The sequence below is a fragment of the Saccostrea cucullata genome, unplaced genomic scaffold, assembly GCF_032062105.1.
Source record: "Saccostrea cucullata isolate Sc308-1 unplaced genomic scaffold, CSIRO_AGI_Scuc_v1 ctg5415, whole genome shotgun sequence".
NCBI lineage: Eukaryota > Metazoa > Mollusca > Bivalvia > Ostreida > Ostreidae > Saccostrea > Saccostrea cuccullata.
This window is the reverse complement of record NW_026929885.1, coordinates 4444-76532: the sequence shown is the minus strand read 5'-3', so window position 1 is coordinate 76532 and position 72089 is coordinate 4444. Positions and strand designations below refer to the sequence as shown.

General features: G+C 33.0%; 2 protein-coding genes and 1 long non-coding RNA gene across 3 annotated transcripts; 1 reads left to right on the top strand and 2 right to left on the bottom strand.

Annotated features, from left to right (window-relative positions):
• Positions 1-9316: 9316 nt before the first annotated feature.
• LOC134282371 (uncharacterized) lies at positions 9317-11133 on the top strand. Its single transcript, XR_009995280.1, has 3 exons — positions 9317-9907; positions 10530-10601; positions 11066-11133. It is a non-coding gene; the product is annotated as an uncharacterized LOC134282371 (long non-coding RNA).
• A 19291-nt stretch (positions 11134-30424) lies between these two features.
• On the bottom strand, positions 30425-55381 carry LOC134282373 (uncharacterized). Its single transcript, XM_062764772.1, has 9 exons — positions 55343-55381; positions 53430-53894; positions 52878-53129; positions 51687-52172; positions 47571-47843; positions 45334-45561; positions 45022-45185; positions 31663-32875; positions 30425-30481 (listed from the first exon to the last, which is right to left on the bottom strand). The coding sequence occupies exons 2-9, from the start codon at positions 53644-53646 to the stop codon at positions 30471-30473; spliced, it is 2844 nt and encodes a 947-aa protein (XP_062620756.1). The 5' UTR covers positions 53647-53894; positions 55343-55381; the 3' UTR covers positions 30425-30470.
• Positions 55382-60731: 5350 nt separating this feature from the next.
• LOC134282375 (uncharacterized) lies at positions 60732-72042 on the bottom strand. Its single transcript, XM_062764773.1, has 8 exons — positions 71910-72042; positions 69269-69355; positions 68964-69153; positions 68746-68853; positions 68582-68654; positions 68301-68464; positions 65384-65422; positions 60732-60766 (listed from the first exon to the last, which is right to left on the bottom strand). Exons 3-8 carry the CDS (start codon positions 69148-69150, stop codon positions 60732-60734), a joined length of 606 nt encoding a protein of 201 aa, XP_062620757.1. The 5' UTR covers positions 69151-69153; positions 69269-69355; positions 71910-72042.
• Positions 72043-72089: the final 47 nt, after the last annotated feature.

The following is a 72089-nucleotide window of genomic DNA, read 5'->3' as shown; positions in this document are numbered from 1 at the left end:
GAAAACAGAGACAGGTAGCACCACAAGCTCAACAGTGACAACCTCCACCACCAAAACAACAACAAATTATGTTCCAAAAATATCAGTGTTCATGGGAGATGGAAGGAAGGAAGACAACTACGACGTATGGTATTATGAGGTGGAATGTCTGATTAAAGCACAATACAGTGAAGCAACAATAGCGCAAGCCATTAGACGATCACTAAGAAGTGAGGCAAGTAAAGCCATTATGCAGCTTGGCCCAGATGCATCAGTCCAGCAGATGTTACATAAACTTGATAATATATTTGGAAGTATGGAAAGAGGAGAAAACATCATGAAAGAATTTTATAGAACAAGTCAAAAGAAGTGCGAGGATAGCATCGTGTGGAGTTGTAGACTCGAAGAAATTTTCAGGAAGGCTTTGATGAAGGGAATAGTTCAGGAAAGTGAGAGAAATGAAAAACTTCGATCAAGATTTTGGAACGGATTACAACAATGGCTGAAGGACATAACCGGATATAAGTATGATACCATAAAGGACTTTGATGATCTCAGAAAGGAAGTTAGACTCATAGAGAAGGAACACGAGAATCGTAAAACAACAACAACAATGGCTATAACTGCGAATTATCAGGATCAAGACAATCGTGAGGATGAAAGTGATTCAAACCTTAAGGGATTAGTTCAGCAGATGAATGCAAGATTAAGAAAGATGGAAACGGAAAAGAAAGACTATGCTAGAAATAGAAGAGATAAACCAGTGAATACAGATGTAAACAGAAGTAGAGATGGAAAGAGATATGAGGATGAACAAAGTGTGCAGTACAGAGAGAGATATGATAATCGACAATGCTATCAGTATCAAGGAAGAGGCCAGAGGAGATCGTATATACAGTGCTTTAGATGTGGACAGTATGGACATATGGCACAGGGCTGTAGGGTACTTCTTGACCATCGCCGACATTTAAACTACAGCAGACCGCCGTCAAGGGGCACACGTCCGGTCTACCGTCGAGGAGCCCCATAACTGACACTCATCTAGTGGGAGAAACAACAGAGGTTGAGATACAGATTGAGAATCAAATCACGAAAGCACTTTTAGACACTGGATCCACCGTGTCAACAATTAGTGAAACATTTTATAGAGAACATTTAGGACATCTACAACTGCATCCTATCTCAGACTTTATTTCCATAGAATGTGCTAATGGAGAACGGTTCCCATACCATGGATACATTGAAGTAACTATGTCAGCAAAAGGACTACCACATTCTAACAACTTGACAGATTTCCCTTTACTCGTAGTCCCAGACAACAACTACAACAGAAATGTTCCTATACTATTTGGTACCAACATTCTTCACCATCTACTCAATGATTTACAGGAACAACATGGTCAAAATTTTCTTCAAAGAGCTCGACTACATACACCATGGTATTTAACATTCCGAAGCATGGTTTTACTGCAGAAAGATTTAAAAAGAAACAACAACAGAATTGGAATCGTTAAATCAGCCGAAAACAAATGTATCCTCATCCATCCCAATACCAGCATGACTTTGACAGGCTATATAGACAAGGCAATGTCTCATCAACCCACAGCAGCCTTACTACAACCAACAAAAACATCAGTAATCCCATCTGACTTAGAAATTGCACCAACAATTATCAACTACCAATATCCGATGAGGAATCTTGTGAAAATCTACATTGACAACATAACTACTCGTACCGTCAGTGTTCAACCAAAGTCAGTCCTATGCGAACTGCAGCCTGTGACGATTGAGAATGAACAACATTGTTTTTCTACCAACACCACAGATGACAATGAGTGGACACAGATGCTTAACATTGATGAAAACAACTTAACATGGAATCAGATTCAAGAAGGACAAAACTTAATCAACAAATACTCTTACATCTTTTCAAAATCTGACACAGATATTGGCCATTCAACATAAGTTAAACATCAAATTGAACTTCTGGATCCTGAACCATTCAAACAGAAAGCTCGTCGAATTCCACCATCAATGTTCAAAGAAGTGAGACAACATCTAGACCAATTACTTTCAGCTGGAATAATCAGAAGATCCAAGTCTCCATGGCCCAGCAATGTTGTGTTATGCAGGAAAAAGAACGGCCCGTTGCGTATGTGCATCGACTATCGTCAACTTAATCTCAAGACCAAGAAAGATTCTTATGCAGTGCCAAGAATTGAGGAAATCCTAGATGCATTAGCAGGTAACAAGTATTTCACCATTCTGGATATGAAAAGCGGATACCACCAGATCGAACTATTTGAACAATATAAGGAAAGGACAGCTTTTACTGTTGGCCCGCTTGGATTTTTCGAATTAAACAGACTTCCTTTTGGACTCGTAAATGCACCAGCAACATATCAAAGATTTATGGAAGACTGTTTTGAAGGATTACATCTAGAAATTTGTTACATCTACCTAGACGATTTGATCATCTTTTCCAAAACTTATGAAGAACACCTAGAGAGGTTAGAAAAAGTATTCAAAAGACTAAGGGAGGTAAACCTGAAATTAACCACCAAGAAATGTGAATTTTTCAGAAGGAAAGTGAAGTACATAGGAAACATCATATCAGAAAATGGAATAGAACCAGACCCTGACAAGATCAAGAAGGTAATAGATTGGCCAACCCACAAAACCCAGACCAAGTACGACAATTCTTAGGATTCGTGGGGTACTATAGAAGATTTATTGAAGGATTCTCAAAGATAGCGAAACCCTTGACAGACCTTATGCCGGAAGGAAACAGAAAAACTAAGCGAAAAGGAACATTACAAGAACTACCCGCTAAATGGAAATGGAACAAAGAGCAAGAAGAATCATTCACAATTTGAAAAAGAAATTGACATCTTACCCAATACTTGGATACCCAGATTTTTCATTACCGTTTGAACTACACACGGATGCATCTGCTACCAGCTTAGGAGCCGTACTTTACCAAACTCAGGACAACAACAAGATAGTAATTGCTTATGCCAGCAGAGGACTATCAAAATCAGAAAGAAACTATCCAGTACACAAACTCGAATTTTTAGCTGTCAAATGGGCTATCACCGAGAAGTTTCATGACTATATGTACGGAAATAAGTTCACCGTTATAACTGATAACAACCCATTGACTTATGTTCTCTCATCAGCTACACTGGGTGCCACTAGCCAACGCTGGACTGCGGCACTATCCAATTTCGAATTCGATATCTACTACAGACCAGGATCTCAGAATGCTGATGCTGATGGATTATCAAGAATTCCAATTGATACGATTAAAGCCATCTCCAATATGAATCAGGTTCCACTGATAGAATCAATTTTCGTTTCACCTGAAGTCATAGACAACAATCTACCAACACTGCCAGACCATTCAGAAATTGATTTCAAACAACAACAATGCAGAGACCCAGTCATCAGATTTTGGTACCACAACGTAAGATATCAGACCAAACCACAGAAATTTCAACTACCAATGACAAATTATAAAGACCATCTATTTTTCCACAGAAATTTTGAAAGACTCAAGATCCAAGATGGCATTTTAGTTAAACAAACAACAGAAATCAACAGGAGGAAAGTACAAACTATTTTATCTCATTCATGTACCAGACTGGCATTGAAACTTCTACATACCAACATGGGTCATCCAGGACGAGACAAAACAAATGCTCTGATAAGAGACAGATTTTGCTGGAGAGGCATGGGAAACGACATCGAGTATTTCATAAGAAACTGCAAAAGATGTATCTTGAGGAAATCCACAACAGAAAGAGCCCCACTAGTGAACATAACATCTCATCACCCATTAGAAATTCTTTGCATGGATTATCTTACCCTTGAAACATCGAAAGGAGGATACAACAGCATACTCGTAATTACTGACCATTTCACCAAATTTGCACAAGCCATTCCGACTAAGAATCAAACAGCCAAAACCACCGCAGAAACATTATTTCAACATTTTATTCTTCACTATGGAATTCCAAACAAAATTCATAGCGACCAAGGTCCTCAATTCGAATCACAAATCATTTCGGAACTTTGTAAAATTATGGACATCAAGAAAAGCAGGACAACACCATATCACCCAATGGGGAATGGAGTTTGCGAACGGTTCAATAGAACACTTCTTAAAATGTTAGAAACTCTGGAAACAACTCAAAAAGCAGACTGGAAAACTTACATCTCATCAATAGTACATGACTACAATTCAACAAGACAGGACTCTACGGGATTTTCACCTTTCTACTTAATGTTTGGCAGAGAACCAAAATTACCTGCAGACGTCATATTTAGCTTACCCGATTCTTCAGAAGACAATACAATGGATCAGTACATTGAGAACCTGAAAACAAACTTAAAGGAATCTTACAGAGTTGCTGAGCAGTTTATCAAGAAGTCACAACAGAAACAGAAACATCAATATAACCTAAAAGCCAGAAACGCAGAAATAAGACCAAGAGATAAAGTTTTAATAAAGAGAGTCGCATTCGAAGGAAAACACAAACTGTCCGATAAATGGGAAGAAACACCATATGATGTAGTAGACCAACCTAACCCATCCATCCCAGTATTCATAGTCAGCAATGGAGAAAGAACAAGAACATTACACAGAAATTTACTGTTACCATTCCAGAATATTGACACCCCAGAGCAAGAATTGTTGAAGCTAAAACTAGCACCACGCCGAATCAAAACCAGACCTTATAAACAACAGAAACAACAAACGGAGAGTGACAGCAGTGAGTCTGAGGATGAATTTGTGACGGAATCAGTAGTGGTTGTAAAACACAACACTGGTACAGTTGATACCCAGAAATCACAAACAGGACAAAGGACAGACAGTTCTACTGTGATAGAAAACCAAGGACAAGGTCATGCATCAAAAGATGCAGGAAGAATAGAGCTCGAGCACAGTACAAGTCATGAAGACAGAGTACAAGAGATTGAAGATACCACCGATCAAACAGAATCAGGAGAAGTTCATCATACTGAACCCAAGGAAACACTACCGGTAGTGACCAATGAAGAAGAGACAGAACATAGAGAAACTGAAGCGACGGGAGATGCAAGAGCACCTGTTAGACCAATGAGACCATTAAGACCCAGAAAAAGACCCAAATGGATGACCACCGGAGAATTTACCATCAACAACCAAGTAACAACCAACAGTCAACAACCTGAATGGAAGAACAAAATAGATATTTTATTAGCACTGGCAGATACAGAAATATTTGAAGGAATTGACAAGAAGGATCTAACAAAAGCCATGATTAATGTTATATTAAGATAAGTAGCTAGCTATTTCTTATCTCGCGGGTGATCGAATCCCAAAATGGGACGTGTCCTTTAGATGGAAGTCGTGAGACTGTATAAACTCATGTCATGTGTCTCCATGAGTATCGGCTGAACAATGTCCTTCACTAGTCAGTGACCCTGATTACCGGGTAAAGGTATATGGTGGCGTCTGAATTTGAGTGCAAAATTCTTGAATGGGACGAAAAACAACAAACTAGCAATAAATAAAAAGATGCTTTGAATCCAATGTTTTTATTCATAAATATAACATGCAATACATATTTTTAAGATGATGGAACCGGTACATGTATGTTGGTTCTTAGTATTAACAAAGAAAAAAATATTCTGGTTTATTTTCCTTTCTCAACTGCAGCAAAGTAATGGTTAATCTACACAATAATATGTATAGGTAATATATGACTGTGTCTTTCATTACATAGGCCCTAAGATCATAAACTGAGAGCAAATAAAAATAAACCAATATAATTTTTGAAATACTTTTGATAATAAGTCAAACTTTTCATCATATGTTGGAATTTACATTTAACCCGGTATCAAAAACTGGAAAATTATTAAAACAGTGCAACATTAAACTCCGGACACGACATTTGTCCGGAGTTTTGCCAACCACTTTTCCAAAGATATGTGGAAATCATTTATGTCATCTGATGGGATTTTTAAAAACTTATCACATGAACCAAAATTTACACCTGATTATCTTCTAGGTAAAAAGATATTACACCTGAAATCAAGAAATCCCATGGGATAATGGTGGGATTTTTTTCTCCTAACCAATATCCCACCATTATTCTGTGGGTGAAAAATGTATTCTGTGGGATTTTTTCTCCCATAGAAGTTTAAAAATCCCATAAATGCTTTATAATGGGACAAAATATCCCATATACTTGTTTATAGAAAATAATATTCCATCTCTTTATAAATGTGGGATTTATCCCATATTCATTTCAAAATAGATAAAAATTCTCCCATGGGATAAAGAAACAATAGTTTTAAACCAAATAGAGAAACTATTGAACAGATGAACAACTATTAATTATTCACTTTCATTTAACTTTTAAGTTATATGTTTCCTAAACTATTTTTTTCATTTCTTAAAATTAACAATTTTGGGGTAATGTTTAATTTTTTCAATGATTCAAGATTTTACATGAAATAGCATTAAAATCAAAAGTGGTTTATCTCTATAATTTTCAGGGTTTTTTTTTTTTCTTGTAAGTAAAAAAGCATATTTCCCTTGTATGTAGATTACCTTATTTTATTCTTTTGATTGGGAAAAATAAAAAATGCAATTAAGAATGAACAAATCTTTTTCTGTTTATTTTCCTCCTAATCATTTAGGTTAATTTATTGCATATGTGCCATTTGTCAAGCTTTGCAACCTGATCACGTTGTTAGATCTTTGCCTGTTTGTTGCACGAAACTGGTAGGTTTCCAATAAAAAAAAAATCCCATGAAATTGGGTCATATCAGTCACTCTGAGATTCTTAGAGAGTTTTAAAACTTATTCAGATGCACAAACTGTAATAATTTACCTAATTTTTACTTTAAATTTTCTTGATCCTGATCATGCCTTGTTTTGTTCCAATGACAGCTGGAAATGAATTTACACACAACGAACCCGATCTGACAAATGTACAGAAAATAATGTTTGGAAAAAAAATCAGCCATCTTCAATCATTATGCACATTTATTGGTAGTTTGCATAAAAAAAAAATTAACAACCTTTTCACTAATTTCAAAACTTTCTACCTACACCTTAGAAACATATCAAGAATTTTTGACAGTTTATTGAACCCGTTCGAAAATAAAAAAAAGATGAAAGGGCATGGATCCAGAATATTTGAGGTGGTACTCTACTCATTGCTTCATATCATCCGGAAGAAAACAAGTCTTCCTTAATTCTGTTACTTCTTTAGTAAATGTACTATGCTGATCATTTACTTATTATTTTTTGGTATATATAAGAATTAAGCACCATTGACTTTGGATTCAACTGTAGTCAAGTCACCTTAAGCCTTTGCAAGTTTCTTCTTTGTTTAACGTCAGCATGCACCTTGATTTTAGACACCCCATAAAACATAAAAGAAGAGGACCAAACCACAGTTAATACCCAAGCAGATGCAAATATAGCACAATGATATCATACAAAATCTGAGTATTAAACTTTTACCTAAGCAATCTACATGTAATTTGAATAAGATGTTTGACCCGCACGCATACTCGCTAAACTGACTGTAGTGACTATGAGTGGATCTAACATCTTATTTTAACTACATAGGCAATTTAGCCACATATGATCCACATATGCATTGCCTTTCATATGAAGATCATATGTGGATCATATGAGAATCATATGTATATACACTCATATGAGAATCATATGTGGCCAATCATATGAGAATCATATGATCATACATATGTGAATCATATGAAGTAATATACATATGATTCTCATATGAAAGATCCTGCATATGAGAATCATATGAATATTCTGACAATAATCATATGAGAATCATATAAAACTGAACATATGAGAATCATATGAAACAATGTTCACTTATTTGTCCTTGTTATACTCAGGTAAAATTCATACGAATGTTTTGACTGTGATCATATGAGAATCATATGAAACAGTGATCATATGAGAATCATATGAAACAGTGTTCACTTATCTGTCCTTGTTATACTGAAGTAAAATTGCAATTTCAACAATATATATCAAAAGATAAATTTAAATGTACATTTATTCAAAAGAATTTGTTAGTAATTAATTATATGTAAAGTTCTATTCTGTTTACCCCCCCCCCCCTTTCCTTCTAAAAAAAACCTTTCACAATTTTTTTTCTGTTATAATGCATTTCCCAAACAAAAAAGATATAGAATAAATTAATTTGCTTTTCATTTTAAATCTTTTGGGTTTGGCTAAGAAAAATTATAACAAGAGGCCCAGGGGCCACATCGCTCACCTGAGCAATTGGCTAGGAAAAAACATAGATCAGATCAGAACTGAAAGTAATCTGGGGGGGTGGGGGGGCACGCTTGAATTTTCACCCCCCCCCAGGGGGTTATGATTTGAAAAAACAACAAACTTTAATCTACACTACCTGAGGATGATTCCCTATAAATATAACAAAGCCTAGCTTTGAAGTACTTGAAAAGAAGATTTTAAAAGGTTTCCCTATATGTTCCTATGTAAAACTTTGATCCGCCATTTTGGCCCCACCCTACCCCCGGGGGTCATGATTTGAACAAACTTGAATCTTCACTACCTGAGGATGATTCCACGAGTTTAATCTTTTCTGGCCCAGTCAGCCAATGGTACTTGAGAAGAAGATTTTTAAAGATTTTTCCTATATATTCCTATGTAAAACTTTGATATGCCATTTTGGCCCCACCCTTCCCCCGGGGGTCATGATTTGAACAAACGTGAATCTACACTACCTGAGGATGACCCCACATGAGTTTCATCTTTCCTGGCCCAGTGGTTCTTGAGAAGAAGATTTTTAAAGATTTTTTCTATATATTCCTATGTAAAACTTTGATCGGCCATTTTGGCCCCACCCTACCCCCGGGGGTCATGATTTGAACAAATTTGAATCTACACTACCTGAGGATGATTCCACATGATTTTTATCTTTCCTGGCCCAGTGGTTCTTGAGAAGAAGATTTTTTAAAAATGCTATTAATTTTTCTCTAATTTATAATTATCTCCCCTTGGAAAAGGGCCTAGCCCTTCATTTGAACAAACTTGAATCCCCTTCACCCAAGGATACTTTGTACTAAGTTTGGTTGAAATTGGCCCAGTGGTTCTTGAGACGAAGATGAAAATGTGAAAAGTTTACAACAACAACGACAACGACGACGACAACGACGACAACGACAACGACGACAACGACAGACAACGGACAAATTTTGATCAGAAAAGCTCACTTGAGCCTTTGGCTCAGGTGAGCTAAAAATACCGTATTTTTCTCCGGGCCGGTTTTGTCTTTTATTGGATGAAAATATACGTCAATTTTGACGTCACTGCTGCAGCAGACGTGTTGGGTGTTTGGAAAAGGCAAGTGATCTCCTAACAATAATATTTTGATTCATATTGTTTAAATATCATTTCATTATTGTTACAGGTGCGTATGAACTCTCTATATACTCTTATCACTTGCATCATGCATGTAATTGTTAAATCAATGTATTTCGTAAACCTAACGTTCGTGATCTGTAAGTAAGTTTGGATAAAATTTGTTTCTGAATGAATGTAAACATTACATGTTAGGCTAAAGGCATTACTACTTTTTTAAAACTTGAATTTGTTTTCGTTTTGTTACGTACTGATAGGAAAGTGAAAGTAGAAACCTTGTATGTCAGTTGGCGTTATGTATGTTGAGATCGTTATCAAGTCCGGATTCCTTCTTAAACTTAATGACAAATGTTTGTTTTTATGGCCTATAGATGCATTCGGCAACTTGAGTTCAGTGTCACAGTGCTGTTTTTTTCAGTCCAGAGCCCGAAGCTGATAAGACTGGCGAGTGGTTCTGAAGCTGATTTGGCAGACGATTGCATCATCACAATATTGAAGGTAAAAATAAATACTTGAAATAAAAAATCAAAGTATCTGTAATGTCTCTTTATGACAAAATATTTCTTGCTAATTTCTTTTTGTTCTTTTATAATTCTACATTGTTTGCATGGCTTCATCAAAAATAAATTCAACTCAACTCAATACTCTAGAAATTTTATTCTACATTATAATTTTAATCCAGTGCACTTAAAATATGCAAATTATGAATAGATTTTACTGGCTGTAAAGGCTATAAAACTATACAGTATACAATAAATTTGTTGGGAAAGCCCGGGAAAGGGGGGATAAATTGGATTTTTGAATTTCAACTAAAAATTTATAACAGTGACATCCAACTTTAAAGGTATGAATACACGTGCATAGATGTGTGTTGAAAGAACATCAGCTAGCTAATCCATTGAATATTTACATCTATGTATTCATTTACTAACAATTATTTTTCCCCCCAACACTAGTGAATGGTGTGCGTGCCTATAGTTTCGGGTTAAATGTTAGATATATTTAAGACTATAGAGAACCTATACAAACTTGTACTCTCTCCTTTTGATAGTTTAAGTTTTAATTAAATGTATTCTTAGAAAATATCTACTGTGTGAGACTGTTAGTATTTGTCTTACAGGTTTAATATACAGTCAGCCTCTCATAAGATAAAGAACAAATCCCAAGATCCAAGGCTTGCTTCAAAGCTAAGGTAACTACACACTGTTAAATAAACTTTGTTATAGTCTTCCCAAAAGTTTGGGATATCTTGGAATCACAATGTCTGTTTTTCTGCCTGTCTACTTGTCTGTAGTATTTTTTGTCCAAAAATAATATACATGTATCTGTATCAGAATCTTTTTTAATTTTTTGACAATCTGAATTAATATATACTGTTTGAACATTCCAAATATAATTGTCTAAATAACAAAAAAAAAATGCTTTTTATGATTTTATTGTGAAGCATATCTTTCAATAGTGTAATTGTTTTGCAAATTACATTGATAATAGGATTCCTCAAAACATCTAGTATAACATATATAACATTAGTTTTATTTTGTATAATATCTGTGTCAGTGAATTGGGCATACATTTGTTTGCTGATTATACCTAAGTAACTTTAATAACTCATATAATTTAAGAATTATTTTATTTTTACTTTTGAAATTTTTGTAGAGACCATTCTGTGCCACAAAGAAATTGTTCAGGAAAAGGAGAAGAGGTGGATGTTCATTTTTGGTACGTAACAGTTCAAAGAGATTTTCAAAATGGTCATGGAAGATCAAAGGGAGGACAACTGAAAAAAACTGAAAGATACAGAAGTCTGAATTTGACCTGTGAAGATTTCCCATATTGTATGCTGGAATAATCATTAACTTGATTTTTCATAAATTTACAATAGAGAATACATGATAAATGTTATTGCTGATATTTCAATGTTGCTTTGGACACTTTCATGTCATATGGTATTTTTATACATTACCTAAGTATGTTATTCATTTGTACATGTACAATATACAAGTTTAACTACTAAATCATTTTGCTAAGATCTTATAATTTGTACTCATGTTAGAATATGTTTAATACATGTATCGAGAAATCCTACTGACTTGTTTGTTTATTTTCTTGTTTAGAATGTACACTGTGAAAAATAAGTTATTTCTCTTGATGAAAATAATTTTATCAAAAAAGTTGTGTAAGCATTTTAAGATATTTTAAAATATTTAACCAATGACGATAGATCATTGCAGTGTAATGAATTTTCATCTAAAGCAGAAATATCTCATTTTTAAATGTGTACAAGAATGTGAAAAATATTGAAAAAGAACACACAAGTGTTTCATATGATTTACATATGATGTCTTTTTCATATGATTCTCATACGTAAATGGCTTGAAACACACATAAGTGTTTCATATGATTTACATATGATGCCCTTTTCATATGATTCTCATATGTAAATGGCTTGAAACACACTGAAATCATTCATATGAAAATCATATGTAGTTATTTTCATATGATTCACATATGTGGATCATATGTAAATCATATGATTTGTTTCATATGATTCACATATGATGCCCTTTTTCTATGATTCTCATATGAAACCAATCATATGAGAATCATATGATACTCAAATGAGAATCATATGTGGCTAAGTTGCCTGTGTAGATTGGTTAACTTCAGTGGCTTAAATTTATTCAACTTCTTTCAGGAAGATTTTCAATTTTCTTGTCATAAATGCATATTGTCAATTATTAGGCTTCCTGTCAGCTTGTCTAGATCTACATATATACCCCTACTCTACTTTTCTTGCATTGTGTTCTACTTATTTAAACATCATAAGCATACTATGCCGAAATGGTGTACAACTTCATTTTCAGAGGAAAAACTGACTGCGCCCACACCGGGGAGCGAACTCCGATTGTCAGTCCGATGCACTACGCCACAGATGCCGTTATAATTATCAATATACTGTAATATATGAACTTAAATTCAAATATTTTACACTAATGGAGCTGCAGAACTGTAGCTCTTCGAAAAAATATATGTTGACAGACTAGAGAGCTACAGTACCACCCAGTGAAAAAACTGTATATTTATTGCACTCAAAGAAAAAATCGCTCAATTTTGCATTAATTCTTCGAAATTCTTACATCAATTGCAAAACAATGGGCCACATCGCTCACCTGAGAAGCTTTGACCATTCCACTCCTTACCAGATTTCCCACTTGTAATACATATTGTGACATATTTAGACAATTTGAAATATACACTACCATATGATGCTTTGATTCCCCATTGTAAAACTTTGATTCTTCATTGTGGCCCCATCCTACCCCGAGGGGTACTTTGATTCCCTCAATATCACCCTGCCCAACCCCAGAGGTCATGATTTGCATAATTTAGAATCTACACTACCCCAGGATACTTCCACATAAGTTTCAGCTTTTCTGGCCCAGTGGTTCTTGAGTAGTAGATTTTCAATGATTTTTCCCATATATTTCTATGTAAAACTTTGATTCCCCATTGTGGCCTCACCCTACCCCTGGAGTCAACATTTAAAATAAATTTAGAATCTATACTATATCAGGATGCTTCCACATAAGTTTCAGCTTTTCTGGCCCAGTGGTTCTTGAGAAGAAGATTTTTAAAGATTTTTCCTATATATTTCTATGTAAAACTTTGATTCCCCATTGTGGCTCCGCCCAACCCCAAGAGTTCATGATTTGAACAATTTAGAATCTTCACTACCCCTTGATGCTTCCACATAAGTTTCAGCCTCATGAGCTCCCCAGTTAATTGAATAGAGGTACACATCCCTTCATTTTACATTTAAGGACGTACGCAAGGTACCTTACCTACTGATAATTTTTCAAGATATTCTAAATTTAAACTTATGATATATGTACGGTCTAACATATTACATATTTTAAAATTTAGACAAAAAATCAGCATACATTTCCATGGATTTTGGACAGATTGAAAACTTTTGCATTATTCAAAGAAAAATTTACAAAAATTACAAAACATATAAAATTCCAGATTTTTTTCATCAAATTTGTTTTAGAAGAGATTTACAAATCCATGTATAGACAATAACAATATTGCACACAGGATCTTCATTTAGTGGAGCTCTTCAACCCCAGGGAAGAACCCAATAAACTGCAAACTACATTGCGTATGACATTAAATGCCTATTTCTATATGAGAAAAATAGATTAAAGAACTTGTTCTAATCAAAATGATGGAAAATAGACCTTATTTGAGCCTTTAAATTTCATTTTTAATTAATTAGACAGATGAATAAAAAAAAGTAATGTACAACTAGATGCTGTCATGAGACAGTAATACCCGCACTAAGGTGTTTGCCTCTAAATACACAATCCTACGGGTGGCTTACCAAGGAAAAAGTCAAAATAATTCTATATAATTTAATTTTGTTTGTATTCTTGCCTCTCATTGGTTGATTTCCAAAAAGGAACGCATAACATTTTGTATAATCTGGTTTGGTATGGGGACACACCCCCTTGACAACCAGCTGAATCATCTGTATCCATCAATCCCCTCATTTCCAGTCCTTGGGATTCATGGAAAATTCCAGATTTAATGAATGTACCTTTAACTTCAAACAGCTTCGCGGATAATAAAGCGTAAACTGACCCAAACCATATTATACTCGAAAATTTGGCCAAGAATTAGAGTCATTCCTTAAATAATTCGGGCGCGTAGCATCGTTTTTGAAAGAGGGGGGGCCAACCTGAGAATTTTTTTTTACTTACCTAAAAAAATTAACAAGGAAAAAAAAATGAAATGGGGGGGGGGGGGGGTGGTGGCCACCTTTTTTTCAAGGCAAAATTACTTTCACTTCCAATTTTTCCCCATATTTCCTTGCTATGTATATACTGTGGTAAAAAGTGGGGGGGGGGCACCATCTTTTCAATGGACATTTTCTTATAGTACAGGTAATGTTGGGAAAAAAGGGGGGGCCAGCCCCCCCCCCCCCGGTTGCTACGTGCCTGTAATTTATATGTATTCATCAAATTGAGTATGAAATTATCCCTGTGACCTATAACTCAGAACCTCTTATATTTATTTTACATGCTTAATTCATTTTATACCAGTTTGAATTTTATTAATGATGTAAATTAGATTTTGATAAATGTTTTGCTCATAATAGGACCTTTTTAAATTTACTAATCCCCCCCCCCCCCCTCGACACCACAATCACACAGTACATACTTTTTGGAATAGGCTAGATGGAACAGTTTTGTTAAAACATTGTTTGTTATGAATTAATTCAAAATTTGTTCTTGACATGTAAATTCTACATCACATCACGTTGCGTCACCCATTATCATATTTTCAGATTAAACTCCATTCGGTACACCTCGGCCGATTCCCACTTCATCTGATAAGGTGACGGAATCGACCGCACGAAGGTTTTCCGAATGGAATAGCATTATAACATGCTGCAGAATGGTGTGCATTGGATTAATTCATTTTGTGTTATATAAAATGGATTTATATTTCATGAAGTTTACAAGACCTCGGTAAGTACAAGTTTAAGTATAGTGGGGGGTAAAATAAACCCAAACGATTAGGTTAAAGTTCAAAAAGGGTCAAAGATCATCGCATGCCACACTAGACGAATTTCATATTGTGAAGTTATCTCCCCTTGTCGATGTGACATTCAGTTACTGCCAATACTGGTGCGGATCCAGAATTTTTTTTCGGGAGTAGGGAGGGGGGTTCACATCTCAGTCAAAAAATTCATGCCTAGAATTTCCTGACAAGCAGGAGAAAAAAAAAAACTCATAAACTGAAAACAAATAAACAAAATAAAAACAATGATAGTGGGGTCAATGTTATCTAAGTTAGGGGGAGGATGTCCAAAGTCATTTTTTATTTGCTTCAGTATATAGTCTTGTTTAAATAACAAAGGAAATTCCAGGGGGGGGGTCCAATCTCCCTACCTACTCCCTATCCCTGAAATAACAATCTATTTTGTGATTCCAATTAAATAGTATATTTTTTCCATTTGACAAATTATGTACATATTTTGTTTCTTGTGTTTATATTATGCCTGTCTATTTGTCTGCAGAAATTATAACCTTGCCCATAAGTTTTAAGTGGGATGGGCTATACAAATGGCTTCCACATTTTATAGGTTTATTTCTTGTGACAATTAAGACCTTTTATTTGGGTAACATTAATTTTTACCTCTGATCACTTGACCTAGAATACACATTTTTACAAGAAAAATACCGAACTTTAAACTTGGCCTAAATTTTGATCAGTAGGTGCTAGGGCTTTCATGCTTAACATGTGTATTCATTGTGAACTGTCAACAGTTATAAATATGTTTGACCTTGACCTTAGAGTTTGAACCACTTAAAAAATTATATAACCTTGGCAATTAACCTTTGAACAGGAAGTACTGGGATGACTTATTTCACATGTGCATTCCTTGTGACAAGACTTTTTTCTGATACCAACAATTTGAACCCTTTGACCTTGACCTTTGAGTTTGACATATATTTGAGAAACTTCAACCTTCGCCATAGGCTTCCATACAGGGACATCAGTGTTTCACAAACACATCTTGTCTTCATTATTATTTGGTGGTGTCTCCATATGAGGGAAAAATTCCCGAGAGAGATGTATTCACAACAAAAAAAAATTACTAAAGAAAATATAAAACATGAATATGTTGGTCATACATATCTCTGCATGAAAAAAACAGCTTTTCAAATACTGCAACAATATAGTTACCCTTTCAAAACACTCATTTGAGCTTTTCTGGTTTCCTTATCATATAACATCTGTCGTGACATGTCATCCATCTGTTTGTCTGAAAACTTTTTACATTTTTAACTTCTCTAGAACCACTGGTCCAATTTTACCCATGCAATTCGTATAGAAATATGTACATTTGTATGTCAGACTGTCATTCTGTCTGAATAAAATTAACCTTGGTCATCACGGTCATATCTACTGAATGAGAAGAGACGGCATTCATATTAAACTTATGTACTAGTATTTACCTGTGAGAATGGCATGTTTTTTTTTTAAATATGACCTAGAAGTTTGACCTACTTGCAAAAAAATTAAATTGTTATAAGTTCATCATTTTGAAAGAGAAAAGTTAGGGCATTCATATTATAATGCATGTATATACTTATTACCTGTGATAAGATCTTTCCAAATGAATCATGACTTTTACTCTGTGACCTTGACCTTGAAGCCTAACCTACTTTACAAAAATGTTGCATTTGCTTATATAACTTTTGATTGAGATGAGATATGACTCTCACATTTGACATGTACATTAATTACTCATAAAAATTCAAGGTGTTTCCCAGCATGCGATGTTTTTTTACTCTTTAACGTTGATGTTTTACATATTTTTCAAAATATTTAACTCTCCTAAAAGATGATTTGGCTTCTGAGTAACATTAAGGAGGACTTCAGGTAAGACAGGACTTTTTGCACAAAAAACGTCATTTTTCCACATCCATTTGACCCCCCGGGGAAAAAATCCAAATTACGAAAACTTTCTGCACATCTACATGACACCACCAACCATCTCCCAAAAGGTGATTAGGCTACTGTGTAAAATGTAGGAGAATTTCAGGGAAGACGGGGCTTTTTGCATAAAAACGTCATTTTTTTACCCCTATTTGACCCCCTTGGGCAAAATCAAAATTCCGAAACCTTACTGCACATCTACATGACACCACCAACCATCTCCCAAAAGGTGATTAGGCTTCTGAGTAAAATGTAAGAGGAGTTCAGAGAAAAAGGGGCTTTTTGCATAAAAAAAACATCATTTTTCGACCCACATTTGACCCCCCGGGGCAAAATAAAAATATTGAAACCTTACTGCACATCTACATGACCCCACCAACCATCTCCCAAAAGATGATTAGGCTTCTGAGTAAAATGTAAGAGGAGTTCAGGGAAGACGGGGCTTTTTGCATAAAAAAACGTCATTTTTCGACCCCCATTTAACCCCCCGGGGCAAAATCAAAATATTGAAACCTTACTGCACATCTACATGACCCCACCAAGCATCTCCCAAAAGATGATTAGGCTGCTGAGTAAAATGTAAGAGGAGATCAGGGAAGACGGGGCTTTTTGCATAAAAAACATCATTTTTCGACCCCCATTTGACCCCCGGGGCAAAATCAAAATTCCGAAACCTTACTGCACATCTACATGACACCACCAATCATCCCCCAAAAGGTGATTAGGCTGCTGAGTAAAATGTAGAAGGAGTTCAGGGAAGACGGGACTTTTTGCATAAAAACGTCATTTTTCAACCCACATTTGACCCCCCGGGGCAAAATCAAAATATCGAAACCTTACTGCACATCTACATGACCCCACCAACCATCTCCCAAAAGATGATTAGGCTGCTGAGTAAAATGTAAGAGGAGATCAGGGAAGACGGGGCTTTTTGCATAAAAAACATCATTTTTTTACCCCCATTTGACCCCCCGGGGCAAAATCTAAATTCTGAAACCTTACTGCACATCTACCTGACACCACCAACCATCTCCCAAAAGATGATTAGGCTACTGTGTAAAATGTAGAAGGAGATCAGGGAAGACGGGGCTTTTTGCATAAAAAACGTCATTTTTCGACCCCCATTTGACCCCCCGGGGCAAAATCAAAATTCCGAAACCTTACTGCACATCTACATGACACCACCAATCATCCCCCAAAAGGTGATTAGGCTGCTGAGTAAAATGTAGAAGGAGTTCAGGGAAGACGGGGCTTTTTGCATAAAAAACATCATTTTTCGACCCCCATTTGACCCCCCTGGGCAAAATCAAAATTCCGAAACCTTACTGCACATCTACATGACACCACCAATCATCCCCCAAAAGGTGATTAGGCTGCTGAGTAAAATGTAAAAGGAGTTCAGGGAAGACGGGACTTTTTGCATAAAAAACGTCATTTTTCGACCCCCATTTGACCCCCTGGGGCAAAATCAAAATTCCGAAACCTTACTGCACATCTACATGACACCACCAACCATCTCCCAAAAGATGATTAAGCTACTGTGTAAAATGTAAGAGGAGTTCAGGGAAGAAAAGTGTGACAGACGGACGGACGGACGGACGGACGGACGGACATGAGTAACAACAATATACCCGAACTTTCTTTAGAAAGTGCGGGTATAATAAAATATTTATTAAATTAATTCTCTTGGTTCCATTCATTAGATATTCAATATTCGAGTCAACACTCTTTACATGAATGAATTATCAAAAGTTTTGTCCTTAAAGTTTTGGATCCACAGATCATGAGATAATATCTCCTTTTATGTGTATGTATCTGCATATACTGAAAAAAAAAGTTGCTGTGTGATGAAAAAGATAAACTATGAAGTCTCTGATTAGACTGTAGCTCTACTGGTCTGTATATGTATAAAAAAGAAATAGTAGCACTTGGATCTGAAAATTTGCACACGTGTTGCAACAGGCAGCAATAAATAGAATTGTGTATCTAAGTGTAATCTACTTGTGTTCCACATTATATTGAAATCATACCAAAATTGTAGGTGGAGTAGCAGTTTAAAAGGAATTTTACAAAAATTTCTATTTTAGTAACCATGACAGCACCATTCATTGAAATTTTAAAAAAAATCTGATGCACTATGTACCTTAGTGCAGTCTACTTGTGTGCCTAGTTATATTGAAATCAGATTAAAACTGTAGGAGCATTAGCATTTTGAAAAATTACAGACAGACAGCTAGAAGGATGGACGGGGACACCTTATTGCATAAGCTCTTCAGGTCTTTCACTAGTAGAGTTAAAAAGAATACCAAATTTGATTTTTTTTTCAATGTTAAAGAAATAAAACTGCAAAATTCAATTGTAAATGGTTGGTTGCAAACTAATTATTCAAAGTAGTTTTTGTTGTATGGTTTGAAAAGTTTTATTATTCATTCTCTCTATTTTCACAAAGAATTACCTTTGCATTCTTGTATTCACAAGGGGGAAAATCTTTAAGTGGTACATGTCAGCTACTATAATTTCATGTTCTATTAAAGAAAAAAATAGAATGAATCAAACAATACTTATTACATGTACATGTATAATAACAAAGTTGGATGGATTAAATTTTTCAATAAATTAGAAAATGAATTGAATACTGATCACTCAAATTTCTCATTCCAGCCAAAATGACTGACACTATACTTGGTAATTTAATTAACCCTACAGAGGTCGAAGTATAAAAGTATGAATTATTTTCATCTATCAACAATGATCAGAATACCATAAATGAAACTTTGCGCATGTTCTGCATACATTTACCGGTATCTGTATTATAGCAGTTTCTTGCCCTTGAGAATTTTTCATGAAGTCAGATGATGCCATAATATTTCCATGTCTGTTTTTTTTTCTCTGTGGTAACTCTTTGAAAGTAAACTGAGTTGATTTATTGATAATTCTACCAGAATGTAAATTAGGCAGGTCAAAAGGTCAGAAGCTAAGAAGACCTAATATGAATGAAAAACTTGTGTGCACCTGTCTTTGTAGCTGACGCTAAGGGGGCCAAATATGCATGAAAATCTTGTGCGGTTACCTTTGTGTTTGACATCAGAGGGCGAGGACTATTGAAATTGGCATGGGAGTCTTTCAAGTGTAATTTAAATCTTTGTCTACATTAACATTGCAGGTTATCCTGCAATATTCACAAAAACGCAGTCTTTATTTCTTTTAAAAACATTCAATATCATATCAATTCTAAGAAAAAAAGTCATAATATTATTATTAGTAATTAATTAAAGCTAGAACTTTTTAAAATTTCATTTCCAATTTATAATAGAAAGAGTATTTTCACAAATAAATATGTAAAAAAGAAAAGGTCCTAGCATTTTTGTCTCTTATGATTTACTTACACATAAGCTCCTAAATTAATATATGATGTATATTTTTCCCCTCAAAAGAACATGAACATAACTTAATAATGATATTACTAAGTACCGGGGATGTATTCATGGTATAAAAAATGAGTTTAGCAGTATAAAGATTGATTTTTCACTCAAAGTTTTCAAACTGTTTTTCAGATATTTAATATTAATAAAAAAAAACATCATTGATTACATCGAAAATCATGTGGGTACATGTCCTATATAAACTTCAGAGGATCAATCAATTTTCTAACAGAGATATAGTAATTTGATATTTGGATACTCCCAAACAATAAAGGTAAGAGTTTGCGGGTTATTTATTAGTTACTGGTATGTCAATCATGACATGTATAATAAGCACTGACCCCCATATCTCAAAATTTATCTTGACAGCAAAAAAAAAAAAAGTACTTTCAACACATGCAATGTTTGTTAATCCCTAGTTCACTACTGTAGCAAATAGCCAAATACCATGTCTGAGAGAAGATAATATAATTAATTTTTTAATCAGTAATGCTGATGACTGTGATCAAGATACTTCTGAACTGTAACTTGCAAATTACAGTCAAATTTAGACATGACAATATATATTTTTAAGTACAATCATCAGCTAGTGTACATATTGAGGAAATTCGAACAAAAGAATAATAATTCCGATGTGTATAATTTTCTGACGATTATTTACTTTGTATAATATACTACTGAATATCCCCATCGACTGCTAGCTCTGCAAACACTTTATCATGTTTACAGTGACAAAAATTCATAACATCTGAAGACATATTGTTTTCATTAGGCCTAGGAGCTAGCATAAATATTTAATGCTACGTCCCAAATCCAAGATGGTTTCCTTGGTTACAAATTTGCAGCATTCAAGATTTTTACAAAAAGGAAGGTTTTTTCCTATTTCTAAGTGAACTAAATGTAAATTTAAATATATATTTTCGCCTGAAATAAACTTTATTTGATCCAGTAAAAAGTTTTTACTGATTTATCTTTATTCAAAATCTAACATTTAGCAGCTAGGTTAGCTGTCCCTTCAATAGAGATAGATATCTACTACTTAGCTTCTGAGTTAGCCAATACGCTTTTGAACGCACCCCTAAGTGAACGAGGGATCAGGTTGATCTATCCAGAGACGTATAATATTCTCTTATATGTCTCTGATCTATCAAGGTGATAAGCCATGTATTAACATGCTTTTAATGAAATAAATAACAAATTCCATAATTCTATATCTACTTACGAGAGTAGAGCAGGTTTTGTTTACAAACATCATGTGGAAATTCCTCGTTTTTTTTCTTTGAATGGTTTTGGGTAATTCTAGGAGTAATGCATCCTTCTGCACAGAATTTTTAAGAAGTGAATCCATAGATAGAATATTGCGGTTTCTTTTTTAATATATTCGATCAGTGCATACTATTTATGCAAGATATATTACTGTATTCAGCGGCGGCTCACAGAAATTGGTCCGACCAAAATAGTCCCATCATGATAAGTAGATAAAACATTATTGTTCATGATAAGAGTAAAGTTGTGTATGTCATACGTTATAAAAATCAAAAATAACGTCACGTTATATTTAGAAAACCACTTTCCCCCGAAATCCAAATAAAAAATATCAATATTCCTACGCTCGCTCCCTCCTCAGCCCTTTTTTTTTTACATGTTTGATAACAGAGAATATTTAGGTCATTTTTCGATTCATATCTTTTCACCGATGAATAGATAAAACTATATCAGCAATTGTATTAAGTACATGTTTATACTCCTTTAATTATCATACAATTTCTTCTTAAAGAAAAAAAAATCATTCTGTGTGTGTGTTTTATTAAATGACGGAATTTTCAATCCCTGGCCGCATTCTGCTCGTGTGTACACTTGGTAAACTGTAGGGTATATAAAATGTGTAGCAAAACGAGAACTGGGTCGGAGATTCGGGTTCGTGTTGAAGTCAGCATACCATTTTATACAGAACTTGAATTTAGTTCAAGTAATTTCTGCGACGATTACATTAGTATATTTCAGTAATTTTCAAAACAAAAACGTTTTCAGTTTAGAATTTTCCGGCCCGGTCCTGATTTTCCTAACCCGGTCATTTTAAACACAAGTTGTTGCAGATGCAAATGATAGAACAAACTATAGTTCAACAGGGATTGTATAATTTTTATTAATCAAAATTCGTATTCATATGATCTAATTAAGAAATGTTTTGTCTGCCATCGTAACTTCTCGGCAAAACAAAACGTGTTTCTCCGAACTCGCTGGATACATTTGACTGCTCCATCTCACGTGTGTAGACCAAGGCTAATGTTGGTCTTGCGGACACAGGTATGTGTACTGTTTGTTAGGACACTGGGTGACCAAAATGCTACGGACTCACGAAATTTACACCAGTTCCATAATTAGACAGTGCATTTTTTTTTTATTAAAGTCATTATAATCACTGTTAAACATATATTAAATCTAAAAGTCGAATATCTTTGGATATGGGGTAACCCATATCTATTCTTGTTATTTATTGGTTTATTTTATTTTTTTTAATTTAAACAATGCACAGTTCACGAGAAAACAAAGAAATGAAAACAGGACTATTTTAATTTTTTAAATTTTTTTTGGTTGTAAATACTGTCATGGGTAATAATGGTAATTCAAATATCCAATATAATCTCTCCGTATCTCTAAAATAAAATGTTTCCCTTGAAAAGTTAATTTTATTTGCATGGTCAGCGGGATATTCCGTACAAGTGTAAAAGTCCAGTCAATACATAGCCCCCATGAAGCCCCTTCTTTTTCTTCACGACATTTCGATATATTGTTAACCTTCTATGATGTATTCACCAACCATGCATCCTTCAATACTCAATAGTAACCTATAAATTGTTTTAACCCAATTTTTGTGAAACGTAGAATGACAAATTAAAAGCTATACGAGTATTCAATTTACTTTCATAAATATGATTCAAGCTTATATTTTCGAATTCTTTGACAAATATCAATACTCAATAGTAACCTATAAATTGTTTAAACCCCATTTTTGTGAAACGTAGAATGAAAAATTAAAAGCTATACTAGTATTCAATTTACTTTCATAAATATGATTCAAGTTTATATTTTCGAATTCTTTGACAAAAATTTCTATCATCTGTCCTTTAACACATGTTAAAGGGGGGGGGGGGGGGGGGGGTATACAATTTTATTTTAATTGTCTGCTATCAATTATGAATGATGTAATATAAAATTAAATTGTTGGATTTAATTTTTAAACTAAAAATGAAAAAAATATATATGACTTTAATACGAAGGTTTAGAAAATTATGGAGTTTGTTTGCCATGAATTTCTATTGTAGATTCAGTTGTTAAATCGACTTGCTTTTTGTTAATATCCCTTGTGTATGTTTTGTTAGTTCCAAGCAAATTGTGACAGTTTTGCTACCTAGGGAAAACAAAAGACTCTTAATTGCCCGATGGGGTACCCCATCGAGATCTGGGGTAAAAATATTTGTCTCTCGGAAGTTAGCAAGGGGAGAGGTGTTAGGGTTTAACAGTAGAATTGAGTTACTTTATTAGTTTTCAAACATTACTGCAAGAGTAAGAAAAACATGCAAAATACTACAGAAGTTGATGCTTTTTCTGTGAAATCAAACTCAGATGACAAATATATATATAATTAAAAAAATCACATTAAGCTTAACTTAGGATCGACACCCCCCGTCCAAAAATATAGTCCCGTCGAAAGCAAAAGCGTTTAAGAAGTCAACAGAGCCAATATCTGGAAGTGGAGTATTGTGACACGTTGATGAATATTTCCTATTATTGTTTTTTATCGATTTAATAAAATTAAATCATGAAAAAAAATTATAGCTTTATATCTAGCTTAATTAAATAATACCTATGCCCGAAATAGGACACGATAGCATAATACGATACTCTTTACAGAGTTATGTGCCTTTCTAGAATGAAAATGCTAGATTTAAAATTCTGATGATCTTTACGTTTATCTGATTTATATTTTCATCTTAACAATAATAGCCAATATAACTTTTATTTTAGGGAACATTGGACGAAAAGGAATTTTTTGAATGTTTAATAAAGAAAAATGACAATTTATAGATCCCTGATTTAAATTATAGTAAATAATTAAAAGGGTCTTCTTAGAATTGTTGGTATATAATGAAGATAGGATGTAGTCGATATTGGTTATGTTCTGAAAGCTTGTTTTAATGTTGTCGTTTAGATCACATTTCACACATAAACCAAAACTATCGTAGAAGAGCAAATTGATTTAAAATTTGTAAACAGAAGAAATTAAATCAAAAAGATATGTGATGGAAAGATAATGATGAACAAATTGAAATTCCGTATGAAAAATAATCCAGTAATCTTGTATTCAAAATGTACAAACATTTCATATTCAGATAGAATCAACACTTGTGAAATAAAACAAAGGGCTAATTGCTGGCATACTGCAGGTCACTGTGTAGTTTGAAGTCTCTTTCAGCTTTGTTTTCATATACATGTATTTAAAATCTTATGAGATTGTACAAACTTAGCACTGCACATCAACACCAATACAGAGTAAGAGCGGAAAGCTTAAAGATTCATACATTTTATCGTTATTTAGTAAAACAAAAAATAAATTAAAAGAATTTTAAATATCACGCAGATTCAATGTTGCCCCAATATGCAGATGTCTCTTTTTCGCTACGAATATTATAAAACAAAAGTATAAAAGTTGTATGCTTCTAAAAAATTCTACATCAGTTGTGCCAACCTCCTTTAATGTACCCCAAACCATCTCAAAAGAGTACTGAAAATGCTTCCAAAAGCCTGATTGTATTTCAGTATCTTTGATTTGATTTGCCATAGAATTTTCAAGAGTTCTAGAGTAGTTTTGAAAATTCTAGAGTTCTAGAGTACTTTATTGATTATGGAAATTTGTAAAAGAGTGATCAGATTGAAATCATTGAATGATGTCCGATTTCACACCTTTGAAAATATGTTGTAAAATTTAGCCTGAAGGAATATTCTCACACCTTTTTTTCAGAACTTCAATGTAAACGATGATGTACACATATATTCAACAATTCATCTTCACACCGACTGATGATTACACGAGCCATTTCCTGTTTATTATCAATTTGTGTATATACTTTGTTTTGGAGTAACTTCTCTAAAATATATTTTTAATTAAAACATTTTCCAAGAAAAAAAAACCAACAACATTTTAAAATGTTGATTAACGTACATACAAAAATATGTTGTTTTTTTCTTTTTCTTTTTTTAACACTGCAAAACAATATAGAAATTCTGATAATGTAAAAAGACTTCAATTTTCATAGGGAACATATGCCATGTTAATTAAAGTCACCTAATCATACTGGTGTGTTCTCTTGAATGGCCATAACTTTTTTATTTCTCAATGAAATTTTGCCAAGTTGGTATTATTTTGCTTGCAATAGTATGTACTTTCTACATGTAAAATGATAAATTCTAAGAGGACTAAAATTTTCATAGGAAGAATCCATCATTATGTTATACTGTGTCAATCGTACTCAGTAGTGTTCTCTTGAATGGCCATAACTTTTTTATTTTCCATGAAATTGTGCCAAGTTGGTATTATTTTGCTTGCAATAGCCTCTACTTTCTAAATGTAAAATGATAAATTCTAAGAGGACTAAAATTTTCATAGGGAGAATCCATCATTATGTTATACTATGTCAATCATACTCAGGGGTGTTCTCTTGAATGACCATAACTTTTTTATTTTTCAATGAAATTGTGCCAAGTTGGTATTATTTTGCTTGCAATAGCCTCAACTTTCTAAATGTAAAGTGATAAATTCTAAGAGGACTAAAATTTTCATAGGAAGAATCCATCATTATGTTATACTGTGTCAATCGTACTCAGCAGTGTTCTCTTGAATGGCCATAACTTTTTTATTTTCCATGAAATTGTGCCAAGTTGGTATTATTTTGCTTGCAATAGCCTCTACTTTCTAAATGTAAAATGATAAATTCTAAGAGGACTAAAATTTTCATAGGGAGAATCCATCATTATGTTATACTCTGTCAATCATACTCAGGGGTGTTCTCTTGAATGACCATAACTTTTTTATTTTTCAATGAAATTGTGCCAAGTTGGTATTATTTTGCTTGCAATAGCCTCTAATTTCTAAATGTAAAATGATAAATTCTAAGAGGACTAAAATTTTCAAAGGGAGAATTCATCATCATGGTCATAATACTCTGTCAATAGGAATTGGATTGTTCACGTAATTGATTACCATAACTTTTTGTACTTTTCATTGAAGTTTATTAGTTGCCAGTTTGGAATACAGTTAAGTTTTTGTTATAGCACTCACACAGTTAATCAAACCTAAACACTTAGAAAATGACCAATGGCAAGGGGAGACTTTTTTTTAAGTTTCTAAAATTTCAATAAATTATTCGAAAAGGGGGAACTTTATCTGCCTTATAAATACATTGTTACTTTTCAAAAATAGAAATTATGTTTTCAAAGTCAGATACCTGCATTCATATAAAATATATATTTATTTGACCCCTAAAATTCATCTGTGAAACATGAGTATTGCAAGTTTTCGCCTTTTAATTCATGCAAATTCACTTGGCTGAGTACTTTTATTTGATAACGCTCTCCAAGTGAAAACGGTACCATGATTAAAAATATTTCAACATTCATTTAAAGTAAAAATATATAGTCGTTATAGAATACTTTATTTAGATGGGAACAAAACGCCCGAAGTGAATCCACATAGTCGAGACGAATACACACATTACACTGTTCCTATCTAAATCTCCGTTACGTTTTTTTTATAGTAAAAATTCACAGTCTGTAAATGCATTGATGCAACTGTGATGCATGAACAGGAAAGAAGACCGAAGTGGCTGAACTTTTGTTGTCTGCTAAAAGGATTAATTCACGTACTTTTAAATCAATGTAGTCTCATTTATATTCATTTTATTGAGATATTGGTTTAATACGTAATGCTTGAATTAGTCCATAATCACCTCAGCGCAAATTAATAAGTCAAAAGGTGCTACAGTTCCATTCAGCATATTCAGTTATGGAATTCCCTCCTATGTATAAGGAGCACTCGAGAAGGTACTTTTATAAAATAAGTTTATTCAGTATATAACTTTGGGCATTACAGCCCATCAGTTTACAAAATGACAATATGACAAAAATATGATAAAATTGACTCTCAATGAGTCTAAACTGGGGGTGAAACATTTAAAGGTCGGAAGTATTTCAGCAATTATAATATAACCAAAACCCATCACAAACCTATTTCAATGATATTTTCAAAAAATGGCTATTATTTAAGCTACCATTCATCATGTTCCTTGTAAAATCAAGATAGATCTATGCAGAAGTTTATTTTTGGTTTATGATAGTAAAGACTAAGAATAACAACTTTATATCTTAGACAACCATGACAACAGCATGTATATAATATGACAGTAAATTTTTTTTAACAGTAATATAAGCTAGAGTAGAAATATCAAGGTAATGATTTTAAAATGTTGAGTTTTAATGAATTATATGGCAACAATTAAGCTTTCAAAAGTAATTTTGACCCTTGACTGTATTAAATTAAAAGAATCAAAACAATTTCCATTCTCCTGTAGGATAAAATATTCTATAAATCATTTTGGTAGAGAACTTTTTATCCTATTAGTGTCAATTATAGAACTTCTTGTCCCATTTCATACATTATGGGATAAAAAATCCTATGTAGGGTTAAAAATGGGAGTTTTGATTCTATAGGAGAAAAAATCCCACAGAACTCATTTTTCTCCCACAGAATAATGGTGGGATATTGGTTAGGAGAGAAAATCCCACCATAATCCCATGGGATTTCTTGATTGCAGGTGTAATATCTTTTAAACTAGAAGATATTCAGGTGTAAAGGTTAGTCCATGTTGTGCGATTAAAAAAATCCCACCAGATGACATAAATGGTTTTCATGTATCTTTGGAAAAGTGGTTGGCGAAAGTCCGGACAAATGTCGTGTCCGGAGTTAAATGTCGCACTGTTTTAAGTAATTACATTGAATAGAACTCAAAGTGATAAAAATCAAAATTTTGACAGGAATTTGTAGCATGTTCTCAGGTATAGTCTTGCCTTGGGACCTGCAGAACCTCTCTCCTTAAGGATTTTCTATAAAGTTGTAGTTGTATTTTTCTTAACTGAATATGTTCCGTATGTATATGAAGAAATTGCATAAACATATGAAAATATGCGAAATGGAAATTTACTTGGAGCTGAGCGGATCAAAAACCCTTGACTTGGAAAGATGCTTAATTACCTATACATGTACACATTAAATATTGTGTGAAGAGTGCTTCCCTTTGAATGATTTAATCTATATTAAGAAGCTCCTGTATGTTGCGTTGGTTTTAAATTATTATATATGCAATGTGTTAGGTTGTTCTTTTGTGAAGTGTATTGGATTAAAGATGCTGCGAATACTTTAATCAGTTTTGCTAGCACGATATCCTTTAAAACATATATTTTTGGGGTTGAGGGTGGTTAAAAAACATTCCTTAGGCCAGGCGTCTATTATATTGTTATACTGCTTGTCCAATTGTTTATTGTCCTGGCTATAAAAAATATTCCTACAATATCAGAGAGTTTAAATAATTATCTTTTCTAAACACGTCTCGGCTACGGTGTGTTCTCTGCATTGGATAATTTTTAAATTAGCAAAATATATTCAATAAAAACATAAGATAAATTAAAATCAATTGGTTGGCAAACAAATTCTAGAAAATCGATACATACTTTATTACTCAAAAACAGAAAATTGAAATGAGCAAAAAAATCTCGCGGAACAAAAGTAATTATCAAATTATGGTACTATCTAATTGTACATAGAAAATCAACAGTTTTTTTCTGTGAAAAGGCATTTTCTTAATTAACAAATTTAATGAACAAAAAATCTCGCGGAATAGAAGCAAGGATAAAATCATTGTACTTTCTAATTGTACATAGTAAATCAACAGTTTTTGCTGAGAAAAGACATAATATTTCCTTAATTTACAGAAGTATAACAAATGTATATATAAATGGATTAAAAGATATAGGATGTATATGTAATATTTAATATATATCTCCATGCTTATGACAATATGCAATACACACCCTTGTGTATAAACTGAGAGTAATGTGATAATTTTTTACTTTACTTACATGTAATTCAAATACAGGTAATTTCGTATAACTTGGAATGGATAAACATTTTTTGTTCTTTTTCTTTTTAAGTAAATAATTAAGTATAGAAAAAACGTTAGTAGTAATAAGAGTATTGGAGCATTTAAAAAAAAAATTATAACTAATATATATGCTTAAATATTTTAGAAGTTGTTAATTTATAAACCATATGAAGGGTTTGTTTTAATGAAAAAAAAACTCTCTGTTAGATAAACAAAAAATCATATTAACCATAGCAAATCTTTTTTGACTCATGATTATTGAAAAAAAAATGACTAAAATATATTAAGCATAGTGTGAAAAAAAACTAATTTATATCCAGTATAGCGTAATGGAAATCCCAAAAATAAAGACCTATAACCCCATAGTGAGATTATTTTCTTATGGGCTTTTTTATGTCTTGTCGGTGTGTCAAAAACGTCCAAGACATTGAAATACAAGAGCTAGATTTTAGACAATTGTATTGCTAAATGAAATATAATCCAATCTTTTTTTATATAAATTTTGTTTCAAACAATTAGCTAGTTCAAATTTTAATTGTATTTTTTTAGTGATCAGAAATGTTGTACTCCCGTACTTAACGCAGTCCCTCGACTATAAAAGCCAGTGTTCTCGCGAAAATCACTATATATTCCTTTAAAATGTTAAAATATTTAATATTTATGATTTATAGAATGTTAATAGCTATATTGAAATTGGACAATAGCCTTACGACCTTACATGTAATACAAGGTAAGCACTTGAATTGAAATATTAAATATTAAAGATATACAACGTGTTTTTCCTATCCGCAGTTAACAATTCAACATTTCATCAACGTTGTGAACCTCAGTATTCAGACGTCCGGTCCACATGTCTTAAGCTGTACTACCGAGTGTTATAGATAAATCTTAAAAATAGAATATCGCATGGTCCTACAGCTCAGCTGAAATTAAAAATAGTGTACATATGAATTAAGAACACACTCTTCAAAAATTTTAAAATTTAGCTAGATCACTGGAATTGATGTTTACCAAATCAAATAAGCGCTGAAATTAAATAAAAAACAAGGAAAGATATCTAAGTGTCAATAATGTACCGTGCACGAATGGTTCAAGCATTGGATAAAATAATCAAAAACTTAAAGAGGATGGGGGCCTGCAAATTTACCATCAGATATAACTTATTTTTAAGACATGATATCTTAATCTGTCAATTATCATTAAATAAAAACTTTCATACATTTTAATTCTAAAATTTAGAACTTTTGTATATATTCATATGGAGATCTTCTTCTAAAGGAGAGTCGTGAAGTAAGGAGTCAATCCTTACGTCGCGTGTTCGAATCCCACTGCGGGACGTGGAGACCGGTCCTTCGGATGAGACCGTATAAACCGAGGTCCCGTGTAGCAGTAGGTGCTGGCACGAAAAAGATCCCTCCCTGATCAATGGCCCTGAGTGCCGAGTAAAGGACAAAATTTTCAGCTCTCCACCGGCAAATGGTGGCGTCTCCATATGAGTGAAAAATTCTCGAGAGGGACGTTAAACAATATACAATCAATCAATCTTGTTAAGGAGATCAATCTAGTCTAAAACGTGCCTCAAACACCATCCCTCTAAAACAACGTTATCTAAGTCCAAGGGTTATGTGACTCTGAATAACGTATATATACGTTCACATAGCTCACAAGAATCTATCTTTAGTAAAAGATAAGAAAAAATAACAACCAGATACGTTTTTTTTAAGATATCAGGAACATTTCTCATAGATTTATATTTAAATTGTTTGAATAACTTTACCAGTTATAGTTAAAAGGATTTTCCAAAATTTTACGGTAAAGTTAAAATGCGGTATACAATTAAAAAGAAGGCAACACAAATTTCTGTCAAAAAGTTTCTATAGTAAAACATAAAAACAATTAAAGATATTAAAAAATGGGAGTTCAATAAAAGTTATCTCTTTTATCTACTGTTGCTAAAAATAATACGAAATAAAATTTCATACTGCAGTGTAGTACATATTTAGATAGAGATCTAATTTAAAAAGTATATAATTCATTTTTTTCTCAAATTAATAAGCAAAGAAAGTTGTAAATTGATTCTGAGAAATTATATCAATCGACTTACCTTCCCCCCAAATCTCCAAAAGTTGTTTTTTGTTTATTCTTTTGTCGGAATGAACTTTGCACCTAGGGCATGGTGGAAAATCTGCAGAAATTTTCAAAAGTTCTTTTTCAGAAATAAATTGCCTTTCGTCTTCTTTTGTGATGAAAATAGGTTTACATGAACAAGGGAAGCCTATCTCGTAATCTACATTTCCATGAAATGTTTTTGTTAGTTCTGATATTTTCTTTTCAATTTTCAAACGAATAGCACGTGTTCTTTCCGTTCGTAGCGGTATGCCATTTCCCGGAGGAGTGAGCACCTGCAATTGAATTGATGTTTTGTTGACTGCAATGGCAACGGTGTGATACTCATCTTTTTCAGCTCCGCAGAATAAGGCTATATTTTTGTAAAGCTCCTTTGCTTGGGTATCAAAAAGGGCAAAGCAAGCAACAACAAGGCGAAAGAAAAAGAAGTGGGGTAAATATGTCTTGAAGTAAAATGAGAGTATTGGTGTCTTCTTCCATCTTGTCCATTGTTCCCCTTTCATCAATTGCCTTTTGTTCATGCTCGGGATATAGTAGCATTGGTTTTCTCTCGTGTCTTTTTTACCTATTTGTGCAAGGATTCCAAGCTTCTCCATAAAAGGTGTTATCCTATTCAGGTATCTGGCATAAGTGGAGTTGTTTCCAATCTCCTTCCAAATCTTGAGCATCAATGATTCAGTTATCATACCGACATCAAAATATTGATCCCAATCTTCATGAGTGGCCATTTTTATTGGTACATGCTTCCGATCAGTTATAATGTATTTGAATGCATCAACAAACCACTGAATGTCCAAAATAATGTCATCACCTAAATCCGGAAAATACAGAATCATTCCAATTTCGTGATAAAATTTCAGAATATCACTAAATTCATCCTGCGTTAAGTGTTCTGAGAATTTCTGAAGCTGATCTTTAGATGATATCTTCGATCCTTGTCTTTCGCGAATAATTTGTTCGAAATCAGACCACTGCTTTGGTACTCTTTCTCCCCAGTGCGGAAGGGATTCTAAAGTTTTTGCAATGTAACGTCTAAGTTTTTCAAGCTCTCTAAGTTCATCGTGGGATCTTTCTCGTGGAGGAAGTTCTAGTTCAAAGTGCTCACAAACAAGGTTTTTAATATTCTCTGGTATATGTTTGTGTAGTTTGATGAAAAAACTTCCATATGTGGAGGTATCCTCATCACAGGCCTGAAATAAATATCTCAATAAGCCTTGCCAATAGATTATAGATAAGTAGTATTTAGGCAAATTTAAATCAACAATAGGTTTGCTTGTTGTGAAGCGTCTCTCTCGAGAAATATCACCCGCATTGAGACGTCATTACTTGCTGATGGAGAACTGTTAATTTCTACTATCTAGGGGTGACACAAAATCGCAAAATTCCCCCGTATCTCGTATCTAGATTACCGCAATACAAATCTAAGTAAAAGCATATGCAAAGTCAAAAACATAGTCTTAAAAGATCATGTGTGACAGAATTGTTTGCTCTATATAAGGCAACACCTCAAACAGCAAAAATGTCGTCATTATGTAGTAAGTACATGTGTGTATATGACCTATGGTAAAAAATGTTACTTGTATATTAAAAAGTCGTTTAAAAAAAATTCTATTGTCTTTATAATTACTCTGCTAGTAAACAAGAATAAACTGACATTTTAGTAATACCGTATAACACGTATTTTATGCGGTTGTCCAATTTTTGCGGATGGAACGAATCCGATAAAAATTAAAATCGCTAAAGATTTTCAATAGACTTCAGGTATTTTATACATGCAAGTACAGTCCCTGAAACGTTCTACTTTCCCTTTTTTCCGTTCGCTTACCGTTCGTTCACCGTTCGTTCAGCGTTCGTTCTCCGTTCGTTCAGCGTGCGGTCACCGTTTGCTCTTCGTTCACAGTATTGCGTTCACCGTCCACCGTGCGTTCGCGTTCACCCTTCACAAAACGTTCACCGTTCGCTCTTCGTTCCGTTTACTTTGCGTTCACCTTGCGTTTACCGTTCACTTATCGTTCAGTCTTCATTGTCATTCGGAACTCCAAAGTGAACGGACTTATCTTTTTGATGGTAAGGATTTACATGTTTTTTAATTAAATAACTTAGATATCGTGTTTGAAGAATAATTATTTCATTGCAAAAATTATCTATGATATTTAAATTTCTATTATTATAACTTATCTGTTACTTATTTCATGAAATTTCCCTGGGAAATAATTTATTAAGTACCTACATGTGTGTAGAACGATGCTAAAATATTAAATTTAAAAAAAGGGCAATGTACAAATGCTTCACACACGGCATCAATTTGTTGTAATTTTAAAGAGGACAAATTATTAATGGATGTATAATAATTAAGTCTTTTACAGGACAAAAATACATAAAAAGAATTATTTCTACAGTAACACGTATTTTAACGACATGTAGGTTTGAGAATTATGAACAGTACTGCAAATATTCAATTAATTAAATATCTTTAGAGCTAATTAAATTGATGGTGTGGTTTTAAATTTTAGAAAAGACCAAAATGTTTTAAAAAATCTATTATTAGAGAAGGAAAAGTCCTTCCTTCACCTTTTCATGTTTTAAATATATGTTTGCCATTCACTATAATTAAGACCCCCCCCCCCCCCCCCCAGGTGCCTTTTCTCCCGAAATAAAATCCTTATTGAGTTTTTTCAGTATATTTTAATTAATATTTAATTACTATTGTAACACAAGAAAATCAGTCTTAAAACCAACATCAAACAGTCATTAAACAAAAGTGTTTTAGAATAAACTTGTGCCGACAGTAGTATTTTAAACTGGCAGGGAATATGTTTCAAATCAATTTAAAACTTAATTCTTCGAAGTATATCTTCTAATTATTTTTTTTTCTGCAGGAATGCCAAAATCAGATCTAGAAAATGATAGGGAAAAATATTAAAACTTCTTGGAATACTAAGTGACTCTTGGCCGGTGAAACGCGATTTCCACACCTCCACTGTGTTTAATTATTTTGATTGACAGGACAAGCACGCTACTAGCACGGACTTCCTGTAAACTGAATGAACTTGATGATGGAAAATAAAAGCCAATGATTACGGTCATTTGGATTTGTTAATGTAAAAAAATGATTAGCTTTACTGTTTGGAATATTTAGGAAAAATAATAAGAATTTTTATTTGATACAAATGTACTACAGATATCTGAGAATCGAGGGGGTTATCTCTCTCTCTCTCTCTCTCTCGTACATTTCTCTGTTCAATAAAAACTATGACAGCAAATTACTAATTTAATCTATTACAAATAATTTGAATGCCTCTTTCCAACATCTTGACCGAGTATAATCACGGCCGGGAAATGTCTACAGATACATGAAGTTAGTTAAAATAATCGTCATACAAAAGGCACACAAATATAGAATATTTTGCATTCGAATTTCAATAAAACGACAGATTTATGCAGTAAGATAACAGTCAATGTCAACAGATAATTGTGAATCTGAAACATGTAAAACATGTACATGTACTGTATGTTTTTTTTTTTCAACCGCGTACAATGTAATCACCGGTAATTCATTCTATAAGTAGTAGTTTTATCTTCAGAAGTCCACATTATTTTATTAGTGAAAAGAATAAGCATATTCACTATATAATAGATTAATTTCATATTTAATCTACACGCGTTTGGAAACAAATACACATGTTTTACGGCAATAAAATCGTGTTACAAAAATATCGATGAAAACATAAGTACAAATATGTACAGAACAAAAATGTTTTTAATATTTATTAATTTCTTAATTAATTAATTAATTTATTTATTTCTTGTTTATTTATATTTAAGCACTTGGAATTAGAATTATAGAATGATAGAATAATCTCAATGCAAGGAAAAGATCGGAGGCATTCCGAATAAATCGTTCATCTTGCGTTCACCGTTTGTTCACTGTTCACTTTGCGCTCGCGTTCGCGCTCCGTTCGCGTTCTGCGTTCACCCACCGTTCTCCGTTCACACATCGTTCACCAAGTTGCGTTCAGCGTTCGCACATCGTTCACCCATCGTTCGCTCTGCGTTCGCTCACCGTTCGTTCACTGTTCGTTCACCGTTCAGGTGGGAAAGTAGAACGTTTCAGGGACTGTATCATAAGTGGTGCGTATGTAGACTCATGCATGGACGTGTCTTCGTCAGCGAGAAAATTCGGGTGACATTGAAACTACGATAGAACTTAGAAAGTTTTTCATTCGATCTTATTGGCCACTTTTTAATCCCGTGAATAGTCTTAAGACTGTGATTAAAATAATGTTTGTGTATACAATATATCATATCGAATCAGACGACTGTCATGACAGTATGATTCTTACGCTTCAATGCACGTGAAACATGTGATTTTGGGGGTTGTTGATTATGTAAATGTTTGTTTTGGCTTTTTTGATAGCAATTAGTTCTAAGTGCAGAGGAATTTTAGATTATAGCTTGCCAGTTAGAGACATTAATTATCATTATCTTTACTTAAATTATTTTCATTTGGGACAAGGCATAATTTTACAAAGAGTAACAAAAAGCAAGTACTTAAATCAAGGTTAATAGCGTAAAACATGTTCTGTAATGCACCTTTTGCCTTGATGATTTTACAAAACCTAATAATGTCAGTATTATGATAAATCTTGGAGTTTGATGATTCTATAATGTACCCCAGAAATTATTTTTTTCGGTATAGTGCAACCGCAGAAATTGAAAGCGAAAAAATAATTTTCTACCTTTCAGGGGTAAAATCACAAAAATTTCCAACCGCAGAAAACACCTGTTATACTGTATACTGGAGTCCTTCCATAAAACCTATAAGGTCGTCGTTTTAATGCTGAGTTGATAAGAGAAAAATCCGCCCACCCGAACAAAAAGCAGGACTCAAGGCGGGCTTACAGATTAAAAAGGTTTGCTCTTGACCTCTGGTACTCCAAGAGGATCGTGTGTGTTTTGTCATTTTAAAGATCGATCACTATTCGTCATCTTCACATTGTCATTCACATAAATGCTACAAATTATAATAACAGGCGCTAGGACATTAAAGGTCACCTGAGTATCATTTGACAGTTTTCCAACAATTAAAGAACAAAGTTCACATTTGTCCATTTTTGGCCCTGTGAATTTCTGAAAAATCAGAACTACTCAGTTTTAGTTGAAAATATGTTATATTTCACTTGGATCCTTGGAGATTTCATATAAAGTAAAAATGACACAATTTTTGCTCTTGTCTATGTATTATGACATCATGAATTTCGTCATTTTCCACAAATCTTGAAAAGAGCAAAAGTCAGAAAGTACAATATACGGCCTGTAAATTTCTTAAAAAATAAATCATCGTTTCCCTGAAAACTATTTGTGGTTTTCGTATGTACTCGACTTCGTCAATGCAGGGGTGGGAAGTTTTAGTCAAACCGGATGTTCGCTTCTTCATCGTAACGGCTAAAACCTATAAGGGTTTTGACTTTTCCGGAATTTTTCACCGATTTTACAGATTCGCTTTAAAATTTCAAGTGGGGCGCATTCCTCTCGGAAAAAAATTCACGTATAAAATCAAACACTGGTATTTTACGCGTATTTTTCAACAAGTTTTTTTCTCCGAGAGGAATGCGCCCTATGTGTAAATTTAATATTTATGAATGTCGTTTGCTCAGCTGCGCATGCAGGAAGCAAATTTACCTTTATAGAATTCCATGTTAATAAAAGCTCGCGCGGCAAGGATTAAATTTTTCATAAGAAAGGCTACTGTAAATTATGTAAACACAACCATAAATCCATCTTTAGCAAAAATGCATTATTTATGCGGGGTAAATAGGGTAGGCTAAACAGATTCTAATATAGCCTAGTTCTCATCCCTAATTAAAAGCATAAAAAATGAAGATTTTTTTTTTTTTGGCGTCAGTCTTTGCTTTCCTCATCTGCATGTCTATTGTGGACCACTGCTTAACAGAATCCCTCCAAAGTGGCTAGGTTATAACCGTAAGGTCTATTTGCTTTGTTTTTTTTTATCAACATTTGACAAGTCGTCAATATTTTCTCGTGACGTCACAATGTACAGAAAATGACGTCAAAATTTTTGGGGAACTTCAATATAAATTTTGTACTCGTGCTGATTGTAGATCAATAACGCTAGATGTTAAAAAAAATATCAATTTTTGAAAATTTTAAATAAATAACATTATTACTATTTAAAGTTAGTACATAGGCTTCAATTTCATTTTGTGTGTTACATAATAGTATTATCGCGCATCGGGTAGATCGCGAGCTATTAACTTGTAAATGTCTACAGGTCAGATGAAGGCTATATGTTTACTCAATCTTTTTGGGGTATATTTTGCACAGACATTGATATTTTTCATTTAGGCTGAATATTAAAAGGTAGTCAGCATGTTCCAGAGAGGGCGCGCGGGAGTGAGAGAGATGTCCACTGATAGTTCAATAATATGTAACGTTAGATTATGCTTTTTAAATTTTTAAATCCCCACAATTCTTCGATGATATCACTATACTATGGTCAAATAAAAGGGGGGGGGGCAATTATCCCTTCATCCTATAGTAAAGATAACGTTGGGAAAAAAGAGGGGGGCAGGTCTTGACGATTTAATTCCTATATTACATTACTATATTATACAACTCTTACTTAAAGAGATATTCTTACTCGTTTGTTGAACATACAAAAATGCCATAAAATGATGTTTAATATTATTCCAAAATAGCTGTAATTTTGTTCTTCATAAAAATGTGGGGGGGGGGGGAGGGGGCACAGACATACTCTTGCCCCCCCCCCCCCAACCTGAAAGCGTGGGGGGGGGGGCAAGTGCCCCGCTATCCCCCTCCCCTGTGACAACGCCTATGTGTAATTTCATCGTCGCAAACCACGGCCAAAATGTACGCTCCTCTCCCATCTGGGGAGAGCTTTATATATGCGGATCGACTCCGGACCGTGGCTTGAGACGATGATGTAATATAAGAATACTGTAATATGTAGCCGGCCTTTATATATAAATAATAAATTTATCAATTTACTATCAGAAAAATCTCAAAAAGGAGGAAATGTTTCTGTTCTGTGTTTGATGTATGAATAATTATGACATATGTTTTAAAAAGAGTGGTAAAAAAGTAGTTTCCGCCACATCGCTCATCATAGGGTGTTTTCACAAAAAAAGACCGAATAAGTGACATTTCGAAAATAATTTTGTCCAAGAATTCTTGCAGGGCAGGCCGTCCCTAAATAAAATTGTGATATTTCGATAGAATAGATGTAAGGAATAATTCAAGATAAAAAAAAGATTAGGGGTACCCTGCCATAGGGTTAAATTCACAAACACACACACCCTCACATACACAAAATAAGGAAACCTGATTTTGATAATGTGTTTTTAATTTAGTAAATATTGTTTTAAAAAATCGAAAGGGTGTTTGTGTGTGTGTGGGGGGGGGGGGTGCACACACCAGAGGCACCTGCACTGGATCTGCATCTGATTTAGCAGCGTTTTTGCATTAGAAGTTTGCTAATATGCTGCTCTCGGAAGTATTCGTTCAACGAAGAATAGATATTGCTCAAAAATACACAAGTGTCGAAAATAGTTGAAAATGTTGAAAAGCAGAAAGATGACAGGGAAAAATGAAACTTCAACCATGTCTAGTGATTGTCAAAAGACACGCTGTTTAGATTATTGAAAATAAATCCATTTATCATTTTTTCTAAAAAAAAAAAGCTTCGCAAAGCCAATTGATGATCGTGGTAACATTTTGCTAAAACATGAGGATGATTTCTTTGAGAAAAGAATATCTTCACAAATCCGTGCGTAAAATATCACGTGGTACACTCTTTAGGGTGTTCTTTGTTGGAGAATGTGTATGAAACACCAGTACTGTCTTACATATGAGGAAAGAAACATTATACGCAGTGTTCTCTACGCCTGTGCACCTAAAACTTGGGAGGTAAAAAAATGTATTTATTTATTTTAAGTCGTGCACAGAGGAATTGTAAGTTTCTGCCATTTAGATTATTACCATCCCCCCCCCCTTTCTCACCAACGCACACATTAATTCTGGGTCTACAGATCTATTATTTAATTGTATGCGGATTATAACTCATTCATTTGTTTATGAAATTTCCACCTTTTTGATTTGTAAATATTAAAATATTTTAACTGATAGACTGTGAAATATTTCGTGTATCCTTTATATTTTCCAAAAAGAAGTGTCAATATTCACCCCATGCAGACAGATAATCTTATAGATGTAGTGAATTAATCGAATTTCCTTTTTATTCATTGTCTTTGGTACAGCGTTATAGCATGTTACTATTTTTCGCAATTTTTCTGTCTTTATATGAAATTTAGAAGAAAAAGAACGATCAGATAAATTTTTACTTTGCAGTAGCATTGAGGTAACATATTATTGTTCCAGATATATAGTTTTTTAAAATTAATGTTCACATATATGGTAACCAAAGACATATCCTTTTATGCTGAATTCCAGCAAAAAAAATGTATGTAACTATTAATTACCGTAGTAAAAATTACAAAAGAAAATCATTTTACGTTCACTCTTAAAACGTTTGACATTGTTGAAAAACATGACGTCATTATGAACTTGTTAAAGTATCTTTGATTAAAATGAAGAAAAAACATACTTAGATTAGAAGGAGGACAAAAAAATCATATTTGACAACTTTTAACCTTACTTTATCAAAATCCGTGAAAAACTCAAAATGCATAAAAATTATTAAAAAGGGGCCCTTTTCCCATAGGTGCAATCAATTGTGTGACCAGTACTATATGTATTCTTATTTTAACATTTAACATCCCCCGGGTTGCTATACGTTCATGGACTTGCTTTTATATATACAGGTTGTTTGAAATATCAAATGCATAAAGTTTATGCAATTTATTAATGGATTTATTATTTTAAAACATTATCAATGACAATAATGAAACGTTACAATGAATCTAATTATTTACGTGTACAGCGAAAAACACACGGGTGCTGAACGGACACGCTGTCATTTTCACTTGTACGTGTACCTATGCTTGTTTACACCTGACGTTATAATTTCAAATTAAGTTACCTTTTATTTAGAAAATATCAAAGTACTATCTGTAATATCTTGTAAAATACATTTTTGTGAAATTCTTATCAATTAATAAATATTTACCACTTTATTTATAGGAACTCAGAAGTGTTAAAATTCACAACGTCATTATGACGTTCCGTAAATTGAAGAAATTCGGCCATATACATATGATATTTTGAAGACTTCTTACGGAAAATATGAAAGACATATTGAAAAAAGAAAGTTGGTTTGAAAAAATATATAGTCTGTAGATATATCTAGAGGCAAAATTGTCCTATTTTGAAAACAGACGAATTTGTGTACTTTCTGACCCAAGCTCTTTCGTTTAAAATGACCAAAAATTAAAGCTCTTTTTAAAATATTTTGCATAGCCCCCAATCTCTGATCTAAAATGTTGAATTATATAATGAATGAACTATTTCAGAAGATTCTAATCCAAGAAAGAATTTTGGATCGTGGGGTGGGCTCATATTTTTATCAAAAGTTGAAGATGCTAATTTAACCCATTTTCTTAAAAAATCAGGAAACATTGCAGTTCGACAACGCCTGAATTTCCAAACTTGGACTCTCATAGGAAAAGTTTTTATAGGAAATGAAAGCACCTAGTCTTTACTTTATGTTGATGATCGAATTAGGACTAAAGGACTTGGTAGGTTAATTGGTATGTTGACAGGGCCATTTAATGGAGTACGTGAATTTACCTCTTTGGATTTGTTTTAAACCAGAGCCCATGAAATTCACAATTTTAAAGGAGATACCATCATTATTATACACTTAACATGCTTACTCTGGTTTCTTAATACCAAGAGATAGATCAGAGTAACAAAGAGAAAGTGCATTTACATGTATACTTTGTCTTTATACATGTAACCAATGTGCACTCCACACCACAGGAAATATTGACCTTAAGGCTACATATATCAAAATTTTGGAAATTTTCACATATATTTTATTTCATTATAAATGGTCAATTAATACCATAGATTTCAAAGCAAGAAGTTATTTTTAGACTATCTAACCCTCTCCTAATAACCCTGACCCAGGTGCCCTGATATTAACAATTTTGCTGGATGCACTTTTCTTCACCATAAATATATATACATATTACATATATGTAGCTAATAAATGCTCTCTAATAAAATACTACCAAAATCAAGAGAATTTTAGCGTTCTATATCTTGACGTTTTATTGAAAGCTGAGTATGTATTACGTATACGAGTATGCCCGAAACATTCCGAATTCGAGCGTTCAATATAAGACGCCCCGTTTTAAACAGAAACAGTCGAGTGGTCAAATTCTCGGAGCTAAATTGAAAAAAAAGGAAGTGGCATCTAGGTGAAATGTGTTTTTTTTTAACACAAAAATGAAGTTGTTTATTAAAAATTTCGAACACTTACAGGACAGGTGTTAATTTGAATACCGATACTAAAAAAATTATTTATTAGAATTTTTTAGTTGGAATAATAATTATAAATAATGGAAATGTTTAGGAAGTGTTTTAGCTTATGATAAAGGGTTTATTGAACTTTTATTGGTGAATATTGGCACTCGTTGCTACTAAATACGTAGTTAGTTTGTTTAATAACCAGGAGTAAAGAATAGGAGTAAAGAATAGAGGCCCACCCTTACACCTGCTCTGCGGTTCTAGAGAAGAAGCTGAAAATGTTCAAAAGTTTACAACCGATTGACGACAAACGACATACGAGGAACGAAGATAGACGGAAAGAGATAGTAGAGTGATTCAATTCACCCCAAAAGTCAGAGAAACCAATTTCTTTATAAATTTGATTTTGGGCTAAAAATACATTTTGATATATTCAATATTTTTCAAATTATTTAATAACCACAATATCTGGTATTTTCCTCGCCGAACGGAGAGAGTTTACTCACGTCATAATGACATTAATCACTTTCAATTCATTCATAGCTAGAATCTACCAAAAGGAGAGTTAGAAATAATTTTGAAATTACAACTAAAAAAGACGCTTTATTTATGAAAAAAAAAATATGAAAATATTAACCTTTAAAATTAAGAATAAAAAGCAATAGCTGTTAAATTGCATGGCTGGAATTTATACCTATGCTATGTTAATTTGTTAGTTCTACAGAAAGGTTCATTATGGATATTTGCATAATTACTCTTGTGATTTATGAATTACGTTAATGGTGAAGAATCGTTATGGTCAATAATCGGACCTGTAGCTGAATATGACAAAGATGTTTTCATAGTATGTTTTATATGCATGTTTTCCAAAATCCTATAAATTTCTCCGTTACCAATTTTAGTTTTTTCAAAATGGGCCCCTTAAATATGATACAGTGTATGATTGTCGAAAGAAGACGTGTTGATCGACAGGTGCCTCAATGTAAACGTTGTCTTATCAATATATGCTAAAGGCAATTTTCAAAATAGTCAGGTTTAAAATGTTATTTTCTTACATGTTTATGAGTTTTTTAACAAGCCTCCAAACTTACATTAGTCAAATTAAATAAAAACAAGAGTACCATGGGCCACGTCGCTCAGCTGAGCAATGTGGCTAGGAAAAAAAGCAGAAATCAGTTGATTATTGAAAAGTTTAAAACTAATAGTGGTCCAAACCAATCATCAAAAGGGGACGTGTTGATCTGAACAAACTTGAATCTACACTAACTAAGGATGCCTGCACATTTCTAAGACTACCTGTGCCTTTATTGCCCTTTACATTTGAACTTACATCGTAGCCCCGCTCTACCCTCATGGGTCATGACTTAAAAAATTAAATCTTTACTATCTGAGAATGTTTCCATATGAATAGGACTGATCATTGAAAAGAAGATTATTAAAGATTTTTTCAATATGTTTCTAGATAAAAATTGGATTTCATGTTATGGCCCTGCCCTACCCCCAGGGGTCATGATTTGAACAAAATTTAATGTCCACTACCTGAGGATGCTTCCATGAAATATGATCATTCATGCCTTTGCTATTCTTGAGAAGTAGATTTTTAAATAATTGTCCTATTTATTTCTATGTTCAACTTTGAACGGCCATTGTGGCCTTGCCCTACCCCCTGAGGTCATGATTTGAACAAATTTGAATATACTCTACATGTACCTAAGGATGCTTCCTTATGAGTTTCATCTTCCTGAAACAGTGGTTCTTGAGAAAAAGATTTTAAAATAATTTTCCTATATATTTATATATAAAAAATGATCGCCCATTGTGCCCTCGCCTTAACCTAGGGGGTAATGTTTTGAATAAAGTTGAATCTACACTACCTGAGGATGCTTTCCTATAAGTTTCCGCTTTCCTGGCACAGCGGTTCTTGAGAAGAAGACTTTTAAAACATACCATCAAATTTTCACTATTTCTGAATAATCTCCTCTTGAATAACGGTGTGGTCCTTCATTTGAACAAACTTGGATTCCCTTTACTTAAGGATACTTTTTGTGAAATTTGGTTGAAATTGGCTCAGTGGTTCTTGAGAAGAAGTCGAAAATAAAAAAAAAAAATTATCGACGACGACAACGACGACAACATACAACGGACAAATTTTGATCAGTAAAGCTCACTTGAGCCTTCGACCCAGGTGAGCTAATAATAAGTTCCGTAGTTTTAATATCATGGTTTGTAATGATATCCATTATGAAACATTATGCGAATTCATTCATAAAAAGGTTGGGAGAGAAAACGTGTTAAAAATTAATTACCTTGAATGAATAAAAATAATAAAGAAAGAAAAAAAAAATAATAGGGCCTACCACAAGATAAAATTTGTATGTTGTATACATGCAGAATGCACACAAAATAATAATTGTGCGAACTGATCTAAGACATAGCATACAAATATTAATCACATGTTATTAATTATTTAACTGTACAATTAGCCCAATGAGATTTCCTTTTGGAAACCCCTGAACTTATTTTGCGAAAGATTTCTTTATTTATATGTTCGAGGATTCCTAATATATTACAATGTTTTGTTCAAAACATGCTTGGAGAACAAAATCTTTCTGGTAATTAAATTTCAGAGAAATATAGAATGGCGATTTAATTAAAAAAATTCAATTCAATATTTTACATCATAATTATTATTTATTTTTAAGACTTTCGGCCGTTTTGAAAATTATTTTGCGTTTCTAATATCACTAAACCCCTGTTATACCCAGCACACTCAAGAGCGTGATCTTTTCATCATTATTTACATTCAGTTTCTTTCAGTTTATGTCCCTGATACGATAATTAACGTTTATCTGATATATAAGCATACCTTTGAATCTTTGTAAGAATCTCTGTGCGTTTCTAGTACTATGATAGGTGTCAATGTTTTCCCGTGTTCACTGCTTCCTGTAATTTGAGGTATTCTTTTATAACCTTTGTAACCGTCTTCCTTGCCATATGTTCTAATAGTCTGCAGCCAGAAGGTGAAATATTCTAAAACATATAACGATTTCATTTTTTTTAAATTTTATTAGCATAAAAATACTACTGAAACTGTAATCAGATATTGTGACTGATTATTTTTGAGATTTAAATGCAATCAAATTTATATAAAAATGCTAAAATCCACAACATTGATCACCTAGTGCAGTCCATTCCTCAAACAGAGTGCCCTGAACACAATTTCTGTCATCTTGTTTTAGTTTTGTGTTTAAGTCTTGGGTCTTGTCTACGACTAACAGATAAATTGCTCTGCGTGATAAGTAGACTTGGTGACAAGCGTAATAAGCTGCCTGTCCTGCAAAGTCCATCACACTTAGTAGGCGTTTTTCGTAGTTTTCTGCAAGTGGAGCTGTGTGACTTTCGTAGTCTAGAGAGAAAAAAAAAACCCAACACTTTGATGTACACAAATGTCGCAAATTTATTAGAACTATCAATCTATCATAATTATTTTTTGCTCAATATCTCGTACTGCATTCTGAATGGCGTGATTATCGGTTTTTCAGGAACATGTATATGAGAGCTATGTGCAAGTCATTTGTTTTGTACAGGTGAATTTCTATTTTAAGCATTCCTATACGTATGACTGACCAGTGACCTACCATAGACGTATTGGATTTTGCTATATTATTTAATTATGAGTATTGTGTGTTTTTCTACTTTCGATGTATTTTCTTTATATCCATCATTAAAATCTATAAAGAACGAACCAGTTTTATGATGAATTATAATAGGGCCATGACCTTTTGACATAAATATTGATGACAATGATATTAATGATGTTATTTATGTTTCTTCGTTGCTTTTTTATAATTATATCACCTAATACAAAATTGATGTAGGTCGAAAATATCAGAATTGCTTGTTCTATGAATTTGTTTCCGGCTTGGTTGGATAAAAATCAAATAATGTTCACAACTGCTAACCACAAAATCCAAAAATAATCTACTTTTTTTTTCAAATTGTCACCAATACATAGTTCCAAAACATTTTGTGTCGCTTATTCCGAGAATTTTTTTTTTTGTATTTTAAATGATTTCCTGCCTGAAGAATGATATACAATAATTATGCATGAATTTCTAAAATACTCTTGATACTTAATTTACCTTTCAATTATTCAAAAAAAGCTTTTTATGGTTTTGGAATATAGAGGTTATAAATTTCAATTCTGACGCCCATGTTGAAGATCGTGCGTAAGAGCATCTTTCAAAACATATGCAGGCAAAACAATGGGTGTAAAAAGAAAAAAAAAATCTGGTAAATCTTCGGAAATCATTTCTAATGTAGGGAAAACATAAGATGTTTGAAAATAATACCCACGGTGAGAGAAAAAAGGTAAAGGCGTTAATCTAAGATTTCTACAATGCAAAGATCTCTCTGCTTTATGTGTTAAAATTTTTCTGATGCAGGGAGCTACAGTTCTACAGCTATTTTTACCCATGTTTTATGTATTAGTTTGAAGTTATTGAAATCAAAAAGAAACATAAATTTCCTGAAAAGGGAACGTTTGAAATTCTTTTTCGTTTTTGGAGTTTTAACATTTTTTTTTCAAAATAGTATTCTTTAAGCTTGTTCATTAAATTTATGCACTTTGTAGACATGTCCAATACCAAGGAGCAGACAGGATAATTTTCTAGAAATAATGTACACTCTACTTTCACGATATATAATCACATGTATAAAGCCTCACATTTCATACAAGAACCCATGTCCCTGTGGACATGAAACCCACGATTCTTGAGGAAGCATACCTGCTTATTTTCACTATACATATGTTCCTTTGCTTCATGACCAGGGATAGAAATAAAACGAGATAATTTATTTTTTTTCACAATTTAGTGTGACACCCCCCTCCGACCTTTCCCACTTTAATCCAAAAATACCAACTTAACAGGGGAATTACTAGAATTACTTTATTTCAAAGTGCATTGAGTATTTGTTCCAAAACAACACACTTTGAATTTCAATCATAATGTGTAAGTTTTGTTCCCATTTTAACACACTTTAACAAAATATCAAAATGCATAATTTTTACAAACTGTATTATCAAATCAGTCGTTTGTGATGGTATATTGCCCGACTTATACTCCATGTTTCTTCCCCCCCCCCACCCAAAAAAAGAAAAAAATTGGAGCTTTTAACATGTCTACATTAATTTACTGACCCTGGAGAGACACTGCGAATCTTATATACTGATATTGTAAGCAAATAAAAAATTCCAAGGAATGTTTTCGACAAACATGATTGTATTGCTTTCGCGAAACATTACCGATTTTGCCTTTTATTGATGAACATGTCTCCTCTTTTTCTTTGTCTTTCTCTCCCTAAAATCTTTTTGTTTACAAACGTATAACATGTCTATGAACTTAAACCACAAACCAATTAGAGTGCTGCCACTGTCATCCTCAGATTCTCCAATAAGAAACAGATCCTGGTGAACGTCCAATCCTATAGTTGACTCTGTTGGTTGATCGGTTGCCTCCCCTCCTTTCTTTCTCTTCAGATTACGTAGTACAGTTGTCTTCCCTGCCCCTGTACATCCCACTAAGAGACATCTGGCACGATACATATGGACAGTATCTTTATTCATTTTGTCAACAAACCGTTTTCTTTCTTCTAAATCCCATTTTAACACTTCTTCAGGTATGTTCACTTATGATAAGAATAAAAAAAGACAAATGTTAGCACTACTTAAGACCATATCGGTAAAGTACTAAAAAAAGGACAAAAAAAGTTTTACATTCTGTGAAATCACTAATTGTCGTGGGGGGTTAATTTTCGTTGTTTTCGTGGTATGAAGAGACCCACGAATTTATAATCACCACGAAATGTAAATTTTCATGTGCACAACTACTAAAAAGTTCTTCATCCACGAAATCTAATCCCCACGACCCAACATTTTTTCCTCAAACCACGAAAATTTGACCCAACGAAAATATATGATTTTACAGTATTTATAAAAAAATAATCAAAATATGTCAATGATTTACGATGATCATTGAGTCAAATTTATCCTATCTCAGAAAAATGGTATTTTAAACATTGCACCTCCATTTTTCTATAAAAAAAACGATCCCATACCTTTATTAAGCCATAAATATAAAAAACTTAACATTCGGATTTGAAAAATAAACCAAATACTCTGAAGATGATTTCACATCAATATTAATAAAATGATATTGACTTATTATAGTGGCAGATATTTTTTCCACCGATAACAATTTCTAAAAAAAAAAAAAAAAAAAAAAAAAAAAAACTGAAAATAGACCTGAGCATGGATTACTGTATACCGACGTTTATTTGCGACGCCTTTATTTCGCGATTTACCGGTTGTAAAGTTGTTTGCGATGATAAAATTTCACGACCAAGCCTTTTTGGTTATATTGTTAATAGAAACAAAGGCGTTTAGGACAAGTTCGCGGCGAGAAATATTCGCGATGACAAGACTCTCACGAACCTCGCGAAAATTTCTCGCACGTGAAAAAATTGGTTTAATGTAATTTGTTGCCAGTGTGACTAAATTGATCATTCCCATCCCCTGTTCCCTGATTTAAGTTTGAACTGACTCGTGTGTTTTAAACCCCGCAATACAAGGTATACCCAAATTAAAAAAAGAAAACACACAATTTAACTCACTGCTCATGTATTTAGGACGTGAATGGAGAGCCTGAGAGACGCATGGGCGCTGGAAAAAAATGTGATCGAAGAAAGCTCACAAGACTTTGGCTCGGGTAAGCTAAAATAGTTAAGGTGCAAAAAGTGACTGAATATTTTAGTATCTTTAAAACCCAACTCAGTGATTTATGATAATTGAGGATTGGTGAGAATGGATGGGGTGGGAATAGGATCATCCCCGTGCACACAAAAAATAATGCCCGCGGTTTTATGATTGTTTTAAATAAGTCGTTAATTCTGCGCTTTTCTTATTTAATCAATTTATATGGAATACATTTTAAATGTGTAAATATATTGTATATGTGTATTAGAAGAATTATTTATGAATAAAAACGTAAAAATATCTTCAACCCAAAGGTGTATATTCGAAGGGGGAGATGTTATCTTGTTCACTAGTATCTGTGTTTTTATAAGATGGATTTTAACAACGAGGAGATTTGTACATTTGGTAAGATATATGTTACTGACAACTTTACCGATCTAGAGCTAATGCAAGTTTATTTATTAGCCATTCTCTGAAAACACTTAAACTTCGTTGCCCTGCATGGTCACCTATTTTGATTAAACTTCACCCATGCTTAGTACTTGACACCAGAAACAAATATCAAATAAAATTTCCTTGCTATGGGTGTCGGTTGCTGTGGCAACCGCCGGAAAAGTATGAAAAATCGAGATTTTCAGCCACTTCAAATCTTGACTGTGGCTTAATAAAACCTAGAAAAAGCAAACAAGTCATTCTCATAAAAACATGACACCTTGATGTCACTTATACTGAAAAGAAACTGTTTAGAATATATCTCTAAGTAAGTGGTAACCAGTGATACATTTGGAATACATTTAAAATGTTGAAATATGCTGAAAAACTTTCCGTATTCACTAATGGTAGGTGTTACATGCTCAAACTTAATCAACGACTTAAGAAAAACAATGCAAATGTTTGACCTTGAGTATATAAATATAATCAATATTATTCTATAAATAACTTCTATGGTTGTTATGGTAACACAGTGTAACCATGCAAAACCAGTAACTAAGTTTGGGTGAATGTTTCTGTCTTGAGGAAAAACATAAAAACTCAAGACTGACAAATATGCATCCTTAGGACCTTACAACAATGAGAAAAATTGGGTATAATTGCTTCTTTGCAGTGTTACCATGGAAACAAGGTACCAGTGCTTAAAAGTGAATTATTTTTTGCTGCATTAAGAATTAAATTGCCATATAACCAAGAAAAAAATTAAAGGACTTAGCTTGAATCGTATTAATCTGTTAGAACTGAAGCTGAATATCATACATTGATAAAATTTGATGAAGAAAACAACACTGTTGCTATGGTTACCAAGAAGGGAAAATGTTTAATTTTGTAAACTTTATATTAATATTAAACCCTGTGTGCAAACTTCTTGCATCAATTTAGAGATTGGATGATAGTCAAAATTAAAAGGCAGGTTAGCTGTTAATAAATATCAATCATAAAAGTTTTGGGAATATAAATTTAAGGGTACGTATCCAAAGATAGAAAACATTTTTCAAGTTTTTAAGCATATATATTCTGCTTATTTCCATAGCAACGCTCTATTTAAAGAATAAAAACTGTATTTTTCAGATGGGAAAACTAGGAGCACACCAACATCTTCAAAAAATTATCATGAGTTATGAGGAAATATGCTTTTTAAAAGATAGGATCAGATTGAAATTTACAGGGGTATACTTTGAAGGCTCTCTGTGGTATAAAAACCTTGGCAAGCATTGTCAACCAAAATGAAATATCATATTTTGTTCTTGGTATATGTTTCAAGGATCTTTTTTCTATTATTTGGTCACATTTCATCATATAATTGCTTTTTCTTTCCTCGTGTATGACTTTATAAAGTTCAATGAATATTTCTTTCTTTACTTTTGAATACTTTGTTACCATAGTAACGCATGTAATAGTTGATTTACCAAACATGTTTATCATGCATTTGAGAATCTGACCTTCAACTTTTAGAAACAGTCATTGCCAATTGTTTGCTTTGCCGCAAATGTTAACTATGGGGCTCTAATCATGTTAAAAAATGCCTTTTTTAGTACTTTAACACATGTTGCCATGGTAACTATAAAACATAGCAACCACTTTTTGCCTGATTTCAGTTTAAGGTATCAAAGACTTTTATCATAGAGAGTTTGGAGAAATTCTGAGACTATGCGTGCCACAGCTCATATATAAAATATTGACTTCCAAACGAACCTTACAGTTGAAAGAAAGGATTACTCCATGGAATGAAAGTAAGACTTTACAAAATTGTTTAAATTGAAAATTAATCTCTCTGGCCTCCCCACATAATTAAATGTGCAGTGGAAATATTCATAATATACATTACTGCGCGCAGGTTCGTTACTTTACAGGCTTATTATTCTTATCAAGTTCAGATTAAGCGGCTTTGCTTTAATGAAAAAAATGGGGTCATTATTTATTCGTCGAAATGAATTTGACAAAAACGAAAGAAAAATCTACTTAGAACTAGAGGAGGATTTTGAAAATTACGATTTGACACTACTTAGCCTTTCTGTATAAAAATCTATGAAAAATATTCACAATTTATAAAGATTGTAAAGAGAACTCTTCTTTAATCGGTGCTTTTATATGATATTCAACTTAAAAGCATAATCTCCTTAGGAAGTTAACAAAATAGGGTAATGGCTAAAGGCATGCAAACCTTTTGTGTACTTTTAAATAAAAAGATATTATCCAAATTCAGAACAAAATTAAACATGATTAAGAAAAAGAGATATCTATCTAGGAAATGCTAATACATATTAATACATATAAATACTCACAACGTTTACTGATCCTGTCATGAATCAACTTGTCAGACACGGTACAGTGTGTGATGATGTCCAGCTGTAGATTGTCTATAAAGAGGTCGTGTATCTCCTCCGGCTCCATCGGTACATACAGACATCTCTCTCCCTCACTCCTCTTATACCACCAGGACCGGCAGTATTCTGAGATCACGTCACGTGACGCCGTGGTCAGGAAAAACTCCAGATCACTGTCCTCCAACAGACACTCCGTAACAAAGGCGTACATGATGTCATGTCGGATGTCGTCTGATATAAACGTTATCACACCGTCACGTGTTTCTGTGAATCCTTCAGGAAAATCTACCAAGTCGTCATCCGTAACATCAGTAAAATATCTGTCTCTGATTTTGTCCCTTATGATCCTGTGGGATTGTTCATTGAGATTCAGCTGATATTTCTCAGTTAACAGTAGAGAATACAGTAGACACCTGACACCCGGTTGATTGTTAAGCTGTACACCTAAAACACAAAGAAAAGTAATCATCATACACTGTACAAGATATACATGTACTTGTCTTTGTTTTAGGGTTTTCTTGTTTATTTTTTCTCTAATATCAACCTCATAATAAAAAATTATTTATGCAGCATTTAGTATTTTATGAAAATAATTATGTGGTGAAGCCTATGATATATATTGCCTTATGATACTAAAACTTGCTTTATAAATCGTTGAAAAGGTATATCCAAACGGAATACTTATAAACATCGCATTTTGAGTACAAGAAACGCGTAGCAACAAAACAACACGCTTTTATTTTCAATTGAGCGATCTGTAGTTCTGTTAGAAAAGACTGAAACAACGGAAATGGTATGTTTTTTTAATTTTTTTATTGAGATAATTTCTCATATTGTCTATGCATACTTTTTAATGTCTTAATTATTGTATTTCCTACATACTTTTTTTCTGTTCTAGTATATTTTTATTTTACCCGTCCCAATTTTGAACAATAAATTTTCACTCGATTGGGACTGTCAGGTTACCCCCTGCCCTCTCTTGAAAAGCGGGAGATTATGCAATGATCGGGATGTCCGTTGTTTGCCTGGTGTCTTGTACTTAAATGCAATCGGATGAATGGGGGTGTCTAAAAGATTAAATTGTGTAAAATTGTAATGGGTTTAGCCTACTGTTTACATGTTTGTAAATCAAAATAAACATCATTGAACCTTTCTTTTTACTTGGTTTTCTGTAAGGTTTGTTGTCGATGATATAAATATCATTGTGTGGATATAATCCTATACAGGATCTCACGATGTCAGGTCTATTGTATACCCAGTATCTCCAGAGCCATGTCACGTGATCTACACTGTCATGTGATCTTCCTCTGTAATGTACAGTCTCCCCTTCTCTTCTTAGATCCGTTAGAAATTGTTTTCTTTTATCCTCATCCTCGTTCAGTATATTGTCTGGGATATTTACTGTCAAAGAAAATGAATAATGTATATTAATATTGAAAAAGTACTTTTATAATAATTGTTCATAGAAATATAATTTGAAACAAAAACGAATAAAGAACCACTTGATTACTAGTATTTGATTTTCAGTTATAAACAAATATCCTCTCTTTATGCATGTACCTGACATTAATATCCAACATAGCAAAATATTAAATTTACATTTATAATGACTCTGTCTAATTTATATGAATTCAATAAATTCATTCATTTAATTAAAACATCATATCGTAAAACAACTAGCATTTCTTTACATTTACTTACATATCTGGTGTATCTCATTATATATACTCGTGTCCTCCATGATGACGTGAGTCAGTACGTTCATCTGTAAATGGAGTATCAGTAAGATATCACAACTACTGACACACTTCTCTCCAGGTTTACTGTTGTATCTCTGTGATCTCAGGTACACACTGGCTGTATCATAACTACTGTAATAGAATGGTATATCTTGGTCTTCTGATACTATCCTATACATTGTCTCATCCTTTGTGTCTTCCGTTATCTTGTCCTGATCTTCCCAAAGGTAATCACGTGACTTCAGTCTGTCCAGAGTCTGTTGTGCTTCCGCACGTGTTACAGGATTCCTTTTATAGTACACTTTCAATCGTATCACATTAAGCAAGTCCAGCCACTGTGTGTCAGTGAAGTCAGGAGGACCGGAGTCAGAACACAGAAAACAGTATAACACGGACACCTCGTCATTTTTCAGTATGGAGAACTGATCTGGATAATGTAATCGATCATTGATTAATATTAATTAATATCAATAGTTTTTATCAAATTAATCCTCGCGTATGTAAAGTCTTTATATGAAAATGTGTTTTGTCTAATTTATCTTGTGTTGCGGTATATTACAGTACAATATGAATAATCTTTAATAATGATTTTTCCTTGATTACTACGTAAAATGTACTACGCGCTATTATAAATAAATCAAAATTTATTAAGACTTTTATATGATCTGTAGAAAGAAAAAAAGCAAGGTTCTGTAGAAAGAAAAATAGCAAGGTTCGCGATCTGACCGATAAAAATAATAAATAAATACATCTTTGCCTTTTAAAAATGAAAAGGAATAACACAATGTTATTGTCATAGATATATGTATTACGTATTTTTTTTATTTACTGAAATTGATAGGTACGCGAACTCCTGTGTTGTTAGCACTCAAATATAGAGAGTATGTAACACTTTGTCCTATTATAACAGATGCAGGCTTTTTTTTCCGTAATTGGGTCCACATTAATCTTCAGCAAATGTAATCATAGTCGTTTATTTTTTGACGAGCCTCCCCTCTACACACACGTACTATTGATCAACTTTCATATATCTGATGAACCTATTTCATGGGATGAAGAGGATATGGGTTGCAAAAATGTTTTCTCTTAATTTTTTTTTCTTCAAATACACGCCTTGTCCTGCTATTCAGAGAGTGAAAAGGTGGGAGGGGGGTTTCCAAGCAAGGTTATTTCTTCGTTTTGAGTTAAAAAAACTGATATCGTGGGGAAAGTGTGTAATCAATATTTTTAATTGGGATTTTTTATACCAGTATATGCCCTATATTTTTATAAATTATTTTTTAATGATTTAAAAGCGAAATTCTTCTGATCAATATTTGGTATTTGTGATAAGACTATATGAGAACAGGGGTGGATCCAGTATATTTTTTAAAAGGGGGGTCAGGTCAGTGACCCCCAGCACTCATGCATAAAATCACACTATGGCCACTTCAAGTCTGTATAGCTACATTTATAGGAGGAAAAGCCCTACAAAAACAGAATTTGACAATCAAAACAATTGCAAAACAAAAAAACCCCCTTTGCACCACAATCTAAAATCCTTGTTTTTGGGAGAGGATAGAGAGGGTTTCCTGTTCTGCGCATTTCTTTTAAATGCAGAGGAAAGAAACTAAATGCGAGAAATTCTACAGATCTTGCAAGCGGAAAGGAAGTGATTTAAAATTTATATTTAGAAAAAAAATAACACATATAAATACCTATGTTACAGGAAAAAAAAACCCTTCTCTCTCTCTTTCTCTCTCCCTTCTTTGACAAAAATAAATTAATCATATTTCTAAAAGTAATTTACATCTAAAATTAAAAAATGAAGTACATTGCTGTTACAAACACATACATTCATTGATTTTTTTTCCCTTTGTTTACTTGAATACTCACCTGATATCTTTGTCCTCCACACTCCGTGACCGCCTACAACAAGAAAACAGGATCAAAATAATTAAAGATATATTGAAATTAAAATTTTAACCTTTTAAAAAGATCACCTTATACCCGATAATATCGTTTGTATATATAAAAACTCTCACTCTCACTTTCTCTCCCTCCCCCCACCCAATAAAAAGAGATTATATAGCAGTTTCACCGCCTTACGAAAAAAGTGGACATAAAATTGATTTTTGCGAGAAGCACTGACTTTAACATTTGACGGTTTAATTGGTAATTTCAATTTTTTTCAAAGGTCTTAGGTTTGGTATTAGGGGCACTTATATTTGAAGGCCGACAATTGTGGGCAGAGTGGTTGTCGTTTTCTTCAAGGACAATTTATATGTGCATTGAAATAACCGGTTTTTTTATTAAATGTTGAGCTCATTATTAATAATATGTTGACGGATCACCGTTAGCATACTCAGAGAACTATCCTGTTTTATATATAGATCGAGATCACACCGCTCGTGACATTCGGTGCGTATAAAAAAAAATGATGTCACTTATATAGCAGTTTCATGTTGTTAAAAAAGTGGACATAAAATGGATTTTTCAATCAGTTTATGATTATTTTTCTGACAATTTAATTGGTATATTTAAATTTTTTCAAGGTTTATTGTTTTCTTTTAACTTGTGTCATTATTCTGAAGGCCGACAATTGTGGGTACAGAGTGGTTGTCGTTTTCAAAATCAGGCACGTAGCATCGATTTTGAAAGGGGGGCAACCAGAGGAATTTTTTTTACGTGCCTGAAAAAAGTTGACAAACAAAAAAAAAGAAAAAGAAACATTCAAACTTACCCAAACTCGAAAATCCTATTTTGTGGGGTGGATATGGTGTGTGTGTGTGTGTGTGTGGGGGGGGGGGGGGGGGTAGTGACGTCGTTTGCATTTATCCACCAAATGCCAGCGTAACAGGGCTCACTTCCAATTTTTACTACATTTTTTTGCAATTCTTTCATATATATACATTAAAAATCAAGGCAATTTTATTTTTTTTCTTTTAACTTGTGTCATTAGTCTCGCGAGAACGTGGCTTTAGAGTTTGTGTACGAAGCGATGCATTGTGGGTCAAAATTACTGCGGCAAAAAATTCTAAGGAATGAATGTGCAGTATTCCGAATTTTCTCTTCTCCCAGGCGTTGTCGTTAGAACTTGCAGTTACGAGTGTCCCTTCGCGACGCTCGCTGCGTTCGCTATCATAAAATAGCTTCCATACATTGTCGTTATGTAAAAGTAGGCCTTCAACTCTAAAAGTCAGCGCTTTTTGCAAAAGTCCAAAACATGTAGTTTTAAACTTTACCAAGAGAATGATGGCTAAATATTCAGAACTCCCCTAAAACCAGATAAACTTGTGAAAAAACTAGATATTACATCCACAAACCACCACGACTGCCAAATTGTCTAACTCAGGGTCAGTTTATTTTCGTTTTCGGACAAACTATGTTGTACAGTAAAACTCGGTTATATCGAAGTCCAAGGGACCTGTGAATTAACACAATGCTTGTCCGTTATTTGTTATATCCGTATAACGGATTTGTATAAATATACACTGCAAAATTGCAACATAATTCTTTCATTCAAGTATTGTATGCTGTTTATATCTGTAGAACCAAATATGGCTAACATTTCTAATAATCATAAAACCAACAAAGGACAAACGTTGGACACGTGTTCTACAACCCTGGCAATTGAATATTTTTTTTATATTGAAAGTACATTCTATATTCCTATAAAATCTTCCTAATTCATCTTGTATAGGAACCCACGATTTCAAAGTTGAAGTGTGGATTGAAAGCGCATTGGGCCGATTTTCACCTTTTTTGCGTTCAAATGCATTCAAGTGTGGGCGTAAAATTCAAATGCCTGTCTCTTACAAAAGTGACACACCCTTTAATTCAAATGCCTGTCTCTTACATTTAGCTACAGGAAACAGGCCAGTCACCTGTTCAGCAAATGGATATCCCCATTGACTCAATTATAAGGTGGTATAAAACACTAAACTTTTTTCCAAGATGTGAAGATTTTGAAGTTCTATTAATGTGAAGTTAAACTTCTAATTGAAAATATCGCTCGTTACTTATATAAATGTACACGTAAAATAATTTTTTCTAATTGAAATTATCAATATAAATGTACACGTAAAAAAATTTTCAAAACAAGAGGCCCAGGGGCCACATCGTTCACCTTAGTACTGACGCTAGGAAAAAAGTAAAAAATCAGTTTAGTAGTTAACAGTTTAAATGCTTGAGTGGACCCTTTAATCCGCCATTGTGGCCCCAACCTAACCCAGGGGTCTTAATTTGAACAAACGAATCTACACTACCAGAGGAGTTTCATTTTCCATGACCTACTGAGTCTTGAGAAGAAGCTTTTTAAAGGTGGTCTCTATATACTCCTATGTTAAACTTTGACACCTTATCATGGTCTCACCCTACCCCTGGGGTCATGATTTGAACAAACTTGAATCTACACTATCTGAAGATGCTTCCATAAGAGTTTTATTTTTCCTAGATAAGTGGTTTTTAATAAAAATTCTAAAGATTTTCTCTCTGTGTTCCTATGTTAAACTTTGACCCCCAATAATGGCCCTTATCCCTCGGTGTTTTAATTTGAACAAACATGAATCTACACCACCAAAAGATGCCTCAACATGAGTTTCATCTTTACTGGCGCAGTGATTCTTGAGAAGAAAAAATTGAAGGAGATTCCCTTTGTTAATGATTTGAACGAATTTTGATCTACACTATCAGAGGATTCTGTCACATGAGTTTCATCTTTCCTGTCCCAGTAGTTCTTGAGATGAAAAATTTTAAGGATTTCCCCTATGCATTCCTATGTTAAGCTTTGACCCCCAATAATGGCCTCACCATACCCTTGGGGGTCATGATTTGATCAAACTTTATTTTATACCCTACCTGAGGATTCCTCTACCTGAATTTCATCTTCCCTGACCCAGTAGTGCTTTAGAAGACGATTTCAAAAGAAGCAATAAAATTTTCACTAATTCATTATAACATGTATCTCCCATTTGAAGAGGACATGGCCCTTGATTAAAAAAAAAACAAAAAGTTGAGCCTTTGGCTCAGGTTAGCTAAAAAGCTGTTATACAGGTGCGGTTGATTTTTTTTTTCAGGGAAGTGGAGTATGATTTAAAAAAACCCACAGGAATTTCTACGGGGGACATAGGGGTTCAAGGCCACTTTCAGTTGATTTAGTATTATATTTTTATTCAAATCCAAAAAAATTAAGCAAAGGCACTGCTGAACGCAGCATTTCCTCGCAGGTAGGAACTTCACCGTTCTTAGCTTTGTACGAAAGCCCGTGAAGCAAATTTCGTAGGTTGAAAAATGTATTTATTGCATTATAAGGCGAAACTTTAGAGAATAAACTCGTAGATTTTGCCTTTTAATACGATTATTTCGCGAAGAAACGCGAAAGGCGCAACTTTCGCGTTCTAAAAGCATCAATCTCAACTTTCTCATGATCTTGTGTTCTAGGTCACTCATTACAATAAAAAAACATTAAGTAAGATGTTTTACAAGTGTACAATCTCTTTGCTGTATTCCTTAATTGTTTTTTTATGTTGCTAGGCCACACACTTTTCAATTAATCCTGGACTTATAAGTGTTGAAGAAAAAAAGAGAAAGTTTACCCCTCCTCCTTGATTTGGAATGTAATGAAATCCTTTCTTCATTTAAAAGGCATCATATGACACGTTAAGCTAATTGTAAACGCAAAGTTAAGTCATCTTTCTACAGCGTATATTTTTGTCCAAAATGAAGAATTGCTTAATTTACTAATTCAATGGCATGTGTAGTGAATGTTATTGATTTAAAAAAACAAGAACAACTTGGGAAAAGTGTAGATTACAGACTTTTCTTGTAAAAATAATCAGTATAAAGAATTCCTTGAATTTCACAACTAAAAACATCACATGTACATGAAAATAAAATCCATTTTATTAATTGGTACGGTTTTGAAATGAAAAAAAAAGAAATATATCTGAAGACTAATCTCTCCTTATACTCTACATCTTTTTAGAAAATCCTTTTTGCATAAATTGCCTTTTGCGTTCATGTTATTATCTAACAGTCAAGATCAAGGATTTTAATCAGTAATATAACTACATGCATGCATATAATTTCATGAAGAAAAAAACGCGATGATTTCGTATCATAACGCTTAATTTACGCGTTATATTTCCCATAAAAATCGCATGTAAAAATGTAACACGAAAGTTGCATCATAAAACGTGTTTCAAGTTATAATATGCTGGTTGTATCGAATGAGATATCGCGAAATAAATGTTTTGCCTTTTCCATTAATATTTCAAAAATTTTGCGGACATACAGGAACTGCCAAGACCAGGTATTGAAAAAGCTGTTTTGGGTTTGTCATCTTTGGACATCTTAACTTGCCAATAACCACCTTTCAAGTCAATGGTGGAAAACCATTTGGATCCTGCTAGGGCATCTAGAGTGGTATCTTTTCTTATTATTGGGTAAATTTCAGTGGATAACTTTCTGGGGGTAAAAAAAGATTGGAAAGTTTGATGTAATAATGTAACACGAAAGTTTCGCATCATAACGTGTAAGTTATGCGATGTATCGCAGAGATATCGCTTTTTATCGCGACTAAACATTTTGCCTTATTTCGCAAAAAAATTGCGTTACAGTTGAACGAAGACGAATGTTTGCAAATACTAATATACCGAAAGTTTGGCTCTCATTAAATTTGTTTAATATGAGAATTATACAAATAAACCGAATGACTCGCTTAGAATTTACTAAAGTTTGCTAAAGAAACAAGATGTGTTTCCAAAACACTGATGCCCCCGTATGGCAACATAGGAAAGATTAACCTTTCTCAAATACAGATCAAATATGTTGGTACCCAAAGAAAGGCCTTTTTCACAAGAAATTCAAATGTTAAAAATAAACCTTAGCACCACATGTTAAAGGTTTATGGCCAAGGTCAAAATTCTCATGAATAGGACAAGGTGTCAATGTCAAAAGGTCAAAAGGTCAAAGTTGGCTTCGTCTCTTAACATATGAAAGGCCTTACTGTCTTATGGCCAATGTTAATGTTTGTAAAAAGTTGGCCAAACACCAAGGCCAAAATGTTAAGGTTTTTGATATCCAAGGAAAGTTCTTGTCACAAGGATTTAATAGGTGAAACATGAAAGCTCTACCCCTACCAAAAGTTATGTCCAAGGTTAAGTTTGTCAAAAAAAGTAGGTCAAACGCCAAGGTCAAGATCAAAGGGTCAAAATTATTGATATCCAATGAAAGGTCTTCTCACAAGGAAGACATATTTAAAGTATGAAAGTCCTATCCCTCACTAGTTATGGACAGGGATGGGGTAATCGTAATCAGCTGTAATCAGTAATCATGAGTAATCAGTTATCACCCATTTTTATGATTACACGTAATTGTTATTTAAACGATTACGCTGAAAAAAATTTCTCTAATCATGATTACTTTCTGTTTACTGTATGATTACAATTCTTAAAAGAAAGTTCATAAAATTTTGATTTTGATGATATTCAGTGTTCATTTTTTTCAGTGTACAAAGTATCAATTTATTTATAAGCATAAGTTATTATAAAATTATATGCTATATTTAGTTAGAAATCTTCTTCTAATGCTTCCAGAAATGCTTAAAAACAGGCCCATTGTCCAGGCAATGAGTAAATTCTATCATTTCATAGCTATATAAAGTAGCCATTTCAAAATACTTTTAATTAGCAGCTTAGCAATTCACCATTTTTGTCTAGATACATGTATATACTGAAAGAAAGTTTCGATCTACATGATCATAGTAAAGTTTTTTGGGGTTCCAATTTTAAAATGTGTGTAATGCAACATTTTGTTTTCCCTATAAGTCTTTGAATTAACTTAGATATATTTTTTTAATATTAAATGTTCCTTAATTGAAATTTGTGTTCCAAAAATCATTTTGTTTGATTTACAATGTACATGTACAAAAAGATAATGTGAATTAATTAAGGAATATTTACTTTCGCTGTGTTTTTCTAGTAAGCTTACTGTGAAATGAATTTGAAAAATATTATTGTGTATACTCACTCGTAGAAATATACACGGAGAAACTTGCGTTAACGTGACGTCACAATGAGACTGCAGCGACGTTAGTGAAATGCAATAATATAGGACAGCGAAAAATTCAAATATTTAGTATATTTTAGTTCCCTCCAAACAGGTATAATGTAAATATAAGGAATGTTTTTTCAGTTTAGTGTGAATTATTGCTGTTTGAGTCACACAGACTTGCACATAGGCATATTTTTCATGAAGCGCTAGCGCGCTTCATGAAATATGCCTACGTGACAAGTCTGTGTGATTCACACACCAATAACTCACACAAAACTAAAAAACATTCCTTAAATGTTTTTAAGTTTTGTGTGAGTTATTGGTGTGTGAATCACACAGACTTGTCACGTAGGCATATTTCATGAAGTGCGCTAGCGCTTTATGAAAAATATGCCCACATACAATTCTGTGTGATTCTCACACCAATATTTCACACTAAACTTAAAAACATTCCTTATATTAACATTTTAAATGTTTGGAAGCACCGAAAATATACTCAATATTTGAATTTTTCGCTGCCCTATATTGTTATACTTTTACTAACGTCGCTGAAGCCCTATTGTGACGTCACGGAAATGCACGTTTTTCTGTGTATATTTCTACGCGTGAGTATACACGAACATGATTTTCAAATCAATTTCAAAGTTGGCTTAGTAGAAAAAAACAGCGAATGTTAATATTTAGTGATATAACTCAGTTATGCATAAGTTAGGTCAGCTTGGGTAATAACAATTATTGAACTATCCATTCTTCTCCAGTCAATGTGTTAATTCTTGTAAAAACATCTAATAATTGATAGCTTAATTGAAATGTTCATCCACTAATCAAGAAGGTCAATTAATTGTGTAACTGTTCTCTATCGAATCCTTATATCACTAACTATAATTATGTCCAGTTGGATTTATAAACAATAATAATATTTTTTTTCTATTTTTCTCAACCAAAACACAAGATATTTACTCATATTAAAGATAGAAATCAGCTGTTATAAGTACAAAATTTGTCTGAATATTACCTAATAAAAACATTAATGATATTTAAAGAAAGAAGAATAGATTAGAGATAAAACATACCGTTGTCCTTGAACATTTAACAAAAAACTTAATGTAATCTAAAGTAATAATGATAACATAAAGAAAAAGTAATCAGATGTAATTCATTAATTTAAAAAAAATGTATGTAATAAGCTTGTAATCGATTACTTTTTAAATCAAAAGTAATTATAATTTAATCGATTACTTTTGAAAGTAATCGACCCCATCCCTGGTTATGGGTAAGGTTCAAGTCTTTTTTCGTACGTTCAGAAATCTCCAGGGTCAAGGTAAAAAGGTCATTTTTTTTTTCATCTCAATGAAAGGTCTTGTCAAAAAGAATTGATACTTGAAACATGAAATTCCTAGTAACAGTACCATTTAAAAAATTAGGGCCAAAGAAAAATTTTGGAATTTTTGTGTAAAAAGTATAAATGCCCTAGTTCTAACCCTTCAAAAGTAATGTTCCAGATCTGCTTTTTTAAAGTAGGTCAATCTGAAAGGTCAAGGTAAAAGGGTAAAAGTTGTTGGTAAGCAATGAAGGGTCTTTTCACAAGGATTACATATATGAAATAAGAAATCCCTATTCCTTAATGTTCAAAAGTTATGCCAAAGGTTAAATTTTTTTCACAAGCATGGAAATCTACAAGGTCAAGGTCAAAGGGTCAAGATCGTTGGTATCCAATGAAAGCTCTTTTGAGAAAAAATTACATATGTGAATTATATATGTCCTCTTATCTACTGTTCACAAGATATGACCCAAGTAAAAATTTAAAATTTTCATGTAGGTGGGTCAAACTCCAAGGTCAACGTCAAAAGGTCAAATTTAGTTCCCAAAAATAAGGTTTTGACACAAGGAATATATGTGTGAAATATGAAAGTCATTGCTTCACTAAATCACACGTTATGGGCAAGGTTAAAGTTTTTGCGGACAAACAGACAGACAGACAGTTAAACAGCTAGACAGACGGTCGGGCAGACGGACACGACAAAAACTATATACCCCCCTAACTTCATTTACGGGGGCATAAAAATAATGCTGTTTAATAAAAAAGTTATTGTTCAAATATAGGAACTATATAAGTTTTATGAACCCGATCCGACAATGATTGGCTCTTGTAGACTGGCAAAATGTTTCAGATGAGAGAGTAATATATGAGGTGCTTAATAAAATTCTATTATAATGAATCTGTGAAAAATCACTTTGTTTAAGTAGGTGATAAACGATAATAGGACTCAAAATCAATTCTGTTATCTGTAATTTATTTCTTTTTAATGAATTTTGCTATTTCTTCGAATTGCTTTATTACTGTTCATGATAATCGAGTTTTACTGTAGTTAAAATGTATTTGTTTAAGAGATATTCGTTTAATTGATATAGAATTAATTTTCCCCAAAGAAATCCTTATGTTAATTGTTTAAAATATATTGTTTCACTGTACTGGACATTTTTATTTGAGAAATACCATATTCTCCTACCATTTCTAAATAAAAGACAATAGGAGTCTTTTAAATGTGTTTTATATTTGAATATTTTAATAGGAAATACGGTAATGGAAATCCAACAACAAGACTAATGATAAACGTGATAATTTTTCTTTCTTCAACTTTCCTCATTTATGTGATATCACTTGCAGACAGCTAATTATAAAATTCTATTTAGATTATTCCTCTAAGTTGAAAACTCACAGGAGCATGCTTTACGCACGAAGACTTTCTAAAAACAAGGAACGTTATTGACAAATAAAGTATCTGATGTCATAAGAGGCCAGTTTTTCTTTGCTCAAACTCTGTATCTTTTGACTGAATCAATTAGCTTGATTACTGTTTCTATATAATTCATATAAAATAAAGATGTAAATGTAAATAAAGTTCAAAACATTGAAACAGAACCTACACGCTCACCAGACATGTTTTATATCCTCTGATCCAGAGGTTCAATTTCAATGAGCTTCTTTTCCGAGTATTCGGCGTCCCTATGTCGTTCTTTCGTCTGTTATCGAAAAACCTGTCATATTTCCACTTCTTCTCAAAAACCACAACCTGTCATATTTCCACTTCTTCTCAAAAACCACAAGACCAAGTATAATTTCAACCAAATTTACATGTATCAAAGAGAATCCTTGAGTATATGTTAAGCGAAATATAGAATGTTTACAGGTAGTGACATATTATCTTTTAAGGGGAGATAATTAAAAATTCGTGAGAACTTAGTGACATCTTTTAAAAAAATCTCTTAAAAAGAATCGCAATGGAGAAATAAAACCTATGTAAAAACTTCATTACAACCTTTAGTTACAAAAGTGGTTAATATAGTAATCTCTGGAGGTAAGGCCAGGCCACAAAAGAGGATTAAAGTTTCACAATGGAGTTTGCAAAAATATGTTCAAAGTCTTCTTCTTTACAAGATAAAAGCCCCGAGGAAGTGTAAATGTAAGTGTGTCACCCCCTCCCTACATCTGTTCAATACCGAACAGATCTGTGCTTTTTTTCTACTATGTGTGCTCAGTTGAGGGATATATTTTATTGGTCTCTTGGTAAAAATCTTAACATAAAGCCCTAATGTGGCGGAAAATCTGCTGTATGGTGAGGTTTCCCCATTGGTGGAAAACTAATTATGTAGTCATTTAGCCAGCTATCTCGGGAGAAAAAAAACTATAATATTAAAGATAAAATCTGCTTTATATCTAAAATAGTTTATGGTCTTTTCTTTAATTCAAATCAATTTCAATTTCAATATGGTAAGTTAAAAGCTGATTAAGGTTATCGTCATATATATCTTTAACAAAACGTTCGAAAGAAGGAAAACAAAAATGGTTTCTATCTTAATATTTCATCTATTAATTCTTACCTATAGTAAACAAAGGGACTCTTTCTTCTTCTTCACTCCCTGAAATTATTATAAAACATAGGTAATCAAAGATTACGAAGCTCACCTCGTCGAATGTTATCAGTTAAAGTAATGCAAATCTTTCATCATATTTTCTTAACAGTAATATTCAACCATGTTCTATTTAAATAAGTCTTAAAGTTAATTTGGGATTGACCTATGCCAAAAACTAGGTCAGATCCAGTATCTGAAACAAGTCTGCTGGTGTCCATCCCTACATGCATCATCCATGCAAGCTTAGTCTGGGTAGATCGAGGCTGATGGTTTCTTGGCAATGGACCTGTTCTAAAAAACTTTAACCTTGTCTAGAAAATGTAGGTCAGATACATCATCTGATACAAGTTTCGATAGGCCATCCTTAGATGCATCATGCATGCAAGATTGGTCCAGGTAAGGCTTATATTACCAGAGTTTATATGGAATAACCTAGTCACTTATCTAGAAAATGAAGGTCAAATCCAGCATCCGGAGCAAGTCCAGTAGTATCCATCCCTAGATGCATCCTCCATGCAAGTTTAGTCCAGGTAGGGCTTATCTGAAAAGTGTAGGCCAGGTCCAGTATCCGAAGCAAGTCTGGTGGTGTCCATCTCTAGATGCATCACCCATGCAAGTTTGGTCCAGGTAGAACTTAAAGTTACTTGGAAATGGACTTGCTCCAAAAATTTAGTCTAGATAGGGCTTAAAATTACTTGGGAATAGACCTGCTCTTAAAACTTTAACCTTGTCACTCATTTGGAGAATATAGGTCAAATTCAGCATCCAAATCAAGTCTGGTAGTGCCTTATTCATAGATGCATCATCATGCAAGTTTGATCCAGGTAGCCTTAGGGTTTATAGTTACTTGGGAATGGACCTGCTCCTTAAACTTTAACCAGGACGCCGACATCGACTCTGACGCCGATGGTATAGCATACGTTCATCTCGACCTTGTGAAGGTGAGATAATAGAGTAAAAGCTGCTGAATAGTAATTACAGGTAATGTTTACGAAGAAACTCAGAATAGTGGATGTTCATATTTTGTATTCATATTACGTCTTATATTTATAACTATAAAATTGATTAATATTAATCAGCGCGATTATTCAGCAATCACAATCACAATGAGATTCGTTTGCTAAATCAAGGATGAAAACAATGGTATCAGGTATATTATTACGGTCTAAATATATCATTGACTTTGTTTCAAAAGGATAAACAACTTGCATGTTCAGTCAGTGTAAAAATGGTAGAACCACCCACACCAAATATCGTAAAGAAGAATCGCTATATGTTTTATAGTTTTATAATAAGACTTGTTTTGGCGGTTAAAGCATGATTCTATTAAAAGCAAAAAGTAGTCTAGTGAAGATCTTGTGGATAAGTTTTCAAAAGCAAAAGAAAGATCTTAAATTCTCAAGGATTTTTTTTTCGAACATAAACGATATACTTTTAAACGTTATCCTCTCCCGAAGTAATTGTTGTCTGCATGAAATATAAATAAAAATCGGACCCCTGCACAATTTATTTTTTTTTAAATTTATTTGACTTGATGAGTATCCAATACGATAAAAAACTAACATTTAGAATAAGCTTTAATCATGTAAAGATAATAGAAAATGAAAATACTAATCACGTAAATACTGACCATCAAAATATGCCATGTCTTTTCAACACTTTCTGAATTATTACTTAAAAGATGATAATACGTAACCACTTTTACATGCAATAATTCTGAAGTTGATTTAAAAAGATTCCCGAGTTTCTTATTGATAATATCTGTTTAGTTCTCGAAGGCGGTTTGAATTCAAATTTGCATTCATTTGTTTCATTTTAGATATTCAAAGGGTCTCTATATTCCTTTTAAGAGAAATTAATTCAAAATGTCTTGATAAAATTGAAACAAAAGTATTTTGTTTCATTGCTTTTTTTCAATACAAAAAGAACTTTTAAATGTCTCTTTAAATTAAAATAAATCATTTTCCTTCAAAAGTTGAGTTAAGGCATCCTAAGGATTTCGAAGCGATATACACAAAGAAGTCATAAGGAAGTCTCAAACTAGATGTACTTTGAGCAATGAACTCACTAATTAAATGATACCCCCACCTATCATATGAATATAATGGCAGTGTCCTTGTTTTGCTGTGGGAAATCCAAATTATGTGTCGATTCAAAAAGTAAAATAAGACGTGTACAATGGCAACATGTAATAAAGAATCTGTAATAAATTCATCAAATTTCATTCAGTGGTATGAGAGGAGTTGCCGATAAAAGATACAATGCGTAAGCAGGTTATGTAGTTATGTAATTGTTTCTGCAATAGCTGCGACGTTAATTCCCGTACTTACGAACAAAGAAAGCATTTTATTGTTAATATTTACATCTATATTAAAAATCATTCAAAATAAGATTAAATTTCTTTAAATATAGCATTTAAGATGAATATATAATTGTATTCAAAACGGATGGAATTACAATTGTTCTAGAAATCTTCGCACGTTGGTCGCTTAGCATTGTTCATGCACCGATTAACGGCAATGGGTTCTCTTAAAAAATAAAAGAGAAAGTACTCAGTGGTTGTAAATGTATAAGCCGAGTTAATAAATTCTAATGATATCGTCACACGCTGTAAGTAATTTTGGTCAGACCTTTTCCCTTATATTTTGAAGGTGCATGGGAAAAGGTAATCTAAAAAAAGATTATTTTGTTGTTCGAAAAGGTTAATCAAGTTGTTAATTTTCAAAGATTTGTACACCGATAATTGCATAATTAATGTAGTTTAAAAAAAACAAAACTGTCACGATCTTAATCCAATTCTTGTGCATAATAAAAAAGCTCATTATTTGGTAGAGTATAAATTATCCTTGTGGACCGACATAAAAGAGCAATGCATTTTACTTACCTCTTTTCTCTTTACGTCGACGGTGCCTTCGGCGTCTACGGTAAATGAGATATAAAACTACGAGAACAAGCAGAGCTATGATGAAAGTGGAAACAACACCAGCAATAATTGCTGTATTATCATCCTCCGGTTGAAATACATAGGTAGTGTTTTGTGAAATTGACCTGAAAATTAATTTGATTTTGAGGGAAGAGTTTCTTTTTTAGAGTCCGATAATTACAGTTAGTAAAATATTTTAAAGGCTGATTAACAATATAGCATAAAAAGTAAAAGTGCCTTACATTGAATAATTTGGACAGTTTTCATTTGCAAAATAGCATTTTTCCTCTGGATTTATTTCTAAGCAGGCGTGATCTGAAACGTTGATTCAACGGAATATTAAGGCAATGCGATTAAAATATTTTTTTCAGTTATATTTTATATGCAACAAAATGCTTATAATTACATTTATACACTTCATTTGTATTGTAGGATTCTTCTGGACAACCACTGAGAAACGTTGAGCAGTTGAGAGCGTCCAGGTGTCCAGTGGATACAGCAAAAGGGCACAAATCTTTAAATTAAATAAATCATATTTTTGTAAATTAATACATTTACAGGAGCAGAATAAAAATCAAATTACAATATTGTTTACTTATATTCAAGAAGAATAAGCTGACTTACTTGCTCCATATCTGCCAATACTCCCTTGAAGACAAAATTCCACAAGTGAAGATCTTTCATCATTAGGTACACACTGGTACAGGTTCCTTCCTAGTGTATCATTAGGACACTGTAACTTAATGCCATTGTTAAGCCACGAACTGGCGTTTGTAGGACATGACGTCACTGGTTTTAACTCCACGTTCATTTCCTAAATAATCAATTTTATCAATCTTGATCAATAATGTTAGATTGAGATTTCTTAAGAAATATGAAGAAAAATTATGTTTGGATTTAAGAAACTGCCATTTTTACATATCTACAACCTTATTGTAACGAGGCACATGGAACCTCACAAGAACAGGTCATATATAATACCCAACAGATTCCGCTACCAATTGATTTTACATTTTCTGCTAAAGACAAAATGTTCACATAAAAAGTTTACGGGGGATATTCAATAATTCTACCACGGTAATTGAAAACTTCAAAGGAAGCCGCCGGACATTATTCTCCAATAAATCATGAACGTCATCAAAAAATTATCAGATCAGAAACACGTACTAAATCTGAAAAATTCAAATGCATGTTTGGCTGTAGAATAAAATACTTGTTTAGACCGCATCGATGTGTCGTCTTTTGCAGTAAAAACACTGTAAATTGCATCAAGTTGCTGATGAATGTCGGTTTTGATAGCTAAGCGGGGCTATTCCACGGACCTCCCTACACATTAAACAATGTGATTTTAGCAGTAAAATAAGATCATGATTTTGTTATTGTATATTTATTAAAATAAATCAATACATATAACGAACAAATTTGTAATTTATGAAGGCTATTTTTAAGGCAACGTAAGCTCAAATCGTCTGCATTCCATACAAAGGTAAGCAAACAAATTTTCCCTCTGGAGACATGGTGACCTAATTCGTTTCTCTATAGAGGAAACAATCGACTGTGTTTATCGCCCTTGGTAGAATAGAAATGAAGTCCTTGTTGTCGTTAATGATGCAGAATAACCTCCTCGGTCTCGAAATGTTGTTTGAAATATAAAGGCCTCGGCTAACGCCTCGGCTGATATATTTAATTTCAAACAACATTTCTCGACCTCGGAGGTTATTCTGCAACATTCACGAAAACGCGGACTTTATTTCTTAATTAATGTCCTCTGTGCTCGGAAGGAAACAAAAATGCTTTTCAATGATTTATTTTAATAATTTCACAAACTTATACTCTTTTAGTTAAGGACAGATGATACAAACAAAAAATGAATGCCTGGATTGGTACATATTTTTTGGCCTAATTTCATTGCAAATGAGGAAAATAATAAATTTCTAGAATATAAAAAAATTGTAAACCTTCTGTGATGCTCAAAAGTCTGTCCTTCTGAAACCATCCTTATCAATCTATACTAATATTTTTCACTTCAAATTCCATTTTTGTGCTATTTTAAATAAAATATTAAAAACTAAGCGGTAAAAGTTATTTATTTTACTAATTTAAACATGCCCCAAGTTGTTATTTTCAAAGTCTTTGTTAACAGTTTGTTTGTATCATCTGTCCTTAAAACACATGCATGTCCTGAAAATTGTTATCTAATTTCGGATTCCCTTTTCTTTTAAGTTTCATTAATATGTTGTATGCCCATCCATTAATCTTTTTGTTTTATAGAACGAAATACACTAGGCCTTTGCTTAATATTTTCGAGCCTTTTGCGAGGGAATACAATGCAGACAATGAGTTGATGAATAAATCATACACCCAGATGACATTCTTTTGAGGCAATTTTTAAAAGATCTTATTCATTTTACCTAACTGTTCACGACCCACCGCATCAAAAAGTTTTTTCAATATTACATCTATTCGTTGAAACAGTAAATATTGAAACATACAGAAAATGATACATTTTTTAAACAACATATTGCATTATTTAATGAAACTTCTGGGCAGCGGCCTACCTGAGAAAACACCAGGAAAATATAAGATTAATAAAATCAACCGATGAAATGATAAATCAACCTTTAAATAGAATTTACGCCATTAGAAATAAACTAAATTACTAAAACAAATATGTGCACAATGTGTGATGCAAAGTGATTTAAGGTTTTACACATTCTATACACATGTATGTAAACAGCAAGAAAAGCGTTTTAAGTCACTCTAATTAAACAAATAACGCTAGGAGGAAAAAAATGAAACTTTGAACTTCTTGTTTAATTGCCATATAAATGTATGACATGCATGATACTCTCTCTCTCTGTTTCTCTCCCTCTGTGTGTGTGTGTCTCTCTCTCTCGTCAGATTTCCTTGAAAAAAGGGTTTTCTTCTACTTCTTAAAATTTAACATATGTGGCCTTATTATTTTATTGGTATATTCATTGCTGTTTTTTTATTAAACGCACTCCTCAATAAAAAGGGTATGAGCAGTTCATTTGATTTGAAAATAAAGATACTTTTAAAACCTTGAATCAAAGTAAATTTTGAATTTTGGTATTTATGCCCCCCTCCCTTAGTGGAATATCGATAGTACACATTACAGTAAAATAATAAGTATTATGTGTCTATATCTGTTAAATGTCATGTTTACCTCCTGGTAACGCATATAACGTTCTTTTAAAAGTCAAGTACAGCAGTCTGATTTAAACAAACCCTTGATAAAAATCACTGAATTTGATAACTAACGTAACGTTCGTATTCTTTTTTGTCCCCATAAACATTGTACAATCTTAACAAAGTTGATCTTACATGTACATAATATAGATTCCTTAATTTTGTGATTTTGAACCTTAAAAATATGTGTTCTTATACGTTAAACTGCTTATTTTATTTTTTAAAATATTTACACACTAACAAATAGGAGTACCTGACTAGAGTTATTTACCTTTTAACTTCCTTCCATGCCTTTTAGATATCAACAACAGAATTTCAGACTTTAAGGTAAATTAAAAAGGGCTATTTGCCATTGCTTACTTTAACTCTTAGTCATCACTCGATTCCGATCGGGCATATACAACAAATATATCCACCCTTTCTCTTTGAACGAAGGAAATCCTATTTTCAAGTAGTTTCGTTTTAAATTACACACATGAGGAATTTTACTATGGGTAGGCCTCAAGGTCACCTGGCGTCATAAACATGAATATTCATGAT

Excerpts from the sequence above, each read along its gene's own strand:
- LOC134282373 (XM_062764772.1), bottom strand. The coding sequence starts at position 53,646 with ATGTATAGGATAGTATCAGAAGACCAAGATATACCATTCTATTACAGT. Across the intron at positions 52,173-52,877 it reads AAAACCAAGTAAAAAGAAAG|GTGTACAGCTTAACAATCAA; the intron begins GTTCAATGATGT and ends TTTGTGTTTTAG. Across the intron at positions 32,876-45,021 it reads ATTCTTACAAAGATTCAAAG|GCCTGTGATGAGGATACCTC; the intron begins GTATGCTTATAT and ends TATTTATTTCAG.
- LOC134282375 (XM_062764773.1), bottom strand. The coding sequence starts at position 69,150 with ATGAACGTGGAGTTAAAACCAGTGACGTCATGTCCTACAAACGCCAGT. Across the intron at positions 68,655-68,745 it reads TACAAATGAAGTGTATAAAT|ATCACGCCTGCTTAGAAATA; the intron begins GTAATTATAAGC and ends TCAACGTTTCAG. Across the intron at positions 68,465-68,581 it reads AACTGTCCAAATTATTCAAT|GTCAATTTCACAAAACACTA; the intron begins GTAAGGCACTTT and ends ATTAATTTTCAG.